Genomic DNA, 62,012 nt, shown 5'->3' with positions numbered 1-62,012 from the left:
GATTTGTTATTTCTTACAGAGGTTATTAATGATAAATGACATTGACACCAAATGAAATCATGATATAATAATATGTCAACCTAAAAATAAATCACATTGTGCAATAACTATCATCAACCATAAACTTTCCTTACACCTGTGGTTAACCTCACGTTTTAACTTCTGGTAAGATGACTAAACCAACAAAAACACTATTCTGGAAGAAAACAGAGATTTTATTTTTGTGGGTAAATATTTAATTAACTACCAATGTGCTAGATTAATATGCATCCTTGATATGTTGCAAGAAATTAGCAATTTGTATGTGTTGACCGACAGATCATGTGTTATCATATTCAAGTTGTTCTTTCTAGCACTACAAATACATCAACTAAAAAAATATCAATTATTATTAATAGTATTATTCGATATATTTGTAACTACATATAGAATTTTATACACTACATTTCTTCATTGAGAAGGAGGAAAAATGGCTTCGTTGAGAATAATGTTTGCAGACCTCTGCTCTAGGCGTACTTGAACACCTTTCAGGAGGTACACACACATTTCAGTTTATTTTTCAATAATATAGATTTTTTTACATGCGCACAGACTTTTTTTTTCATCCATAAATCGTAATTTGTGGTACAACTCTTTAAAATACACCAAAATGAACAAAAAGGCTTAAATTCAAGGTAAATGTTGGACGAGAACGGAAAGATTTTAGACGAGCCTGCAGACACAAATAAATAATGTAGAACATGAACTAAGGGGTACATGGGGCAATAACGTTTGGGAAACACTGTTCTATGTCCAAATGTGTATATTTTTGAGGATTTTGTTCATGATCCCGTGAGTGTCCCTTATTTTATTTTCTGAAAGGTAGCAACCCTAGCTGAAACCCATGTCTTGCATACGGCTGTGCGTGGTGGTTCTTGAAGCACTGACTCTAGCTGCAGTCCACTCTTTGTGAATCTCCCCCCCACATTTTTGAATGGGTTTTGTTTCACAATCCTCTCCAGTGCGTGGTTATCCCTATTGCTTATACACTTTTTTCTACCACATCTTTTCCTTCCCTTTGCCTCTCTATTAATGTGCTTGGACACAGAGCTCTGTGAACAGCCAGCCTCTTTAGTGACGACCTTTTGTGTCTTGCCCTCCTTGTGCAAAGTGTCAGTGGTCGTCTTTTGGACAACTGTCAGGTCAGCAGTCTTCCCCATGATTGTGTAGTCTACAGAACTAGACTGGAGACCATTTAAAAGCTTTTGCAGGTGCACCAGGCGTCTTCAATATTGAACCTGTCCACAATATTTTCATTTTCTGAGATACTCAATTTGGGGTTTTCATGAGTTGTCAGTTATAATCATCAACATTGAAATAAATGAACACTTGAATTATGTCAGTCTGTGTGAAATGAATGTATACATTATACAAGTTTCACCTTCTGAATGGAATTACTGAAATAAATCAACTTTTTCATGATATTCTAATTATATGACCAGCACATGTTTATATACAGTATACTGCATATTGTTTCTTTCCCCCACATATTTTTCTATTATTAACTTGTTATCAGCTCCTCCCCTCATCCACTAATAGAACAATGCCACAATTATAATAACTATATTACCATTGCTGTTGTTGGTCTATCCCCCCCCCCCCCCCCCCCCCACACACACACACACACACGCACAGTATTATAATGTGTAAGATCAGTAAATAGTGTCTGACTCTGTAGTAACCTTTTTTCCCCTTTCTTTCCTGTAATTGTCTCTGTCATTGTGATGTATGTGACCAAAAAAATAAAATAATAAGCAAAACGAATGGAGTCTGTTTCTGAAGGTTTGAGAAGAAACATGTACGTTAGCTGGAGTTCATTTTGTAGGATGGTAGTGAAGATAGCAGTTTGGATTTTTAGATGCCCCAAAGACATTATATACGTAAGAAACTGTATTCTTATGAGGTATTCTCTCTAATAGAGAAACTATAGGGTGATCAGTCAATTCAGACCCCTAAGGAACCTTGAGAGAATTAAGTGCTGACCGAAACTCTAAAGTAGAGAAATTGTGAGTTTCTTGGAATACCAAAACAAGACATTAGTCCACATAGAATATTGACCAGAGATATCTCCCAATTGGTTGCCATAGTGGGCCCATATTTGTGAAATAAATGTCCCACCCCCTGCTTTAACCCGTTGTATTGTTGACCATTTAATGTGAGGTTTCTTTCCCTTCCAAATTAATTTTTATTATGTGGTGTCAAGTTTCTTCCAGTGGCCTGGTGGGGTTGGCAATGGAAGCATAGAGCTTAAAGGTTATGCGGGGAAGGATATTCATTTTAACTCTGGCAATACGGCTGGCATTGTTGAAGGGAGTGCTGCCCACCTCCCAAGATCATCCTCAACTTTCTTGATGATAGATAAATAGTTCATTCTTGCTGATATCTATAACTAAATAAACAGCATTTTGTGCTACTGGTTTCCCTAAATCTGTGCTCAACAATATAAAGACCGACTAAGAATAGTTGACCTCATAACCGGATAATATTCCAAAATGTTTTATGATTTTTAACAAATTCGGTAGGGACCGTTGTAGATTGGAAAGGTACATAGAAATGGAGTGTGACGTAGACCTGTTTTAAATGGAGCTACTAATGTGCTTTGCTGTATAAATTGGGCTAATGGCTCTAGCAATAAATTATAGAGAGAGGGTGATGCTACGATATATTTTGAAAAGCTTGGAAAAGTGCCCAGCAGTGATGATCATGCCTCTATCATTTTAATAGAATTCTGACAAAATTAGATTTTTTCAAGAACATTCCACAATTACTTTTATTCCAAATGGTCAAACGCCTTTTCCGCATCAAGGAATTAAAGTCCACAGGGAAAGTCTTCTTCTTTTGCTTCAAAGATAATATGTAAAAGCCGGCAAACATTACCTAATGCCACTCAACCTTTAACAAAACCAGTTATGTCTACACTGCCGCCTAGTACTTTCCAGTAAAATCCTACATTTCCCACAATCCTTAGTGCTTCTCTGTAGTCCTTGTACTCCTTCTGGGATGTGTTTTAAAGGGGTCTGTCTTCATCTCTCCTGCTGTTACACCAGGCGGGTGAAATGCAGATCGGTGTTACATTTAATGAGGGTCGATAAAATGCCGAGTAGTGTTTTGTGTGACACCAGGTACGCTGACAAGTCTGCGCAGTTGTAAAATCTGAGCTTTGAACTTAATTGGCCTGGCGGATGTCTGCCTGATTATGTTTGAGCCTTAGCCTAACATTCTAACACTACTTAACCTTAGGTCGTACAATCAGTGTATATACATAATCTGACAAATTCCACTTTTCTCCCCGTAAACCATGGGGAGAAACCCACAAAAATATATCAATATATTATGCTTCAGTTAAAGAAGCTGCAAGGAACTTTTTTTTTTTTTTTACAAACAGAGGTATAGCATTCTGACCCAGTTCACATAAAAAATCCACTCACTGTATGTTGTACACAGCTGGCTGTTTGGACCATGCTCTTTTCAGACTGTGGAGAAGAGGGACCTTGGGCCAGTATCCTTGAGGAGGGATGGGGGGTGCTGGTCTCTTCTTAGCGGACTTCGGTTTCAGCTTCATTCTTTTCCAGGCAAGTATAAGTTCTTCTGTCAATACGATTAAAACCAAGGACTCAGGGGTAGGAGAGATACTGGATAAAGGGGGAAGTGGGTGCAATTAAAGGGACGGAGATGGATCTCCCTCAGAGGTCGGCGGTGGGTTGAGTTGTCCTTGTTGCTGACAATCCTCTTTGGGTCCGGACTCATTCCCCTTCGCTTGTGAAGGCTGCTCCTCAGTGCTCGTTTCTCTCCCTGTGAATTTGTCCTCTGATGTTGCATGATGTCCTTTGTCTTTATCAGGACTGATAGCAGAGTCACTGGTGAAGTAAAATAGATGGATTTGAGAAGTCTCATTCCAACCTTGTTTAGACACAGTCCATCTGCTCTAAAATGGTGTCTTTGTTCCCCAAAAAATATTAAAGCTTTCTAGAAAATGTAGTGTCACGCAGCAGACAGAAATTTTTTCAGAGAAAAAATGCTTGAGAATTTCAGGTCTGCTTTGCATACCGGAGGATTAGGGCAAGAAAAAACATTAGGCTGCAAACAGCTCACAGTTTTCAACAGATGGGTGAACTCTACCACACCAGACTGCTACTTGGCTACATCATTTGCTCCAAAATGAATAACAAGATTCTTCCCACTTGGGTACTAATTATTCACACAGTGGCCATGTTTACATGGGAGCTTTAATTCCTCTTTAAAGCAGAATAAAATTTAATTCCTCTTTAACCTGACCTTGTAAACACTTAATTCCTAATGCTAATTTAATTCCAAAATACACTTAATTCCGAGTTGGGTGGCTGGTTTATTCAGTTTTTAATTCCGAATTAAATAATTTCTCTTTCTTGTAAACACTTAATTTCACTTTAAGTTAATTCCGGTCGTTTTGCGCATGTGAACAATAAATCTAAAAATTATCAATATATATACTGTACATCAATAGACAACTGTGACAGTTGTCATCCCATACTCTCTGAAAGGATGGGATTCACTAGATATGTAAAATACCACCTAGTATATAGGTTTTTTTTGGTATTTAATTTGTTTCTATTGTATAAATTTTACTCCTGCTGTCTGGCCAGGCCACTCATGAATTTAATTTCAATGATGGATCTGCGTGGTAAAATGAAGGATGTTGAACACTTTTCTCCCATTCTTCTTTTCGGAAAATGCAACAAGAATATGCAATAAATTGTGCATAGCAGAAGTCAGGGCCAAAACCTTTATTTAAATTAGATATATATGCCAGTTCCTGTGTTCCAAAATAGCTTTATCAGATCAGGCTAAAGCAATTGGGTGCATAAAGGAGAGACTGAGGACTGGTTGACTGCCTTGAGCTTTATCCAGGTGCAGCGGCAGGCGTTAGAGGTGTGCTGGTAAGGTTGGGGTTAAGGTTGGGATTTGGGATTTGGTGCAGGATTAGGATTAGGAGTAGGTTTGGGGTTGGGGTTAGGGTTGGGATTGGGTTTGGGTGGGACAGGGGCTGGGGCAGGGGCAGGAGTAGGTGCAGGGGCAATATAGCATCCTCTCTTATGCCACTGCATGTCCCGCACTCGTCGGACGGACTGGATCTGAGGTGCTGAGGCTCCCCAGTCATTCCAGTGCTTGAAGTCTCCATGTTCAAACACATATTGGCGCCCTCTGTAGCCAGGATATATGTATCCCACCCACCTATAGAGAGATCACAAAAGAAAGACTGTGACTAATTCTCAATTGTCACTTTAAAAAACTTTAAAAGAATATTTTATAAAATCAATATCTATATTTGTAGACAAAGAATTTTAATACAATGCAGACCACACCAATACCAAATTATTATAAACTAGTACAGTGCCCGTCGGAAGTATGCATTTATGTGGGAGCATAAGGGTTATATTTGCGGGTGCAAAATGTGGGTGCAATATGAGCATGGTTAATGTTTTTTTTTTTTTACTCACTTTTATATTTTTTTGTTTGGTGTATTTTTCTGTATTGTATGTTTTTTGGAGTCATTATGTGTATTTTTGTATCTTTCTGTTGTGTTTTTGTGCATTATTTGTATAATTATTGTTTTTGGTGCCATTGTAGTGATTCTGGAATGATTTTGTGTATTTTTTGTATAAATATTGTTCAGTTTTTGTTTTATTTTACTCATTTAGTATATTTTTATTATAAATACTGTGTGTGTGTGTGCATCCATCTACTCCGTGCATGCGCATCAGCCGTGTGTGTGTGTGTCTACATCCGACTCCGTGAGCGCGCATCAAATAAATAAATACCTTGTGTGTTCCCGTGAATGTTTGAGACGCTGATAACAAAACTCCATAGACACTGTAGCGCCAATCAGAAAAGTAACAAAACTGCGCAAAACAAAACATAAAGCTCCAAACTACATGAGTGAGTATGTAAATAAAAGTATTATCTACAACTCGGCTGTCTTTTTTAAAAAAAAAAAAAAAAAATCATTTTTTACCTTTGAACCGAGTGGTCAGAGCTTAGCTTCCATGCACGGCACCACAGAGAATCTGCAGTTTTCCAGATGGAGAATTGAACGGGTTGGGAAACGTGTCTCTAAAAGACTCACCAGTGGCTGACGGTTTCAAACAATCTATTCAGAGAGCTCCGTGTCTCGGTCTAAACTATCTTCTTCTCTATCGCTCGTGTGTTTACAGCTACTTAGCTGTGTGCGCAGCGATTGGCTCTGGCCGCACACGTTACTCTTGAGCTGTGCAGTGAAGATGGTGCGCTAGCGCCCCCTCACACCCTGGGGTCAAAAGTTGAATAGGTTTCATTTCGGGGCCGTCCAGAAGTGAAATAAAATTAAAATAAACATTTGGAAATGACCAAATTACTCCAAAATAACAGATACACACACTCGGGGTATTTGGAACTCGTCGACCGAGTTTCAGGTCGAACTCTCAACGCGTCGGGGAGATATTTGCTCCACACACACGCACGCACGCACACACACACACAGACTTCCCTTGCTTTTATAGGTAGGTATAACTACACAATGACAGAGAGCCTCATCTTACGTTCCACTGACAGCCTTAACACTGGCCACTCGGTCCTGGAAACCATGAGCCCACAGACTGGGCACATCATCATCCACAACCTCCATCTTTCTGCCTTCAAATCCTGCATTCTCAAACAGGTACAGCTTGTGATCTGCACTGTCCTGAAGAGAGAGACAGCAAGCACTCATTACTTAAAACTACACACACAAGATGAAGAATAGATCGATGAAAAAATACAGACCACTTTCAGAGGTTTGAAGGAAGTCAAAGTGTAGCTATTCTGGCAGTTGGTCCAGGTGCTCCAGCGAGGGTACTCTCCTTTCTCCAGCACGAACTGCTCTCCTACAAAGCTTGATCGCTCAAACCCCACCCATCTGAAGATAAATACAAACTGCTTTACATCAATCAGTGCTTATGTTCATGCAGAGTAATCTTACCAAGTAACAGAACACGAGTCATTGAACAAGGACTCACGGGCCAGACTCCACAATGACAGAGCCAACTCTCTGTGTCTTTTCAAACACATCTTTACATTCACTCGAGAGCTCCAGTTTTTTACCGCGGAAGTTCTCCAACTCAAAAACTGCCAGCTGTAAAATATAAGGGAGTTGAATTAATTCCCAAACATCAATAATACCTGCATCATGGATCTAAAAAAACATCCTTTAGAAAAATGTGTTACCTTATAAACGGCTCCTGCCCCCTCTTGGCCCTTCTCTACTGGCAGCTGGTTTGGGGTTCCCTGCTGTTCTGTCATTTTATTCCTTCATTAAAAAGCACAAGAACACAGTTAAGAATTGCAATTGTCTGGAACTTAAAAAAAAAACAACTTTTTCTAGTTTTCCAGCAAAACCTTTAGTTGAATTGAATAGTCAGTTATGGAGACATATCGCTATATGTAAAGCCAGACTCTGAATGTGGATAAAAACCTTACAGGAATGAAATGAGTTTAATACATTTTTACCTGAGTGGCTTGTGCTTCGCTGCACCCTGTACAAGCCACGCTCTCAGTCTCTCCCTTTTCTTCCCTGTCTGTCTCAGTGTGAGGGTGTGTGTGGTTGTGGAGGCCTGGCGAGCGGTCGGTGGATGCCAGTGGGGGTATTTATGGTTTATTTCTGGCCACAGCAGCAAAAAGCCTGTTGATGCAGCAAGTCTGTAGCACCTATTGTGTCCGTCACACTGCTTCCTAAAAGAATTGCCCTCTGTTCCTGGCACGCTGGCAAACCAGTGCCCTGCTCAGCCCATGTTGCCATCGTGATCATGATCCTATGGTGGGCAAAAGCACTCTCTGCCAACCAGGAGAATGAACACAGCTCAGTCTCACTCAGCACTATTAGTCACACCCAGTTAACTTGCACTTCCATCTGGTCTTCTTGCTTTTTTAAGAATCCACACTCTGGTCCACTCATGGTTTTTATTATTTTATTTAATTTTTTTTATCTAACCTGACCAATAACAACAGAAGGAGCAGAGACGCTTGTGAAAAAGATGTAATGTGCAGAATCAACCAGAAAACACACAGAGTTCAATTCATTTCATAAAAAAAAGTTTTAATAAATTCCCCTCATTTTCCTTGTGACAAACAGTAAGTTAATCATTACATTTTACAGAATTGACATTCATTTATTTAAAAATAAGAAATAAGGCACATAACAGAATATCAAGCTGGTTAGTGCACTTTCCTCAGATTGTACAAAAACACGTCCTCATTGAGTTAAAATATTCTCGCAGCTCACTGTTGAGGTTTTTCAGTAGTTATGGCTGTACTAATAAGATCAGGCAGGAACATTCCAGGGAAATGATACTGATCATTGATTAAAATATACACTAGTCCACAGCTCGTGTGAGAAATCTGTAGTTTGGATGACCTTTATGAATGTTTTTGTGTGGTATTTTCTTTTCTTTTTTTATTTACATGCTGTGGATACATTACACAAAGGAGTCCACTGTGTTTATTCAGTGTTTCTGAAATTATTTGGCATTTCTCTCTAATCTCTTCTACTTTGCTGTATTCCACTGTTTCCGTGCAATCGGGTACATGAACTGGGTACCAGCTTTGGGTGTGTGCTCACCTAGCGGTGCAGTAAATGCCATGCATCTGGGATGAAACTGTAACCTCACTGATGCAACTGTTCTCTGATTGACAAGTGGCCAAGAACAGTGTCAGATACTGAAGAGGAAGGGGAGTTGACAATGAGAGGTACCACATTGGAAAAATGGGACTTAAAAGTGTGTGGGAAGATCTTTGATTTAAATGTAGCAAATATTATTTTTTATTTATTTTCTGTTACTTTAAACACATACAATTGTTTAAAATGTATTTTGTTTTTTATTCTTATTTTAGGAGTTTTATTTTATTTTATTGGATCTTCTCTTGGGGTTTAAAATCTTTTTTTTTTATTTTTTATTTTTTATTTTTTTAGCTAAAATGGCAACTAAGGATTGCAATAAGGCTGCTAGTTCACAAGAGCACATTGTGTAATTTAAAAGGTTTTTCATAAACTGGTTGTACACTTGGGAAGGCATTTAAAAAATGCAGTCCACTAAAAGAACTGTAATAAGACTGTATGATTATTAGCTCTGATTGACAGCACACATTGGAACTCTAAGACAATAGGATTGTTTGCAACATAAAAGCAGAATACCCGACTTCCCTTCAACCAACAGCTGCACAGGACACCACAGATAGGAAAGCAGAGGCCTTTTCCCTGTAAACTGAAGGAGTTTAGTAAAGAGTGAAAATATTGTAACTGTAAGTCTGTCATCAGTAAGTAATAACCTCTCAGCTTTTCCAGCTTTAGTTATGTCAGTGTGCATACAGTACATGTGTTTCGTAGTGAGACCTAAACGAGGGTGGTGTACTTAGAAATGTACATGTCTTGCTTTCCTGTTTTTCATGCTAAAGTCACAAACTTTAATTATTAGAATTTTTCTGAAATTGAAAAACAGGATTTGAGCCAAGGAATAACATAATATGAGTTATCTAATATAAAAAGGCATGCATGTGCAAAAAAAGGCAGACATCTATTTAATCTAAGTAACATTGTTTTCTGTCAGGATATGACATGCACACACACATTCAAACAAGTGTACACAAATACATACTTGGCTTGAACATATCCCAGTTACAGTTTCAACGTGTTCTTTGATTATGTCAGTTGGTTAAAAGTCTGAATTACTCTGCCTAATGTCTCAGTAAATCTTCAAAATAAGGCACTGATGAAGCTGGATGGAGGAATGGTGCAGCAGTGGCAGTGGCAGTGGCTGAGATGGACTCTTTATTGTTGAAGTGCAGCGACAGGATGTGTCCTACGGGAAGGACAAATAGAGTTAGGACTGAAAATTGTTTGATATCTAAATAATGACACTACATCAGTAGACAAGGATTTTGTATGTATTCATGAGCTTTGTTGCTTTTTGAAAAAAAAAAAAAAAAAAAAAAAAAAAAATCCTCATGAAGCTCAATTTCTAATGAGATGCAAACTACAACAATGAGCTACAGCCTTAACAGAAATATGTTTCTGTAGAGTGAGAACATCCACACTGACTGTTCAGTTTTGACTGACCAATTGAGAAAGAACAGCAGTAATAAAGACCCGCCCCGTGTTTGTCTCTGTTGTCAGTTTAATCACAGTCTGCATTACTTCATTGTGGGCTCTCTCCACTTCCCTGCCAGAAAGTTTTCAACCCCTCAGTTGTTTTGACAGATTATCCATTGAGCTGAGATTAATATTGACTAGCATCAAAAGATGCTGTTCAATCCAAAAGCCTGCAGTCATGCTATTGTTTCTAAGAACCGTATACAGAACACTTTAAGGGTTATTCTCATCTAATGCTGATTATCTTTCTGTCATGTGTTGCAGCCCATTAACAGTAAGATATATATTGGTCTTATTGGTTTCTAAGCTGGTCTTTGCACATTGACTTTATTTATGGTTGAAGTTAAAATTCCATCTGCCTTCCTCATCGCTTTTAACACATTACCATATTTAAAGTCTCAAAACAATTGTGGACAACGTTGAGGCATATTTATGGCTCTTATTATTATTATTATCATATGTTCAGATCTGAGCGTACGATGTGCGTTAGACCACAGTCACGCAAGCTTCGGTATTAATCAATTCTGACGTGAGCGTACGCTACGATCAGACCTCACCTCAGGTCTGACCTCGGGTACAAAAATCTGTGTGTGCCTTTGCGGTGCAGCACAGCAAAATCTGACTGAGTCTGAAAATAAAGAATGAAACTAACCTCAGCTGTCATTTAAACACAAGCAGACACACATTCAGAACAGATCTAAACGGATTAATAAAACAATGCAAACTAAATAAATTGAATTTCCAAAAACCCCACTTTATTACTGACACCACTTTTTTGGTTTCCCTTCCATGGAATACTGTATACGTTGCTGGTAAACTCTGGTACCATCCAAGCAGGAGTGTGTGGTTCAACAGTACACACACACACACAAGTGTGCACAGTTGCTTCTGCTCTGTATTGGACCAGGGACATGCTGCTGTGTATCATTCATGTATATGTCATAAAATATAAAGTACACCTTAAACTTCATCAGTAATATTTGATGAGTAATGTGATGAAATCGGCTAAAGGCACAATAAGCACAGTCAACGGACAACATTTAGTCATTTAAGGGGTTTGTTAATTTCTAGCCTAAAGCGTGCGGACAACTGATGTTAATATAATTTCCGTGTGTCTCTCCAGGATCTCTGTTGTGAAGTTGTAAGCAGTGCACACAGGGGGGCAGATTTCACCTATGAGCGCCCTTATACCGTGGCCAACGGGCAAATGAGTAGCAAACAGCAAAATGCTGTAAACACAGGAATGATGCAAAACTATACCTTTAAGTCCAGTTTTCACGCTGTCAAAAAGCACATCTTTGTTTTGCTCCACCTCAGATGTGAGGATTTCCTTTCATTTTTTTGTCTTACAACCACATGTGTATTCAAATTGGCACCCGTTTTCACGCAAGGTTGATAAATGAAGGCCAGTGTCACTCCGACCGCTCACTCCACACACCTGACCTTCTAAAGGAACCCTGAGCCCTTACAACACTGCTGATCACAGTTGATGTAATTGGGTGCCCATTGAGTTAATTGCAATCAGATGGTAGTATGTAGGAATATTATACTGTATATGGTTTTCAAAAGAAAATAGCTTTAATGGGAATCTTTGTTGTCAGAAATTGAAATTGAGAATTCTTTCTTGTCTTTTTCCCCCATTCACAAAAATAATAATTAAAAAAAACATCACTTTTTAATTCTCCATTGTATTGAAAACACACAAAAGGAGCTGAAAATCTCTCTAAAAAACATGGAGTGGACGTTATTTGATCCATCAAACTTGTTCATATTTTATCATTTACATTTCAAGAGGGAGAAACTAAGTGCAGCAAATGCTTTATGAAGTTGGTCAGTTAAATTCAGCAGTGTCAGTGTTTGGGTTATCACTGTCCGGTGGATGTCTCTTTAAGCCCGAACCCGTTTCAATCCGACACTAGTCACATCTGCGCGTGCATGTCGAATGATCCGATGTGAGTTATAAACATGACGAGCAGCTTCACGTGCCGCTACACGCTATGTCTCGGTTGAAGCACACTGTTTATATTGGAAGGTAATTATGGGTTACAAAGCGGAGGATGCACATAGGCAACATCGGGGCAGCTAGGTAGCTGCAGGGGTCCTCGGGGTCCTCAAGTGAAAGTGGGAGCAAATCGCCTGTATTATATAGACGGAGCGGCTGACGTGTGTGCAGATTAAAAAGAGTTAAGACAACCCATAGACGCCTGGAATTCCCTTTTGTGTCCAAGTGTGCAACAATTCTTAAGAAGGTACCGATTAAAAAAGGAAAAACCAACAAAAAATCCCCCCTGCGCTGGTTGAAACACAGAATAACATATTACTTAAAGAAGCTGTGGGTGTTCTAACTCAGTCAGCTGGTAGAGCTCTGGGGTCTGTATTGAACAAAGTTGAATATTGTGGTAATCTGGGATTTCAGACTTCTACACAACTTTATCATTCATGTGTGTCCAGTGTCCGATTATGCTTCCGGTGTTTGGGGATTCCGAGAACATCCAAGCTGTAATTCTGTACATCAAAGAGCTCTGAGGCCCTTCTTGGAGTCCATAAATTAATGCCAGTTCTCATTGTGAATAGAGATATGGGATTGGAGCCTCCAAACATCAGACATAAAGGTGAAATGCTTCAGCTTTGGAATAGACTTGTTAAGATGTCAGATCAGAGACTCAAAAAAAGGTCTTTATTTGGGATGCCTATCATTGTCATCCATCCATCCATCTATTTACATACCCGCTTGTTCCTGTTTTCAGGGTCGCAGGGGTCTCCCAGTGCCTACCTACCATTGTCACCCTTGGGCAAATGAGTTAAAATGTGTACTTTGTACGAATAATATGTCCTTCATTTTTCTAAATAAGGTACCCTGTGATATCCAGGAGGTTAAGAGAAATATGTTTCTTATGTACAAAGAGAAATGGTAAGTTAACATATGGTGTAAACCAAAACTAAGAACGTATTGTCTCATAAAAGATTGCTACAGTGTAGAAACTTATGTTAAGTTCGATTTAACCAAAGACAAAGATCCATCTGCACACAGTTATGTTCAGGAACCTTGCCTTTAGCTTTAGAGACATGCAGGTTTAATGTCATCCTCGAGGAAGACCAAGTTTGTTTACTTTGTGATTTAGATGAAATTGAAAATGAGATTCACTTTTTGCTTACTATCCATTGTATGATAAAATAAGCAGTGCTGGGAACATTACTTTAAAAAAGTAATTAGTTATAGTTACTCACTACTTGATCCAAAAAGTAACTGAGTTAGTAACTGAATTACTCTATAATAAAAGTAACTCATTACCAAGGAAAGTAACTATTTGCGTTACTGTTAAAAAAAAAAGTTGCTATATGTCAAAGAATTCAGATTTTTTAGATGCTTGTCATTAAATTCGAGTTGTTAACAATGGATATCAACAAAGTCTTCTCTCCTGGATATAATGTACACTTCACATGCATGTTCTTGTTTTTGACCACAATTAATTTAAAGTAGTGTTTGTATCGTCACCTTAAAAATGCCAACTTTTTATCAGACTGCTCTATGCTCACCATCTCTGCTGCTTCATCAAATCTGTAGTGTGTGTGTGTTTGTGTGTGTGCTGGCACATGTGTAAAAACACTGGCTCTGATTGGCTACCATGAAACATGACGCCGCCTTAGCCAATCATAATTGCTCACCTTGTTTTTAACCCACCTCCTCACTACAGCTGTGATCCGAAAACCAGGGGTGCTTTCAGGTCACAGTTTATTCAATCAATGAATGTAACGCACCGCATTTAACGATCAGTAACGTTAACGGCCCATTAGACTCATTACTGAAAAATAAACGCCGTTACCTAACGCCGTCATTTTAAACGCCGTAATTCCAAACACTGAACATAAGGAATCTTCTTTTAAAAAAAATGTCTTCAAATTACGTTGATTTTTTTTTGGTTAAATGGTTACAAAAAACTTGAAGTGTGTTTCAAGAAAAGAACCTTTGTTATATCAGATTTCATTTCAAAAGCCTGAACACATTATTCAAGATTGAACTGTGCCAGGAGCCTGCAACTTTGTAATGTTATGAAATGTTACTGTAAACCACTGCAACTGAACTTTCCGGTGTCTTATGAGCCCATGAGGGTTGAACACATTGTGTGCATGACATGAAAATAAATTCAATCAATCAATCAATCAATCAATCAATCAATCAATCAATCAATCAATCAATCAATCAATCAATCGTAGGGGCCGACATCACAGCGTAGGGGATCAAAATCACAGCGTTGGGGGCCCTGACGATCAACTGCGCAGGGGAGAACCCTCTCAAACCCTCTGTAACAAATTAAAGGGGTTACCTGGTTGCTCAGACAACACTATCACGCTGACTCAGGCGTTTCTTTGACTTCAGCTCTTTAAGCCAAGCAGGTGAAGCAACGAGACTGCATGAGACACAAAGTTCCCCCATTAGTATGCATGTTTTCAAATATTTGAACTATGTTTCATCCTCCATGTTTACAGAAATGTCCCATTAAAGAGGGATAAGGTGGTACTCTGTCCTTCTTACCCTCCATCTTTCTTGGCTAAAGGTGGCAGCACCAGCGCAGCACCTGCAAGGCGTGAAGCTGAACGAGGAGAACGTGAGAGCTGTGACGAAGACAGCGTCCCCTCCTCATCTTGATTCTCTTTCTCCTCTGTTGACTTGTCCTCCTCTGTTTCCTCTCCTCTTCCTGTGCCTCCAGTCGGTACTCGCTTTTTCAACTGAGCCTTAAACAACAAGGAGTTGCAATCTGAATAAATGCAACCTAAAGCTGTGTTACATAAGAAACTTACTAAGATAACTCACAATCAGGGCAGCAGGACTCACAACAGGGAACGCTGAGACTTTTTGGGAGGAAGGAGGAGAAAAAGTTGCCTTTGGTTTAGGCTGTTCCTCCTCTGAATCAGATTCCCTCTGCTTGACAGATGTACTATTTTCATCTAAAACAAAAACCGGAGAACATCAACAACCCCCTGTGGATGGATGTAGCCAAAGACCTCGATTAGGTTTTTAGAGATGATATGAACCTAAAGAGTCGTGGACCCTCCAGTCCCGTCTTTCAGTCTGATCCAACCCTATACGGAAAGAGCGCGTCGGACGTGTTCGACTACGCCGTCTACCCAGATCTACTTTGGATTTCAAGGTGCTGGTGTCAAGGAGAGTAGTAATGCTCTGTGCGTAGAGAAATAAACATGGCAAACCTTGTCAACGGTAAAACAAATGAAGTAAAAATAATCCACACCCTGAGGTAAATTATCATCAATCACATATCATGTGATCATAATCAGCACACATGAGCTTTTGTCAAGAATGGAAGTCTAGAAACAAGGACTTCACTAACCTCAGGGAAAGGAGGTAACTCAGGCTCTTTCTGTAAATCTGTGGTGTGAGGCTCCTCAGACAAACCTTCAGGGACATCATCGGGAATATGTTTTGGGCTGAAGGAGAAAAATATTTATAAGGGTCATGTGTTCACATATACTTGATTTATGAGACTGTCCTGCTGTTAATGCCTTTTGTTTAATGGGTTAGCCCCATTCTGTGCTTTTCTGTTTTAACCACAAGGAGGCACAAGTAGCTTAACTGTAACAATTCAGTTTGCAGATGATAACAGTTTGTGTTTTATAACACTATTAATACGTATTATAATTTGCTGAGCAGAGACAATCCCACAACAATTGCAAAAAACATCCCAAAATGAAAGTGAAGAAACATAATTTGATGGACTCGTGCCTTACTGATCAAATAAGAACTAGTTACAGCTCCAGGGTACACACTTTTATTCAGTGATGTGTGATAGCTACACACCTGCTAATTTTCAGTGTTGTGCTGAAGTTTTATTAGATCACCTCAGTGACCTCACCTCGTCACATCATCAGAACAACATACAAAGACAAACTACTCAGCAGAGGAGGAAAGTGTAGCCACACAAAGATACAGCTGCATGTTTTAAATAAAGAAACAGGACAAGACATGATTTATTCTCTACCTCTCGCTCTCTTGAGGCTTTTCAAAGACTTGTTCCTGCTGGTCCTGGGTGTTGTCCACCAAAGCCTCGATGTCTTTGTCATTGATGTGGTGACTATTGATCTCCACCTGAGCAAAATATACAAAATAGGATTAAGCTTAGTCAGCAAACAGCAAGAAACAGAGCCGCAAGTAGATCTAATGACATAGACCATATCAGGATGTATAATCCTTTACATTGAGGTCCAGTCTTTATTAAATAACTGAGATGCAATCAATACAGATGAGTAATCCATCTTCCTTTTTCAAAGTTGGATCGAAATGCTTTATTGTGGTTATAATATTGATTTTAGTTATGCGAGTTAGCATACTGCAGCTTCCCCCTGCGCTTTTGAGACTAAACAAAAATGGACAGTGAGAGAGGACCAAGAATCAGCCGAGCATGTGTCTTTTAATGAGCCAGTCACAGAGTCTGCACTGTCCTCAGTGAAAACTTGGAGCATGTACACACACGGATAACCACGCACACTTCATGCGCCTGAAAACACACACTCCCACCATCATGCAGGCATGCTGAAACACATGTGCACTTGCACATAAACACACCGTGAACAAAAGCAGCTCACACACATTCCATTGAGCTCACACTACATTTCATCAACAGGATCATCCCCCTGTTGTGTTGCCTGATACCGTCACCTGGATACAAAGCAACACTCTTCTTATCGTTCATTCACTGCTCACAGAGCCACTCCATTTTCTCCATTAGCCTGTTAGGTCCTAACCCAGATAGCACAGAACAACACTAAAATAAGTTGAGGTAGCAACAGAGAGTTTTTTTTGCAAGTCAGAGGTGTTCAACTCCTGGGTCCAGACACAAAAAAATTGTTATTTTCAGTAGTTCACACGCATTCGACAGGCCAAAAAAAAGCAAAATTAGTCGACAGATTTATTTATTTTGAACAGTGTCAACTAGGCACACTGGTAACTAGGGCTGGGCGATATGGACCAAGACTCATATCTCAATATTTTTTCATAAAAGGAAATAAACTTTATACATTTCAATATTTTTAACTTAGTAATGTTAGTATGAGTTAAATTAGCTGATGTAAAATGCCACACAGGCACATTTATTAACAAACAGATGTATAATATGTGCCAAAAGACAGCATGTGTGAGTGACTTGTGTAGTGTGGCTTATTTAGGGGAAGGTCTGGGTTAGAACTAGGGCTGCCAACTTTGGTTGTCCAGTCGATGCCGTCGTGGTCGACCAAGATTTTCATTGGTCGACCATCAATGGTATCAGTTTCAATACCGTTTTAAAAAAAGAGCAGATCAGATCAGAGCAGAGAGCAGAGAGGGAGTGAATGAAGATAGGCTTGAAGAACAAGCATCCCCTGTTAAATCAGTCCTTTTTCTGCACAAGAACATGGATTATCTTTATATTTGATATGTGGATTATGTAAATAGGTCCACTGTTGTCTCTGGCGACGTGGGGCACACTGCGCACTAGTGTTTGACGTGCGTTTGTTTCCCCGTGCGCTGATCTGATGTCGACATTGTTTATTAATAAAAGCAGGTTTACCACTAAATCAAACATAAATATGTCATTTGTATGAGGAAAAAAATGGTTTTAATTGTCGGTTTCACGTCGGGGACGGATATAAATACCTAATGTCTGTCGGACCTGTATAGGTTTTACTTTTGCTTTGTTGGGTTGTGGCCAATGCTTGAATAAGGTTCATATCATAAATGGTCTTTGTTTAAAAGCAAATCGGCACCACAAAAAGCCAAAACAAAATATTTGTCTCTCTTTTTTTTTCTTCTCGACCTGCTCCTTCATTCTCCGTTTTTGGTCGACTAATCGCTACGCCATAGTCTTGGTCGTCCAACCATTTCCTTTGTGGACTACAGCCCTAGTTAGAAGACACTCAGAAATCCATCTAACTGTGCGTTTCATGCTGTCCTGATAAGTAGTGAAAGCAGTGACTCCTAAAACAAGTATTTTAATACAAAAAATTAATTTAAATATATCATTACAGGCGATATTGTAATCTTCTATATCGCCACAATATAAATGTCGATATATCTTAAATCTTGAATCTTGGATCATCTTTTATTGCTGCAGAGACTGAAAAGTGTTTTTAGGATTAAAGAAAAAGTGCTGGGTTGGTTAAATCCTACCTATCAGACAGAACCCACTTTGTTCATGTTAATAATCTCTCCTCAGAGCACGCCAGAGTTAAAGCAGAACTAAGTAACTTGCGCTTAGCGCTCCCCCAAAGGTCTCTTTTGGTTATGTCACTGTCGTAAAAACTCTGCAGCCCCCGTCGCCTGCCCCACCCCCCAGCTCCATGCGCACCTTTGATCTCCCAAGACAGTAGCATCCGATCAATAAAAATCCTAATACGACAAGTAAAATGAATGAATGATGTGGGAGTAATACGGAAGGGAGTGTGGAAATGTGTGTGATATGTGTTTGTTTGTGTGCCGACAAAGCGACTCTGAAAATGGATGGATGGATGGATGGACAGATAGATAGATGGATATTTGTGTGTGTGTTGCCTGATAGAGCGCTGGATTGCGAGTGTGTGTCCGTGCTTGTTGCGCAATCAGACACACTGTCATCGCGTCGTGTGATTTCTGCTGAGCTGTCACTGCATGAAGTTGCTTCGTTCCTCAGACAAAGGTCTTCTCTGCCTTTTTTTTGCTGGCTCCGCCATGATAAAAGTTTGAGAAAAGTGAATTTGTAGACAACCGTGTGCAGCCACGAGGTTGGTCATAATCTAGCATTAGTTTGTAATGGGCTGCCGTAAATCAGTATGTCTTGCCACCAGGTCGGAGGCAGGGAAAGTTGCAAGTGCTGTTTTCTGGCTAGAAACAGCAGGAAGAGATGAAAGACCAACCCAATCACCCCATAAACACTTGTATTACCCTCACAGGGACTACGAGAAGGATTTTTTAAGGTGAAAAAGTTACTTAGTTCTGCTTTGATCATGGAGTTCATAATATAAATTGCCATTGCTATGCGGATGACACAGAGCTTTATCCCTCAATGAAATCAGACTAAACTTATCAGTTATTAAAACTCCAGGCCTCTCTTAAAGACATCACATCCTGGATAAGCCGTAACTTTCTCCTTCTTAACCAGGATGAAACCAAAGTGATTTTATTTGGCCCAAAACACCTTGGAGATAAATTATCAGAGCGAATAGTTATTCTGGATGGCATTACACTAACACCCAGTACCACAGTAAAAAACGTAGGCGTTATCTTTGATACTGACTTATCTTTTAACTCTCATATTAGACAAATCGTAAGGACAGCCTTCTTCTACCTCTGTAATATCTCTAAGGAATTTCTTGGCCCAGAGTGATGCTGAAAAACTAATCCATGCATTTGTTACATCTAGATTAGATTATTGTAACTCTCTACTGTCAGGATGTCCTAGTAACTCACTAAAAAGTCCCCAGTTAATTCAGAATGCTGCAGCTAGAATACTAACGGGTACTAACAGGAGAGAGCATATTTATCCAGTATTGGCTCCCTGTAAAATCTAGAAGAGTTTTAAATCCTCCTGTTAGGATACAAAGCTCTACATGATCAAGCTCCTGTGCATCTTAGAGACCTGTTAGTGCCCTAACACTCCGCTCTTAGTTTGCTGGTCTACTGGAAGTTTGTGTCTAGAAGTAGAACAGGAGGCAGAGCATTCAGCTACCAGGCCCCTCGCCTTTGGAACCAGCTCCCAGTCTTAGTACGGGAGGCTGCATCTCTCTCCACCTTTAAGGGTAAACTCAAAACCTGCTTATTTGCTAAAGCGTATACTGTATAATAGCGTTAACCTAACCACTAGGAACATCCAAATCCAAAGATGGCTTTCTGCTTTTTTCCTAAAATGCAGCTTTAAATTTCTAGCATTACACCAATTTGTTTATCATTAAAATTATTTATTTAATAATGGCCCACTACTTATTTTGTATCATCTCTCTAAGCATAATCTTTTGATGAAATACAGCTAAAAATCTGCGTTAAGAGCACCAGCTGACCGCTATGACTGTGATTAAGCAGGTCCAGAAGATTATTGAATGAACATCTAACACAATACATTTTTGTCCCCTGAAACTTTCAAAATGACATCAAAACCAGATAAAAATAGCCAAAATGAACAAAAAATCTACAGAGATAATTTGAATGCAACTTGCAAAGCAAGGTATTTACAGAAGTTGAGTGAAATCGACATAGATACGTTCCCGGCCGTTTTGAATGCAGACATTGTAGACTATCTGGTGAACAGTGTAAGTGCCTACACATTGGATGAAATGAAAGCATACAAGTCTTTGGAGGCATATAGCGACGGGTGTGTGGACCTTTGACAAGCTAACGGGATCGTTTTTGCTGGAATATTGTTTTTCACCTGGTCAATATGAGGCTTCAGAGGTAAGATGACGTATTACTGTACTTTTCAATTGATCTGACAGAAGCATTGATAACTTTGGCGGTATGATCATTAAATGCTTTTTATATGGCTTCAATCGCAAGAATCGTAGCTTTCCAATGACGTGCAGCCTGAATGATAACATAAACATACGAGTTGTGTATTCATATGAAAACATCATAACATCTCGGTGGGCTGACAAGAGATGCATATATAATATATGCACTTGCCTGTGATAAAATGATCGCTACAGAGTTTATAGTGTCACTTTTCTGGGTCACGTCCATTTGTTTGTCCGTTCCATGGACAGACATTCTGTTTGTTCTCCTTCACTTTTTATAATTTTAGAAATGCAATTAAACTGTTTTTTGCTCTGTTTGAGCAACCCCACACAACGCACGTATGTGGCATGACAAACGGCTAAAATCGGCTAAAATCGGTGGCTTGGGTTACATGCTAATGTTACAGTGCCACACAAGATAGCGACGCGCACAGGGAATCATGGGATTTTAAAAAATCTAACTTTGTAACTAAGTGGAAACAATCAGTATTTAGTGCGCCATCATTAATAAATTTTTATCATTTCCTGTGATCTCCAACCTGGTATGGGTCCAAGACTGACCTTTGTATTCTCAGTTCATGTTCTGATCAAGATCATTTTCATCATCATGATTATCACTTTAAATCAAATTAATTCCATTAATTTTCCTCTCTCTCTCACTCTCTTAAAGTGTAAGTAAACCCCCAGGTCTTTGCTAACCTGCTACTTGGGGGTAATTCAAAAAATGCCTTGATTACAGTCGTTGCTCCTAGAGTAGTTAAGATACACCCAGTCACAGCAGCCCCGCCCCCTCAGCACTGCACATTTTTGCATGAAGCTGTCAATCAAGGCTTCTTTTTTAAAACGGACGGGGCAAACAGAGATGGATTTTGACGTCGCTAATCCAAAGAGACGTCACAGATCGAATCTCAGCCAATAGACAATTTCAATTGCAATAGCCGGTGTTTAACCCATAGTGGGCAGTCTGATGTTTCACAACTAAAAACTCTAGATTTAAATACTTGACTAAATTAAGGAGAGTGGGACTATGATCAATAAACTGCATAACTTCATCCCTAATCATATATGTATTCAACAGAAAAAAGTGGTTTTAAGGTGTATTTACACTTAAGTACCCCCTGTAGTGCCATCGCATACCCCTAGTTACACATATTCCCATTTGAGAAACACTTGTCTAAATCATCCATCATTGCCTAGGTGGTGTATGTTGCATTGTAATGTATTAAAATCTGTGTATGGATCTAGGTGCGACTTGAATGTAATTTTCATGTGTATATGAAAATAATCCACTGTGTTACTACTTTTTTTGACCTAATCGAGAAGAAATTGTGAAATTCATTCCTGTCTATATTCCTCTGAATATACTGTCTTGACTAAATATTCCCTCCTTCAGGCATAAGCATACCTAGCATACTAGAGAAAACTACACCTGTGTGCACAAGGACAGAATGTGCCAACAAGAGCATGGGTATGCTGCGACAAGTTTCGACAAAGTACAATTTATTACAGTGTATCCGCAAGCATCGCCTGTTTTTTTTTGGCTGCCAAAGGAACGTGTCACTCAGTGTGCTTGATTAACCCTTTATCAGACAAGTAAATATTAGTTAACTTCAAATAAGTTATTACTGTAGTTATACAGTGGACTCACAGACTCTGAGCCCCGTATTGGTCAACAGGCATGAATAAAATTCCTAATAAAGACAAACTGTTACTAAAAAAACTTCCAAACAGCTGATAGATGCTCTCTAACTTTGAAGACACATTAATCCTATTAAAGGGATTATGTTTCTCCTCGATAATCATGTCCACTTTTCATGTGAACATAAAACACATCATTTTGGATTCAAAAGGTTTTTAAAACTTTAGAGATTATCACAAAACAATATATGTCCTAACTTATCAAGGAGTAAAAAAAGAAGATATCATAAAGACTAACAATAGCAGAACCACTGAAGTGCAGGAAATAGACTAACTCAAGAAGACTAAGTATTAAAATATTGTCTATCCCAAAGTATCACAAGACATTAATGTGATATTGTTTCATCAAAACAGCAAAGAACAAACTAGTTAGCTACGTCAAGGAGGTTATGTTTTTGCTGGCATTCATCTATTTGTCTGTTAAAAGTCTAACTTAGAAACTAATGGACGGATTTTGATGAAACCTTCAGGAAATGTATTGTAGCATATAGACTAAAAGCAAGTTTTTCCTCGGGAAAAAGGAAGGATATAACACTGATGATGCGCCCGTCAAACAATTGCACAGAGTTGGGAGGTGTATTGTTCCAGATCACAAAAGAGACATGGGCACTTACTAGCAGCATGCACCGAATGCCTTAAGATACCTCATGGCATTGCAGATTGTAGATGGATCACAGGATGATGAGGTCAACAGAAAGTTGCTCCCCAAGCTCACCCCACCAGCATGATGCGAGCCAAACAAAAAAACACACAGCCAGGTGAGCGCACATACAAATATAAACTGCTTCCACTGTGCCACGTCCAATTACCGTGGTGCAGAAGCGTGAATACTCTGAGTGCGTGCACGATACCCATTCACATGCATGAACCTCATTTAGAAACAGGTGAGAAACCACCAAACCCTGTATGGCTCCTACAATAAGTAATTAGACTTTGGGGATGATCTGGATCAATATCCTGAATGTAACATTTCGGTGACAATGCATTTAGTCGGACTGCTAAGGTGTGGCGGAGGTCTGAACTCTCTGAAGGCTTTCTAGTTTTACCTTTTATCAACTACATCGACCGGACTACCAGAAACAAACAGAGAACAACTAAATCCACTCACCAGCCACTATTAGCTACACCACTGCAACTGTTAATTAGACTAATTAGCTAATCACTAAGGGCCCTATTCTTATATGCCCCTTCATCATAGATACGCACACAATGTGGGCCTTCCCTGTCAAATCAGGTCTTATGCTTAATTATGCATATTCTCCCGTGGACTTAAGCTCTTTTCTTCCATTGCGCTTCTGAACAGGTAATGCACCAGCTTCCTGGGAATGTGAAATATTATATTGCACTTGAAGTTTGGATGCAGTTATAATCCATGCCACCGTTACTGATGATATTGCAAGTATGCCAAGGGTTTTTGTCCATCATCATTTTTATTAATGGCTTGGATTTTCTGACAGAAGCGTGGCTGCCAATTTGCACCTACAACCCCTCTGACCATCCCCTGTCCTGGGAAGGCGGTAGGGATGGGAATTGATAAGAATTTAGCAATTCCGATTCCATTATTGATACTGCTTATCGATTTGATTCTTTACCGATTCTCTTATCAATTCTCATTGGGTGAGGGAATTAAATAATACAAATGGATTTGTTTGCTTTAACTCTATAATATTATCTTTGTCTCTTTATTTCCTGCAGAGATATCAGCTCTCTTTTAATCCACCAGGTATAGATTGTTTTCACTGGATAATAATATATACAAAAGCGCTATATAAAATTGATTAATTATTATTATTGTCATTTTTATTACAACATATGACACATTTTGGCAACAAACATTTGAGAATATTTACAGTGCTCCTTTAGAACTTGAACAACTTGATCCAAAACTAAACATAAAACAAATAATTCTTCTGTAAAAAAGAACATATTAACCAAAAGTAAAACTGTACTTATTGTTATGTATTTAAACAGTAAAGCTTTAGTTTAGCCTTTGTTTACATTTATATAAATGGACCTTCAGAGATGCCGTCCTCTGGTTGTTACATGTGACGTCATCAGCCGTGTGTGTGTGAACGTGTGAAAGAGCAAACTAAAGAAAACGATCAGCACCAGTCTGTCTGATTACTTGTTATGAGGACATAAACTGGTGACGAGGTGTGTATTCTTGCAGAATTTTTTGGAGGAAAAGTCTGTGCAAGAAGCAACTTTTGGGGAAGTGTACAGAACCCGGAAGTGAGTAGCGTAGCAACAGAGTCCCTACAAACAGCACAGAGGACAGCACAGCTGCGGGTGGAGGAGGTGGATTCTCCGCGGTGGACAGCAAACAACTATATGGTGGAAGGAGCTTCACTTGGTGCTAGCATAAACACAATATACATGGAGGAGTTTATCATTACGTATTTGCGATGTAAGAGGAACCGATAAGCGGAATCGACAGGCAAGCAAACAAACGATTCCTAGGAATTGGATTACTGGGAACCGGTTGTCAGAAAGTTTTTGATTCCCATCCCTAGAGAGCGGTGATTGCTATGTTGGGGAGCTGAGCAGGAGTGTGCACCCTGAGGTGAGTGCATTAGCGCCATCAGATTGTTCAATGAAGGACTGATGGAGCTCAGACTTCTGTGCACGTTGGTCAGACTGTCATTCAACAATTTTCATAACATTGATCACCCTACAAGCGTAAATAACAAGTCAAACAAAGTGCCATCTATCCGGAGACGAAATGCACATTAGTGGATGGATACCAGAAGCGAGTTTGACGGGTTGGGCCGGGCTCAGGCACATAATTAGAAACGATGCTCGGCTTCAGGTCAGGCTCGCGGCAAGGCATCAAACATTTTAAATTTAAAACAGCTTATTACATATGAAGTCATGGGCCTGTTACCTGCAGCTCATTCACACAAACGACATAGCCACTGCTCTACAACGTGCAGGCTTTTGAGTTTAACACAGTATCAATCAATCAATCTTTATTTGTATAGCGCCAAATCATAACCAATAGTATCTCAAGGCACTTTACAGTAGAGCAGTCTTAAGGACGGACTCTTCATTTTATGGATACACACATATGCATATATACGTACATACACATACATATGTATCCCACACCCAACATGAATTCATCATGGCGGCAAGGAAAACCTTCTGTTAAGCAGCAGGAACCTTGTGTGGATCCCATTCCTATGATGAACAGCCATCCACGTTATACAGTAGTGACTACAGATGTCTGTTGCAGAATACAGACGAATGGAGAGTGATGAGATAGAAACGTTCATCTGTTGACATTTCCGAATGCGCATTAATCACATAAGACCACCTTCATTCTCAGCGTTACACGCGCTGGGTCTATTTACAACAATGGGAGAATACGTGTTTTAGACGCATAACTCTATGCGGGTAAAAAACCTTGAAGCACAAATGGGGGACTAGAGCCCCAAGTAATATGAAGCTGATCAATTTACTATACCTATAATATATAAAGGAGAGAATAAAACCTACCGATACATCAGCCTTTAGCATATCATTTCAAACAGATGTTGAAATATTTAAGAGGACTTACTGAATTTAAAGATGGGCATTGGATTTGGAAGCAAAGGTGATTATGATGTTTGTAGGTGTCTTGACTGTTCTGAGAAACTGTTGATCTACTGGAATTTTACCCCACAACCATCCCTCTAGTTTACAGAAAATTGGTGTGGAAAATAGCAATTAGCCAGTTAGCAGCTGCTCTCTAGGCCTAAATAAAAGTGACCACAACACTACACAGCAGAGAACAGGAAGCTGAAACCACAGTTTGCAAAGGCTCACAAAAGTTTGATAGTCAGACATTTTCTTTTTCACGCATCTTGGCGCTGGTGTTGACAGTCCTTGACCTGTGGTTCACGGGTCAACCAATCTGGGATACTGGGATGTTCTTTCTCTATCCTGTTCTGTTCTCCTCGTTCTGTCCACTAACCTCAACCAGTCGAGGCAAATGCTTCCACCTCTGAGCCTAGCTCTACTAAAGATTCCTTCCATTTAAGGTGATTTTTTTTCTCCCCACTTTTGCTGATGCTTGTTCATGTGGAATTGTTGTTTTTTCCTATATAATTATTATCCTAAATATTTTGTGATGAGTGCTGCAAGATGACTTATTGTTTGAATTAGGACTATATATAAAGTTTAACTAAATTGAATAGATGCATGATTGATATTTCTCAATTTATGCTTAGATGTTTAGACGTTAATGCTGTCATGAAAGCATACAGTAGGTCCATCCTGCCATGTACTGTATAATTGAGGCTAGTGGTAGTGTAATGATGTGGAAAGCATTTTCATTGTGCACTTTGATCTCCTCAGTTAGAATCAATTGAGCATTATTTCAATGCCTTAGCCTACCATGAGGCTTGATGATGAGTGCACTCATTTCACCATGTAATGAGCTACTTCAAACAGGACAACACATCATGCTCAAACTCAAACTGGTTTCTAGATACAAGATTATTTTCACTGCTATCAATGGTCTAACATGTACCCGTATTCCAATCTAATAGAACAAATGTGTGATATGCTGGAATCCAGATGCTACTACTTTATGGTGTCATGGACTTGAGAAATAGAATCTGAAAATAGTGAACAACTACAGACAAACTGAGTGCATCTAAAAAGATCTGAAGCTGATAAACAAAGTGTGGCACACTTATCCAAGTCATAAGTGCGTCAATGTGCTCTGCTTTCTCTTTGACACCATGGTCAAAGAGGAAAAGGGCATGCATGTTCACCAGTAGGGTTCTCCATTTGGATAACTGTATCAGATGACTTTGTCCTTCCTGCATCAAAGGTACTGTGCCTGCTGACCTCTCTGTCTGGATTTGCATGGTTGTGGTTCAATGTGGTGATGTAGAAACAAATGATTGAAAACCCCATGCATACAATTCAAACTAGAAACAAAATATAAAAAGCTATAAATATGGTTTTGTTTTAAAAACCAAAGATAGAAAACTGCTTCTTCTTTATGTTAGCAGAGCTAAGATTAGCAAATATTAATTTTCTAGAATGAATGCTGCACTTGGTTACCACATCAGATCTTGAACCAGTTTCAGGGCCTCCCCTCTGCAGTGTGTGCCGACTTCTGAGTGAAAAGTGACGAAGGGATCGCCTGCTACGTCTGGCGAAGCTTCGAAGGGGTGACATTGCCCTTTGAAATCGTCCTCCACTATCCGGCTCTTCCTCCACCACTTCCTTCTCTTCATCTTCCTCTTCTTTTTCCACCTGCTGCTCCTCTGATTGACCCCACACAAGCTCCAGAGCCCCTTGCAAGGACTGTCGCACGCCTCCCACCCAGCCTGTGACATGCAGCTGGGCAGCTGATAGTTTCCCTCCTAAGTACTGCATGGTTTAAAGAGCCTCGCACAGTTGTTTATCCTGGTGCTGGGGTCACCATGAGGCCTGGGAAAGCAAAGAGACTAAGAATTTAGAAAAAATGTTTCAGTGAGCCTGAAAGCTTAGTTTATGATCTGAACTTCACTTGTAAATTCAAATAAAGGTGATGTCTCTCTGGCACCAATAGCCTGGAGTGAAAAGGATGGATGCAACACCACATGAAAGATGACACAGTGCATCCTTGACAGGAGTCCCACCTTTTTCCCTACAGTTCAGCTCAGACAAACTTCCTGAAACAAGCTGTTATTAAAGAAATTAACTGTTAGCACCCACTTGTCTGAAATCCGACAACAATTTCCATCAGCAGCCAAGTCAAAGCATGGGTTATCTTAAACAGCAACATCCTAGTGAAATATATCCACAGTCATCTGTTCACAAGTCATTGTAAAATAAGACTTGTAGCTATAAAATCTCAAAAGTTGAAGAAGACAAGGCAGACTTTTCACTGTTGTTTCTCTCTCTGGACTTGCGTATATTCCACTGAATGAAGAGAAATGTCCGGACATCCAAGCTAAAACTTGATCTTCCTGTTGATCTGAATGACTTCAGTAAATTTCCAAACAAAGTAGAAGCCTGTGCTCGGATGGGAAAAATTCCAAAAGACAGTAAGGAGGTAGGAGCGACAGACTGGGTGGAGGTGTTTCTGTACCTCCCTCTTTTTGCTCGCTGTCAATAGGTGAAGGCAGATGACACGTGTAGCAGGAACTTAGGAGAGGGAAATGGAGAGGAGACAAACCATAAAGGACTGCTCAGGAACTTAGGAGAGTAGCAGAGATCACTGGCTGGATCAAACAAAAACTGAAAACACATCCCTATCCTGCGCTCTCTCTCTCTCTCTTTGATCTAGACAACCAATGAGGGAAACCATGTAGGGTAATTTGGACAAACCTAAATGATCACACACTAACCACATTCCACTTCTTCCTATAAGGTCCATCTATCTCTCTTACTCTACTTTTTTTCTTTCTCTGTCTTTTAACAATCAGTACTATTGAAGAGTGCATGCCTGACTGCACACTGTTTGCTCAGTAAACACTTTCTGTGCTTTGCTGTCAAAATGACAAGCTCTGTTTTTTCACTGTAATGATTTTATTTCTGTGAAAAAACAGAGCCACTAAATCATTCTGTTAAAAATGTAAAAAAAAAATGCACTTATAAGTATTTCAAAGTTACATATGGTAAATGGTCTTTGGAGTGCAAAACAAGGAAGCGTCAGATCGACAGCGCCACACAGTGGTGGAAAAAGGGAGAATTAAACAACACAGCCTGGAGCATAAAGTACAGATTAACATAGTGAGTGAGGCACATTGGCCCCTTAATGCTTGTCAGGTTTGTTTGCTAAAGCAGACAAAGCAAACAAGGTTAGTAAGCGCGCACACACTCTATCTCTCTCTCTCTCACACGCACGCACGCACGCACGCACGCACGCACGCACGCACGCACGCACGCACGCACGCACACACACACACACACACACACACACACACACACACACACACACACACACACACACACACACACACACACACACACACACACAGTTTGCTGTTTTCATCTCTGCAAAAATGTTGCATGTTCAAACAGGCAATGACTCTTCAGATGCATTTCTGATATCCAACCCTCGAGCCACAGCCCTGTTTCACCTCTACTACTTTGCATTATGTTGCTTTAAATTCCATAATCGTGTCAGTATCTACTTCTAGGTCATTTAAGATGTAACATCCTTTCAGCTCTTATCACTTATACAAGCCGCAGTAGATTCCTCTCCATTGAATAAATATTTACACTCAACCAAATTCCCTGCATCGCGTCAGTGTTGCTTCAATGTGATCATTTTTGGAAATGAAAACACTGGGAAATGGTCAAAAACCTTGAAAACATGTTTGTATCCTTACATGAATTTTCTACAGAGTTAAATAGGCTATTGCGTTTACCAGTACAAAGTATTACCCATTGATTACAAAGAGAGCTCCAAGTTTGTATAAATACAAAGGTATATACACATGAACAACCAAACCATCCTGTAACATTTTAAATCAAGAAAATACTTATAACCATTTGGAGCAGGCAGGAGTTACTTTAATAGAAGCCTTGAAGGAATCCATGCAGGAAGGTGATCAACTATTCAATTGAACTCCCTATGCTGCTTTCACACCGTCTTCTGCGGCACCGGACGCGTATGCCGCACGAAACATTCTGCAGGTTTTGCAGGATCAAAAAATTTCACTATTCGCTTCACATGCACGTTTGAAGCAAAGCACCGCCCACCACTGAAGCCTCCATGCCAAATCCTTCCGAGGCCGGTCCCGGTTATAAAGGTCCGTGTCATACAGCTCCAGGTGGTCACACACAGCTTCTACTCAATGGTTGAATGGGTGAACAGACCGGTGTCCGTGTTGACGGCCTAACGTCATGGTCAGCAAAGACTCTGATTGGCTTTCGTCATGCAAAACAGTCAAAGGAGTTCAATATTTTCAACTCTTGCGAATGTGTGAATATGACGAAAAATCGGGAGCGCACTCACACGACCAACGCTCTTGACGTGCAGATCGGACCACCACACAGGAAAGATTTCGCCTCTGGGCTGTGTCAATCCATTGACTTTGTATGTAATCTGGACGCACAAACATTTCGTGACGCATCCGGTGTGAACACAGCATTACGGTTATTTTTTAAGTTGTGGTGTTTTTGAGGGAAAACAGCTACCCATAAAGTAACAGTTGGATTTTATCATTTGTTTTCAAGTTAGAGAAAATATATCGTTCAGGTGTCAACATTAAAAAACTGATTATAATAAAATAATATATGAAAAAATTCCCTTTCTGATGAAATATCCACCTGGTTTCAGATAGATATTAGGGTTGTCCCTATACAACCTTTTCACTTCCGATAGAGATGTTGCAACCTTGCATAATGACAGATACCAATGTTGACCCAATATGATGAAAGCGCAAATCATACATTATACTTATTTTGTGTTGTGGAATGTTAGAAAGGGCTTCATCAAGTGATATTATTCAAACAGAGAACGTTGACCCAGAAAACTGACCCATTTGTCGAGAATGAACTGCTTGTATCGGAGTGTTTATAAAGGAGATTTTAGATGCAGGCAGATATAATACAATTTTGTTTTTTTGCTGATGTCGGACCGATGTCCCATATCAATATTAGATTGGGACACTCCTAGTAGGTACACTATTTGTGTGTTAAAATTCAAGTACATGTATTTTAAGAATGCTATTTAGGGAGCTGAAAAGCTAGTACCTGGACAAAACTCACAAGAAACAAAAAAGAAAGAAAAGTGCAGCCATGGCTTAAAACTTTTAACTTTCTTTACGTGAGGCTGCTATCTAATGACAGATCATACCACAACTACAAAAGTTTGAAGCTTTTCTTATGTGCACTTTCTTTATGTCCACAAAGGTAATGTGAATTCACACAAACTACTTCTTAAACACAGCTGTGTATTGACTAAACTTTGTATGTTACATTTAACTTGGACAACAATTTCACTATCCCGCATACACAGAGTTCACGCTCAAAAGCAGGACTAAATCAAGCTGAAGCAAGTATAACAAGATCTCTTTCCAACCCTGACACTACAGGAATGCTAGTTTGTCCGTGCAGGTGAGGTGTGTGAGTCTGCCAAAGCTGATTTGATTAAGTGAAACCAGTACATTTATGTGGACACTCCTGTCTCTTTTTGTAACTTCACCTCTTTGGCCTGATTGTACAATCAACACATTCATGTCATTATGGCAGTAATCCAAAATGAATCATCTGAAAGGGTTTTACCTCAAGCTTGTCTTCCTCTTCAACTTGGCTATTCTTCCTCTCTAGTGTATCTTCCTTCTCTTTTTCTTCTTGGTCCTCCAACAAGTCGAGCTGTTTTTGCTTTGGCTGCTCCTCCTTATCCACGCTCTGCTCCTCTTCCTCTGGGATCTCTTGGCTTGGTTTTAGCTCTGGATAGTCTGCTTTGACATATGGTGTGATATCTAAGCGCACCTGCTGCTTAGGTTCCTCATTCTCAGTGAGGTCAGAGACCCAGCTTTTGGCGACTGCAGCAGTTTCTACTTTAGGCTGTGTACCCCTTAGCCTTGGTTTGACAGAGAAATCATCAAACTCCACCTCGATGACAGGTTTTCTAACTGAGAAATCGTCGTAAGCTACATCAATTAGTGGGCTCACAGGGGGTCGGCTGACACTTTCTGAGCGGTCATGTGGTGATTTTGACCTCTGAGCCTCATTTTCTGATTCCAAACTGGTCAAATCTTGCGCTGCATGCTCCGCCAGACTCTCTGCATTTCTCTTTGATGTCCGAATGTCTTTTCTTCTCTTTTCTTCCTCCAACATATCTCTTATTTCCTCTTTTTTCCTCATTTCCTCTTCATATTGCCAGACCCTCTCTTGCTCCTTTGACCTTTCTTCTTCAATCTGATGTCTTTGCTCAACCCCCCTCTGTTTATCAATTTGCCTTATTCTTTCCATATCCTCCTCTCTTTTCATTCTTTCCATTTCCAGCTCCCTTTGCTTTCTATCCATCTCTTCCTCTCTCTTCCTTCTCTCCATCTCCAGCTCCCGTTGTTTTCTCTCCAACTCTTCCTCTTTTTTCTGTCTCTCCATCTCCAGCTCCCTTTGCTTTCTCTCCAGCTCCTCCTCTCTTCTCATTCTCTCTATTTCCAGTTCTCTCTGCTTTCTCTCTAGCTCTTCCTCTCTCATCTTTCTCTCTATCTCCAGCTCTCTTTGCTTTCTCTCAATCTCCTCCTCTCTTCTCTGTCTTTCCATCTTTTGCTCTTGTTCCTGCTGCAATTTTCTCTCAAGCTCCTTACTTCTTCTCACCTCTTCTTCCTCCCTTCTCAGTCTTTGCCTCATTATCTCCTCTTCCTCCTGCTGCAATTTTCTCTCAAGCTCCTTACTTCTTCTCACCTCTTCTTCCTCCCTTCTCAGTCTTTGCCTCATTCTCTCCTCTTCCTCCAACCTTCTGCGCCTCTCTCTCTCCTCTGCTTCCTCTCTTAACCTTTCCTTCTCCTTTTCCGCCTGTCGGAGGTTCTCCTCAGCCTGCCTCACGCTCTCTCTGTCCCGCTCGTTCTGTCTTCTCATTAGCTCAGACTCTATCACCCTCTTTCCCTCGTCTCTTTCTGTCTTTTTCACCCATGCACTTTCCCATTCAGCTTCCCTTTCTCTTTCAGAACTGATTTCCTCCTCTCTTAGTTTCAACTCTTTTTGGTGCTCTTCTTGGTCCTGAATTAACTTCTCCTGGTGCTCCATCTGTTTCTGCCTTTCTCTTTCCTCCCTCAGTCTTTCTTTTTGTCGTTCCTGCTCCTGCAACCTCTCTCTTTGCCTCACCTCCTGAGATTTTCGAAGTCTATCTACATCCTGCTGTGCTCTCTCTCTTTCTTCCTTCCTCTGTTTCTGCAACATCAACTCTGTCTGCTTCTCCCGTTCAATCTCTTCCTCTCTCAACCGCATATTTTCCCTTTCTTCCTCTTGTAAACGTTCTGCTTTCCATTCTTCTATTCTTTGTCGCTCTTCCTTCTCCTTCAGCATCTCCATTTCTTTCTCTTCTTCCCTCAGCCTGAGCTCCTCTCTCTCTCTTGCCTGTTGCTGTACTCTTTCTTCCTTTTGTCTCAACTCCTCCTCTAAGTTGAGTCTTGCCTGATCATGCTCTTCTGCTCTCCGTCTCTTTTCAAACTCATGATGATTCAGTGAGTTGTTTTCTTGTCTTTGAAGTTCATCCTCTTTTTTTTGAAGAATTCCCACTTTCTTGTAAGCAGGTGATGAGACGTGTACATCCTGTTTAGGTTCTTCCTCTTGAGCATCATCGTTTTCCTCTTCTGCACTAGATTCAGATGCTGAGCCCAGAATGAGCGGCGGCCCACCATCGTCTCTCTCTACAGTCCCAAAGCGAACAGAGCGCCGTTTGCCATTAGTCCTCTTTGGTGTGCGCATTGTGCTTTTCATTGGAGCTGAGTTATCATTATCTGTATTGTGGAGCACTGGACTACGATTGCGAAGCTTGACTTGTGGTGTTATGCTTTGCTCTTCCGGGACCTCTTTAGGAGCTTCTGTCTGGATCTCTGCTGGTTGTGCAGTGGGTGGGACATATGATTCCACAGACTGAGTGGATGAGGTGTTGGCTGCAGTTGTAACACTTTTCTCCTCTGTTAGTGCAGTTGCAGGTTGAAAGCTGGTCAAGAAACACAGACCAGGAGAGATGAACAGTGGTGGTAGCAAAGCTTTTTCAAAAAAGTTTCACATCAGGTGAATTTGATCTATTGACTTAAAATCAAACTCAAGCCAGCATTGAGGTCTACAGAACATCTACCGAAAAACAAAGGAGAGGTATTAATCCAGTCCCTTGTTTGAAAGAATCAAAAGATTTGAAAATAATATAGAAAAATATTATGCCTTGACAAGTCTTAAATATGCTAGGAATTTGGCTAGTTTGGTCTTGTTGTTTTAAATGCTACAAAATGCTCAGTAGCAACAGCTCAATGTTACCTTTAAAATCATAAACTAGATATTGATTCACGTAAGGCAGGGGTCACCAACGCGGTGCCCGCGGGCACCAGGTCGCCCGTAAGGACCAGATGAGTCGCCCGCTGGCCTGTTCTAAAAATAGCTCAAATAGCAGCACTTACCAGTGAGCTTTTATATATATAGATTTATTTATTTAGCTATTCTTGTTTAAATCACACTTACATGTAACTTAGAAATGACAATACATATATATAAACACTTAAAATGTAAAGTGTTTTTTGTGTTTAATACATACTTGCCAACCCTCCCGATTTTCTCCTGATTTCTGCCCGACATTGTCCGGGCGGACCATCCTTCACTATTGTTGTCCGGCCGGAAACGACGCTCAGTGAAGGATGGTCCGCCCGGACAATGTCAGTGAGGAAATCGGGAGAAAATCAAATCCAACCATGTGTAGGGAAGTGTTTCTGTTATGGTTATAGCCGTTGTTGTATAGGCTATGTTTAATTTTCCTTTTGTTGATTATTTTTATTTCAAGCATACATTGCATAGATTGATGGATAATTTATGCAATGTATGCCTTTTTTGTTTAATTTTATGTTATTTATTTTATCAATTCTACTACTACCACCATTTACCATTTGCATGGGTACTGTGGAATTTGTGCTTTACTTTATATGTGTTTTTCAAATAAAAGAACACTGTGAAATTGAATTATTTCATTTTCTCTTTAAAAAGCAAACTACCCCCCCCCCGCTCTTTTGAAAATCTCACTAATTATTATTTAAGTGTGTATCAAACTGGTAGCCCTTCGCATTAATCAGTACCCAAGAAGTAGCTCTTGGTTTCAAAAAGGTTGGTGACCCCTGACGTAAGGTATCTACACCAGTGTATCTTTTTAAAAAGACATTTTTAGTTACCAGCAAAGCAAATAATGATAAATGTTTTTGCTGATTATCAACAAGCTGCAGCTAATTGGCTTAGCAAGAAAATTACTGATATCGCTAATGTGGATTAAGGAGTTTTTTTTCCCTCTGATTAACATTTCCACCTCACAAACACTGAGCTAATAGTTGTGTAATGGTAGCAGGTAAAGCAGCTTTGTGTAATAGTTAGCAAATCAAATTTTACAATACAATAATAATATCAAATACGTTTTAAACATTAAACAAAGGATAAATTATGAATTGAAATCAAAATTAGATTTTTTTTTTCTTAAGAAATAAAATTTTGGAAAACTAAATCCTAAAATGTAGGCTTCTATGTGTCTGTTAAAGTATGTACTCTCTAAGCTTAGTTTTCAGAAAACGAAAACCTAACCTCCACATTAACATTCATGTAATTTTTTCTTACACTATTCAGTCTTTTGACAGCAATTCCCAAAAGAGTAACACACAGCTAGGGTCTTAACTAGAACAAAGAGGTCAGAGGTCATTACTCCAGTTTTAAAGTCTTTACACTGGCTCCCAGTCAGCATCCGAACAGACTTTAAAGTTCTGCTGCTGGTGTATAAATCTCTGAATGGGTTTGTTCCAGAATACATCAGTGTGATGTTAGTCAGGTATGAACCAAGCAGGTCTCTCAGATCTATGGACACAGGTCAGATAGTGGAGCCCAGAGTTTACAGCAAACATGGTGATGCTGTTTTTAGTTGTTATGCTGCAAAAAAGTGGAACAAACTGCCAGCAGAGTTGAAGTGAGCATCCAATGTGAACATTTTAAATCCAAGTTAAAGGCACTAATTTTCTCTAATGCTTATGACTGAGAGGGAGATCTTTCCTTAAATTATTTCATGTTTCATATTTTTATTGTTGATTTTTAAACTCTGTTTATAATGCTTTCTAAATGTTAAGAAACTGAAAGCTCCCCTTTAGCAGAGGGTCACTTTAAATGAAATGGTTGGTAAGTTCTGAGGTTTGCCTGTTTATATGTCCTTTGGCAAGACACTGAACCCTAATTAGCACCTTGCATAGCTGCTGTGAATGTGGCTGATGATGTGATGAAGTGTTTTAAGATAATGATTACTTACCTCTTTTCTGCTGTCCAGTTTTTGATACGAGCTCTCACACCACCTGTGCTATGTACGAGCTCTGGTTCCTCCTTCCTTCCTGCAATTTCTGGCCTGGAAGATGAATCGAATAAGAGACTGATTCTGCGCTTTATACTGTTTCCTCCAGTGTAATCCTCCTTAGCATTCTCTTCATCATTCTCTTTATTTGATGGAGTTGGTGTAACCGGCTCTGGGCTGGTGGACGCTGGCTTATTTGCTTCATCTTTGGTGTGTATTATAGAGCTGCTCAGAATTGGTTGCGGAAGAGGAGGTGGACCACCAGACTCAAACTTTGACTTAAGCACAGCAGACAGACGCTTTCGAGCACCACCCCATTCATGTTTTGGAGGAGAAGAAGGGGATCCATCGTTGCCTGTTTCATCATCGTTTGGTGTAGCAGGAGGATTATTTTCTTTTTTGTCTATTTTATGCTCTGAGTTTTTAGTTTTTACTTTATGGTTTGCGTGGGCAACGTCTTCGTTTTGGATTGACTCAGGCTTGGGTACCTCTTTGGGTGGAGTTGTTTGAGGAATTAAATCTGGTTTCCCTTCATTAGAATGAAGAGTGTCTTTTATGAGCTGTGTGCTTTGACTCGGTCGATTTTTGGTGGTATTTGAAGTAGAATTAGGTGGATTTAGGGTAGGGGTGCTCAAAGGGTTGGGGACATTGTTGGTCTCGACTTTTGTGGTCCACTTAGGTGATGTAGGAGATTTTCTTGGAGCTGGAATGGAGCGAAAAGAGGCATTTTGTTGCAGTGAAAATGGCTTGGGGGTAACTCTGGGTTTTGGAGCTAGAGTTGGCTTTGCTCTTGAATTATCTTCAGTCTGGATAGCTTCATCACTGCTCTCCATACCTGAGCTGTAAAAAAAACAGAGAAATGTGTGTTTACATAAAGAAAACTACACATTTACAATGGAAAAACATTATCAGTGTCAGCTTAGAGGAAGCTAGTGGGAAGTGGTGTACCAAAGAAAAGCCTGGTTGAGTTTTAGAGCACTTTACGAGGACTATTCTGATATGTTGGAAGAACAAGAAACAATGAGACGTGTTTTTCTTTTTCAGACCCCACCAATCCAATATACTAAAAAAAAAATCAATTGATAAACATTATCCACAAAGTTACAATTAGTGGGTTTTTTTTAATTACATCTACAATAAATACACACTAATATTGCCAAGTATTCACTCGCATGTTTTCACACATATATGAGCTTGAGTGACATCCAATTCTTAATCTTAGGATTTAATAACACCTTTTGCAGCTCAACCAGCTTCAACTCTCCTGGAAAGGCTTTCAACAAGGTTTAGTAATTCAATTCAATTCAACTTTATTTATATAGCGCAAATTACAACAAAGTCATCTCAAAGCGCTGAACAAAATATAGTCCATAGTAAGAAAAACAGAACCCAACAAGATCCACATGAACAAGTAAAAAAAACTCCCTCTTTTTTATAGGACGAAATCTCCAGTGGAACCAGGTTCAGAGGTGGCAATCATCAGCTTCGACTGGTTTAGGTTAGTGAACATAAGGACAAACAAAATAGGATAGAAGGATAGTCCATCTGAGTGTTCCAGACTAGTTGAGCCGCGAATGAGTATATGGGAATTTTTGACTATCCAGTGTGAGGTCAGACACTTATGTAGGATGAGAAGCCCGCTTCGCTCTCACTCATCGTAGGCCAGTCAACTTCATCAACTCCAAACTCACTCATCCGTGTCTTTCTGGACCTTGCTTTGGGCACTGGCTCACAGTCATATTGTAACAGGCCATCTCCAGACTGTTCCTACAAAGTTGGCAGCAAGAAATTGTCCAAAAAGCTTTCAGAGTTTCTTTCAGTAAGGGGCCAAAACCAACCCCAAAAAAGTGACCCAACACCACAAAATCCACTCCAACAAAGTTTACACTTGGTACAATGCAGTCAAACAACTACTGTTCTCCTAACAAAGCAAAAGCCTGATTCTTCCATTAGATTTCCTGGCGGCAAAGTGTGATTTCTGAATTCAATGATTTGAATAGATGAGCATATACTTTTGGCCATAGTGCATATACTAGTTATATATGGTTTGCCAAATCAATAAAGCAATGATCCTGCATCCCAAGTGTAATGTATGAAATAGCAGACAGAGATCGGCTATGTAGTAATAGTTTTCAATTGCAATTTTGGTTTCAAAAGGATTTCTTTATTATTTAGAGGAAAACATGTTTTATTGTTTCATGCAGCCTTTGGACAGGCGTAGCCTGCGGTCATGTGAAGGGAAATTAAAACAAAGCAACCGGTATTTGTTAATTAGTTATTGCACAATATTTAGTATTTTTCCAAATGATTTTGTTTTGATCATTTATGTATAAAAAATTCTAAACATCCTGTCAATGTGTTTATATTTAAACCCTGTCTGTTATTATGTTCAATAGTCATGACGTTTGACACTGACATTCAGGACCTCGAACTAAATTTTCAAAATAAGGATTTGAGCAGTGGTTGATGTTCTAGTGAATGCTGTTATTCCAACCTCTTTAGGGACATTTACTGTAGGTGTATATATAACTTTAGCTGGACAAAGAGAAAAATTATTGGTTTCTAATATAGAGATAAGGCTTTATATGGAGAGAGATTAAAGTAAAGACATAAAGTAACTGAACTTGAAAAACTAAATCGACTTTTTACTTTAGTTGATAATCCAGTGATTAATGTGCAACATTTATTAAGAACAAAAACAGGCGTGAAGGATACACTTTTAGAGACTGGAACCGGCTTGATGAGTCACTCTATTGTATCTGCATCTACGTCACAGCAGGTTGCTCATTGAACAGAAACCATTCAGGGATAAATAAACACACGATGATGACAGTGTTAAAAAAAAATGTCCACATGAGAATATGGTACAGTAAAATGTCTTTTGACAATGAATGGATGGAATACGGTCACACAATAGTAGAGCTTCCACATCTGCCAAACTAACAACCCCAGGCACTAAATGCAGCATGTCATCTGGTTTGGCCTGAAAGACTTTAGCACAAACCGGTCACACCACGCCTCTTATTCTTTAAACTGTAAAACTCTTTGTAGCAGCAGACTGTTACTGCTGTGTAACACATTCATCTGTTTAAGCTTTAGCTAAAAAAATGATCATTTCATTCCAAAAACATCAAGCAATGTGTATATTGCCTATTACATGCATTGCCATCAACTTGGTAACCCAATACTTGTAGGTGTGTAGGAGAGGAACATGTATTGTGTAAGAGGACTAAGTCATTTCTATGTCACTCTGGTTTTGTCCCAGTAGAATCCACTGACACAGACAGACATCATGTGGAAGCAGTGGCTGCTGTAAACTGATGGTGATCCCTGCAGCTTACTGGGAAAAGATAGAAATCATGTGAGATTGTCTATGTTTGCTCATAACTTTACAGTCTGGATTATTAATTCAGACAAGTCTGTGGTAAACAAACACATTAATTCTGAACTAAATGTCTTTTTTCTCCAACTGTAAGATGCAAAAAAGATAAAATATATGGGATAGTAATACTTTATACTTGTTAAAAGAGTATAAAGCAGGCAACGTCAGCCTTTGAAAGCCTTTTTATGTGTATTTATTTTTTTAGAGTTGGTTTGCTTCTCAGCAGTCCCAGTAGTGAGAATGTTATGGCTTGTAAATAGGGGTGTCCCGATATTGATATTAGATATTGGTCCGATATCAGCCAGTAAACGAATATCGGACTGCATCTAAAATATACGATATATATTGATATATTTCTTCAATTGTAGAATACTGTAGATATTATGTTGAATGTTAAAATGTATGTAACCAATTGGTTATTAATAAATGGGTCAGTTTTTCTCATCCCTACTGTTGCTGACTTGAAGTACTTTCTAACATTCCACACCACAAAATAAGTAATAAAAGTATGTATGATTCGTGCTGATATTGTATAGGATCGATATCGGTATCGGGATATACGAAAGGCTGCAATATCGGTATCGTATTGAAAGTGAAAAAGTTGTATCGGAACATCCCTACTTGTAAGTGCATTATAATATGTATCAAATATATACATCATATTAAATGCAATCAGAGTCCACAAATAGTTAATAACACTTAATCAAATGAAACAATCCAACCTGAATCTGACAGGAAATACAATCTTACAGACGTACATACATTTACAAATATATCCTGTTGTTGATCCAGTCATCTTTAACATAAAACACACATGCTAGTGTTTAATTCTTGCATGTGGGCCCTAATAACATGTTTTCAATAACATTTGAATAAAGAAATTAAATAACCATAAAATATTAGCAACCCAAAAAGTACAACACAAAGAAGAGAAAAACACAGAGATGAACTATTTGTATTGTTTTGAACATGGAATTTTAGTGCTTTTAACAGCCACCTCTAAAAAGTCAGTGTAAAATAGGATGTTTTGCTTTATTACACAAATACCAATTGTGGCAATTATTGATCAACGTTATTATATATGATCATGGAAGTATCAGACAATTCTTTAAACAATGAACTTTACAGATTGCAGAGACACAACATTACAGATTACTACAGTTGATCTCCATATAAGTGCAAACCATCACAACAGCTAAGAGTAACCATAAACAAAGAATAGGAAAATAGACTTATACTATTATAGTTATACTTGTTAGTCATCCCTGAGGCCACACTGTAAATTGTGTGATGCCAGATGTGGCCCCAGGACCATATATTGGGCATCATGTTAGAGGCTCTGAATAGGTCACAAGTCAACGCGTCAACAATGAACTCACAGTCGTTGAACTCGCAGCGAAAACCGGAAAAGACTTGTTTTCAAAAAGTTATCTCCTTCTTAAAGTGATTTACATCACAACATTCCATCAAAATATTTCCGGTAAAGTCACTCTAATGCGATGAACCCAGTCTGAGCTCCATGAAAGCATTAGTAACACTGGTATAGACTGAACACCTGCGTCCAGATGGACGTTTCCCACAGTCAGGACCAGAGGAAAGTTTTACCTTAAGTCTTCACGTCGTCATGCAGGAAAAGAGCGGAAGGAGACACAGACAAAATCAGCCAAATGTCGATGTATTTTGAGTAATTCAGACCCTGACTGTGTGTGTGTGTGTGTGTATGTGTGTGTTTGACAATAAGTAAGAAGATGTCACGCACAGAAGAAATCCCCTCCTTTCCTCCACCTACCTCAGGTGGAGCTGCTGTCAAGTCCCACAAACAACCATCAGCAGGCCGGAAAAGGTCATCACGCCTTCAAAATAAAAGCACTGCAAACAGGACGTGCTCTCCTTCCATCCATACATTTTTTCCAGGGTCCAGGTTTTTAACTCGGGATGGAAAATAAACCGCAATTAGTTCAGTGCAACACTATTAATCGACTTAAGATTGATTGAGGCCCAAAACATATTCGGCAAGACCTGACACGTACAAATACAATGACCCAATCTGTGCTGAGTCATTGTTTTTATTATTAGGTTTGTATTTGAATGTTCTTCACCTGCTTATCATGATCCCACACTATCAATGTGTTCTCACTTCATTCCCTTCCCCTACTTCCCACACCTTAGTCTAGTGTTTTTCAACCTTGGGTTTGTGTCCCCATGCGGGGTCGCCTGAAATTTGAATTTAAATGGGGTTGCTTGAAATGTCTAGTAATTGAACAAAAATAATTAGTGATTAAAAATATATTTTAAAATGTGTAATTATTCTTCTTCACATTAAAACAAAACACACAATCTTAAACAACTGCATTCTATAATTTCATCCATCCATCCATTTTCTGACTCGCTTGCTCCTTTTTTCATGGTCGCGGGGGTCTGCTGGTGCCTATCTCCAGCTCTCATTGGGCGTTCAGTGGGAGTACACCCTAAACAGAGCACCAGTCCATCACACAACCACACACACCAACATTCACTCCTACGGGCAATTTAGAGACTAGGGATGTCCCGATAGAACTTTTTCACTTTTTGGTCCGATACTGATATTGCAGTATCGGACCGATATCAATATCGGATCGGGACACCCCTATTAGAGACTCCAGTCAACCTAACAGTCATGTTTTTGGATTGTGGGAGGAAGCCGGAGTACCTGGAGGAAACCCATGTAAGTACGAGGAGAACATGCAAACTCCACACAGAAAGGACCCAAGTGTCCACCCAGCCATGGCTTGAACCCAGGACCTTCTTGCTGTGAGGCGAACATCTACCATTTCAATTTCTCAAGAATGAATCTAATTCAAATAAAATGCAGTTTAATGAAAAGAAAGAGAAAAAAAGAAGAAAAATAATTACAGGAAATAAATAAAATACAGTATACATATATCTGAATATTTCACTTTGTGCACTTCTCCTGTCTGCTCTGTATTTGTTACACAGTATAACAAACATGCTCAAAAACTAATTATAGAGGGGGAAAAAAGTATTTGGGGTTGCCAGGAATTTGTGATATCAAAATGGGGTCCAGATCCAAAATAGGTTATGAGCCACTGCTATATAGTACATGCAGGTCCTGATCTACATTCCAGGTCTATGACAGATACAGAAAATTTGCACAAATGTCCCCATTCAGCCCAACTTGATCACAGGTGTAAATAGTACGGATATATCCTACTTAAGTAGAAGTACTATTACTTTACAAGTACTGTAATTCATACATCAATTACTCAAGTACAAGTAAAAAGTAGATCATAGATAAATAGTACTCAAAGTAAAAGTTACTAGTTACTTTCCCCCCAATGTTTATTTTTTGGTAATAAATCTTGTCACAGTTTCCTTGCATACAGTAAACATCTCGTGTATAAACTTAAAAAGAAAGAGACAAAATCTACCACAATTGGAACTTCATTTATTTTCCACAAAAGCATCTGTATAAAAGAAAAGGTTTGTCAAAATGTACAATTATCTTTTAAACAAAATAACACCAATGAAATCAATTCAAAATAAAGAAATTATCCGAACAATAATAATATATGCAATAAAATAAAAAATAAAAAATAAAATAATGATTACTAATAAATGCTCTGAGAAAATAACCAGCATTCAATGCTGTTTTGGTGCAGTGCATTAAGTTTAATCTGATTGGTCGGCTATGATGTCATGCATTTGATTGTTGTCTGGTCATTTCATTTTTTCGTAGTTTCACAATGTCCATTGATCATTTTAAAACAAAAAAATAATAATTTACTCAGTAACAGTTGGGTGTAGAAATGTAATGAATTACTTTACCTATTTTAAAACATACTTAAGTACATGTAAAATGACTTATTTAGGAATATAATCAAAAAAGTAGACGTACCCATAAAAGCAACTCAGTTACAGTAACGTGAGTACTTGTAATCCATTACTTTCACCTCTGCTTGATCAGAGACTGTTTGTAACCCACCAAACATATTTTTCAACTGTGGGAAAAAAAACCAGGCACAAATATTGCAAAGAAGAGCGCAAAACAAACAATGGTTGCATTTCCACCATGTACCGGTAAATAGAAAATATTCAAAGCAACTCAGAGAAAAAGCCAGGGTTAAAACTTGCTCTATTGTGCCACAAGCTTTTGTTTTATTAACCACATCCTTTCATGGACAAAGTACAGTACATTTGTTGGCACTGTATAAATGTAAAAGAAATCCAAGTGTGAGTTCCTACTGCGAATAGCTGGATTTAGCATCGACTGTGATGAGCAATGCAAGGTTGAACAAACAAAAATGAAGGGAGAAAAATAAGCGAATGAGTCACAGAAGTCTGGGGGTCTGAGGTGGAAGGTGTGGATGACTCAGATTCAGTCCAAATTCCCTTTCACACATGTGCACAAACTTTTAATAATCAAATGAATAAAGTCTAATATGAAAATCTGATTCATGTACGCTCTGAAGTTTTGAACAGGAAATAAGTGTGATTGTATCGTTCTTGACTGTGTTTGCTGTCTAACAGACTGGATGGACAGGTTCTAACAGGGAGGAAAGGACACTTTTACCTGGAGTAAAGAAAAGGATCCTCACAGCTGCTTTTTATGAGCAACACTCAGATAACCTGCAGTCAGTGAACAACAGCAAGCAACATATTCCTTATCAATGATTTAACTTGATGTTTTTATAAACTATTACAATCGTGGCAACATTACATGTCTGAAACTTAACACACACAAAAAGCAAGTGGTGGACAAACGACTGTGGTCAGCATCAGTGATGATATTGAATATTTAGTACATGGTAGCACAGAAACCCATTGATTCTAAAGGCACCTCAGTATCTGTAGCTAAACAATGTTGATTGTGTTTTAGTTCAAATGAGCAATTGTACTCAACTCTTTTTTTTTTTTTTTTTTTTTTACACAGCAGCGTATTAACTACCTGAAATGTCACAAGAAATATATAAACAAAGTCCAGACCATCTACTGTGACACAATACAAAAGGATATGGTGTCCTATGAAGACAGTTTAGACATGATGAGAGGCCTGTTTTTTTTGGCCCAAAGCATCTACAGAATATTTTTACATTACGTTGGCAGTAACCTCCCGATAGTCCATTGTATAGTGTGGAAATGACTGTTACAGTTAAACTTGTGTCAATATTAGCTAGTTAATGACTTCCAATTGTGTCCTTGAAAAAAACATTCCTTCTTTTGTTTTCCAGACTAATGAAATTGTGTATTTCTGGGAACAGTTCAATTGGAGTGACACAATCTAACTCAATTATAGCTTTAAAACTCACTTAAAGGAAACATAAGCATTTTATTTTATTTTAATTTTTTTCCAATATAGGCCATGATGGCCAATCAAATGTCACCTAGTAAAATGCATACCAGTTTAACCGGTACAGGTTTGAAGTTTGTCACACGTTTCACATGCAGCTTTTTGTTTGCTGACTCATGTTTTATGTTCTTTTTTTTTTTTGTTATTATTTGTCTACACCACTCCTTATAAGAAGCACTTGTTCGTTTAACTCTGTGCAGTTATGTTTATGGGTGCACTACAAAATACATACAAGTCATTTGAAATAAATAAATGAATGAATTAATTACAAAATAAATAAATAAATAAATAAATAAATAAATAAATCACTGGAATTAATGGAGCCAGCAGAAAAAAACTGAAGGAAAGACATCACTGGGTTAAGGAAAGGAGTTAGGATAGGAATTAACACCTCTCCTTAGGTGGAATCCGACGGCCACGTCTCCTTTCCTAAGCTTAAAGAAAATTCAAAGGCTCTTTTATCATGGCCGCCACTCACTTTAAACACTTCCGGGGGTTAAAGAACAGTGAATAGGAAAGGAGATAGGGACTATTCGGAGTACGCAGCCCTTAGGTTTTGGTGTTTGTAGATCCCTGACTGACTATAATAAGGTGTTCACTGTTGCCCCCTGGTGGAGGTTTACAGTATACGCCCCTCACGCTCGCCTCGCTGACTGGACCAGTCGTCATGGCAACCGTACAGCATGTGCTTACAAAAACAAGAGCTTGACCGCTCACCGACACTTCTCTTGACACTCGACATCTACGACGCCATCTTCCTCTAAACCTCTCCTCCAGCCTCCGTCTTTAGTGGACGGCTCCCCTCCCGCTGTGACAATGAGCGGAGCCAAAGCCAGCGGCGACGCGCCTGTTGCTGAAAATGTCTCCGCCGCCGCTGCGCAGCGGGACCGCAAGCCCGGAGGCGGCGTGCTGAAGAGGCTTAAGTCCCGGCGGAGTCAGGTGGACAGCAGGCCGTTGACGGAGGAGGACCTTCGGACTCGGACCGGACACATCACCGCGGAGGACGTGCTGGGGCTCCGGGTGGCTACGAGAGGTACGAGCCGAGCTAGCATGTGAATTATTAGCCTGTCATTGGTTTAATATTACATTACTTTCACTAGGATGCTGCATATTTAACCACTCACACACACACACACACACACACACACACACACACACACACACACACAAATAACATGTAACATTATAAACTCAGCCAGAACTCACACCATAACTAATCCTTAACCACACATAAGGTGTCAAACATTCGGCCCGTGGACCAACGGCGGTCCGTTATAACGATGGCATTATGAAAACGAAGTGTCTATTCATACGGAAACGTATCCATAGAGAGTGGGGCTATTGACACGGAAACGTACGTTTTCGGACCTTTTCCGCGTAAGTTTAATGTGCCAGGATGGCGGAGTGGTCTAAACATCTGACTCAAGATTTCTTCCTTCTGCTGCCGTGGGTTTGAATCTCGCTTTTATCATAAATATTTTTTTCATTTTAACATAATTTAAATTCCACCTTTAAAAATACATATACGAAAAATATTAACATTTTAGGGTATTACCTGGATTAGGGTTAGGGTTAAAAATACATATACGAAACAATAAAATGTTTTAGGGTTTTTCCTGGTTTAGGGTTAGGTTTAGGGTTTGGGCTAAAATAAAAGATTTAGCGGGGTAGCAAAAAATAAATATGAGCTAAAATAAAACTGACGGTACTTTAAGTCACGTGGTGCACCTATCGCATCACCTAAAATGGCCAATAAGGGGGTGCTCCGTACGTATACAGGGGGAGTCAAGTGATACGTTCTCCGTACTAATAGCCAAGGCCTTATAAAAACTCTGTACGATATTGTACAGCATTAAACTCTAGGATTTAGTAATAGATACCCCTGTATAAACGTTTCCTATCATTGATATCACCATTTACATTACCTAACCAGGTAAAATAAATTATCTTATTTAATATTGTTTTTAATACACCAACAGCGAGGACTGTTGAAATCTGTCTTTTTTTTTAATACTTTCCTATTGTTTATCATGTTTATTACCCATGACAATTCAGAACATACTTGTACTTTGAAACATTTTGTAGTGTTCTAGCATTTCTCTACCTTAATTCTAGCTTTATTACTCCTGTATGGTTTCTCACTCCGCACAGCATTGTGTTACCATGGTAACTATAGCTACCGCTGTCATATCTACTGAAGCAGGAAGTAAAAATAGGTCAAAAGGTTTCCGTGCTCTGTGCTATGAGTAGGACACCTTTGTTCTGCATTATACACAATGATTATAATGTAAACACATATTTAACAAGATAATCAGCTGCCCCACACGCTCAGAGATAATTAGTATAATTACGTCCCCCCTAAGTTTGTAATAATAGTGTTGTTTACAGACAAGAATAAGACTTCTAAGAGACAAACATGACAGACCACTGCTGTGTTCAAGACTGATCAAAGTGGGGTACAGTTTAGTCTATACAGTATTAATTTAGGAGGGAACAGAATGGAACAGATCTGTTGTCCTTTTTGAGCTAAAACTAAATAATATATACTTGAAAAAAAGAATGAAATCATGCTTATAATCCTATCTGAGCTGCTAAAATAATTTCTATCTATCTTGGTAAACGAGACCAAAAAAAAAAAAAAGCCAGCGTTTCTTCAACAAAGCAACTTTTAAACCCAGCTGACCAAATTTGAGCTCCAGAAACAAAACAAAAGGTTTGACTGAAGACAACTGTCCCAGGAGGATCTCATTTCACATAATAATGCCATAATGCTCTTTAGCTCTCAATTACATTTTCAACAGCTGTTTAAAACAATTTCCTGTTGAAAAGTCTACAAAGACTTCAAATATATGAAGTCCATGTTAATTAGGGTTTCTCAACATCTATCTATAAAGCAAGGACCCTCTGTCTGTCTGTCTGTCTGTCTGTCTCTGTCTGTCTGTCTGTCTGTCTGTCTGTCTGTCTGTCTGTCTGTCTGTCTGTCTGTGTGTGTGTGTGTGTGTGTGTGTATCAAATATCTCAGTGCATCAGGATCCGATTGACCTGAGAGTTTCAACATGGCTGCTGCTTGGTTCAAGGGTGTGCAATGTCAGATTTGTTTGGACGCCCCACCCCCACAGCCCGCAGAACAGCTCAATGTGGACAGGTAGTCATGGTAACTCAGGATAAGTTGAAATCTGCGTAGAATCTACAGGAGTGACTGCACAAACGGCTTTTAAAAATGACTAAAGTGGGTCTAATATCCTAAAAAAAAAACCTGTAAATATTGACCCGCAGGTGTCCTCAGTGAGCAACATTTGTAACTGAGGAGAGTAATATCAATATTAATAATAATAAATTGTGTGTGTGTGTGATTCAGAATTAAATTTGCATTACAAGATCAGTTTAAAGAGGATTTAACTTTTATTCTGAATTAAAGAGGAATTAAAGCTTCTATGTGCTTTAAAGGGAGACAAAGGTTCCTCGCTTTATAGATTACATTTTGTCATGTAAAAAGTATTTTACTTATCAGTAATTTACCTTGAATATGTTCAAAAAATTAATCACTATTTTTGCTTTTTCCAAATGGCTAAAAAAGCAAAAGGCACCGATATTTGAAGCCGATATACTTTTTTTTAAAGCACGTTCATTATGAAAGACAATTGACACACTCATATGATATAAATATATATGTTAGAAATTAAATTAAATACACCAATAGAACTCTTAACATTTATTGAACTTTATATATACCCGTACACAACCAAGTAAAACAAAAAGTGCAGGACGGGTAAGTAGCAGTAAAGCATGACAACAATATACAATGTGCAAGTAGTGGGTTTAAACTAAATACCTGTTGTAGGTATAACCACTCACTCCTTCCCTCTGTTCTGTCCTCCTCCCCACCCTTTCCATTTCTTACCTTGAGTCTCTCCTCCCTGTTCCCTTCCCCCTCACTTAGGTGTAACATTGCCCTCTCTGTTTATATCCTCCCTCTAATAAAGTGCTTCTTACCCTTCCTTAGGGAGGGCTGGTGATGGTAAAAAAAAATGTAAAAAAATATTTGGCCGATAGCCGATCTTGAAAAAAGTCCGTATATTGGCCCGATATATCGGTCGACCTCTAGTTAAAACAATTCTCAACATATTGATAGTTTGGAGCATTTATGGCAACTTACTACAGATGGTGGTGAATTGTTCAAAAAAACAAATAAACCTATTACATTTATATTGGTATTTTATACAAAATTTGATCTGCTTTGTATTTATGAGTCTTTCTCTTCGTTTGTTCATCCATCTATAGGTGACAGTGAGCACATAATGTGATCTATTTTCTTCATGTGTTTATTCTCAGGCTCGGTTGTTCTTACCTTAATTTGTTTTTATCACTGCGCAATCATACAAACATTGTGTTTCTGTGTTATTAAGCTGTATGTAAACCTAAATAATTTCATGTACAGTCATTTCATTGTTAGAGAACTTAGGATCAAGTCATTCCTGCAAGCTGCCATAGTGTGAATAACGTTTCTCTTTAAATAGTGTGTCCTTGTGTTATTTTTAGGGTACCTGTGCAAACCCGAGGACAATATCTACAACATCGACTTTGTGCGCTTTAAAATCAGAGACCTGGAGACTAACACCGTCCTGTTTGAGATCGCCAAACCGCCACACACAGGTAGTACACATCCCTCGCCTCTTTTAGCTTTGCTGAGTGGTAAATTGTGACATATTATTCACGTGGAAGCTCATAATGCTAATTGTAGCGCTCCCAAGAGCTTGTCACTGGTTGTAATGAATGACTCAGCGCAGGTTCTTGTATCTTGAAGCATCCATCACTGTTTTTTTTATTTTGTGATTAAAAATAGCCTTGAGTGTGAGTCATAAAACACGTCTGGGTCTAATCTTGTGATTGTCAGATGAGGATGAGGAGAACAGGGAGGCGGACGCCAGCGCAGGACGGTTTGTGCGTTACCAGTTCACTCCGGCATTCCTGCGTCTGAGGACCGTGGGAGCAACGTAAGTGACTCACGCAGCGTCAACACACACCTTTCCTCTTTCACGCACAATGAAAACAATCACAGCTTACACCCACTCTCATCATTGTCTTTGACAGGAATTCATACAGTCTTCTTTAATACCTTCTCACCTGTCATCTCATGTCTTTTTCTTACTCAATCAGAGTGGAATTCACGGTTGGGAACCGGCCTCTGAACAACTTCAGAATGATAGAGAGACACTACTTCCAGGATCACCTGCTGAAGAGCTTTGACTTTGACTTTGGCTTCTGCATTCCAAATAGTCGCAATACCTGTGAGCACATCTATGACTTCCCTCAGTTGTCTGAAAGCCTGGGTGAGTTTAATCCTTTTAAACCTGTAATGTGACGTTTTTTTAAAAGGCTGATTTAAAAAAAATCCAAAAAGATCACTTTATTTAGTCAGGAGAACCACATCCAGATTAATAATCTCTTTTACTAGTGTGTCCTGGCAGTAGGGCTGAGTATTGGCGAGGATGTTGTAATACGATATTACAATACGATATTATCATGATATTCTACCCAGTTAATATGACAATTAAACGTAGAGATGAAAAATGAAGTTGCTGTATATGTTCATCAGAAGATATTGATCATTCAAAGGACAAATTGAGTCAAAACTATTTGCTCCAAAACATCCTATTTATTCATTATTATTAGTGTTTTTGTACATTTTCACTGAAACAAAGAAAACACAGTGTTACACACTGCCATCATAAAATAAAGTGTATAAAGTTTCTTTTCACTGAAACTACTGTGTACAAGTCTCAAAGTAACCATGACAACATAATGACGGCATTGTAAGAACTGTAAGTGAGAACATTAAGGATAAATCACTCTGAGTTACTGACAATAAAAAAAAATAAGAAACATTTATAATTTATCTTATTGTGTCAGTTTAAACACTGATCTGAACAGAAAATATGAAATAAAATGCTTGTGCATACATAAATATTGTGGGCATTACACACTGCCATCATAAAATCAGGTGCATCAAATAACCATTGCAACACATTGAAAGCATTGTAACCACTGAAATATTGCACAAATACACAAAAATATTGATTAAATATAAAAAACCAAAAAAAACAATTATTATTATTTTTTATTTTAATTAAATTTTTTAAATAAAAACCAAAAAATCGCAATACTGTATATCGTGAAATCGATTTTTTTTCACACCCCTATCTGGCAGCAGTACATATAACAAGTTTACAGTGTCAAAATAATAGAAGATGAAGATGAAACAAGCAGAGAGCATGTTTGAGTCACAGTAGACTTTACATTTCTTACAAATCATTTTATTATTTAATCTTTTTTTTTCTTTTCCTGGTTAGTGTAACATTTAGTTTAGTTTAGTTTATTTTTGAACTTTTTTAGTTTTAGTTTTTTGTTTTACAACATTCACATTATTCAGTTACAGAATCTCAAAAAAGGAGTAGATCTGAAGCTAGGAAGCTTATATATACGTCTACCCCGTAATCAATAGGGGAGTTGAAAAAAATAAATTTGGCGATATATCGCGATATTACGTTGCGCGATTCTCGGATCGATTCAAAATGCATCCATATTGATTTTTTTAATATAATTTTTTATTTTATTTTATTTTTTATTTTTTCCCAGCTGGTCAACATGCTGGGCAGCTGTGTTAAAAACAAAAAAATCTAGAAAGACAGTACTAACTTTCTGCATTTGTTTGTTGTTCTAGGCATATACCTCAGTTAAATTGCACTAAAGACTAAAGTCATGTTGCACTAAAGTCAAAGTTGGTTTAAAAGCCACAGGCAGATTGTATGTTATTTTTTTATTTTAAGTTGTTGGTACATGGCATGTTAAAGCCAATGTTTTGTAAAATATGCCAATAATGTTTCTTAAGTCATATTTATAAAAAAAAAATAAAAAAGCAATAATCGCCTTATACGTTAATATCGGGATATATCGTAACGCCAGAAGACAGGCAATACACACCCCTAGTAATCAATGTAATAAACATTTACATTTCCCGGTGATACAGCATTATACGGTCTGTATCCCTGATAAGAAATCAGAACAGCTTATTCTATTCCAGAGGTGGGTAATACACAGCCACATTCACATTCATTCATCTTTGGATTGTATTTTGCAGTCATTGGTGAGGTAAATCTAGATGACACAAAAACATAAAGATTAAAAATAATTAGGAAAGAAAATAAACTTCAATCTTATTGCAGTTGCACAGTTATTAACTCACTTGACAGCCGAGGAGATGCAAACAGCAACAGAATATTAATGCACACATCATTGTTCTGCTCATTTCAACTGCATGTACCACACCAACAGATATTAATATTAGTCTCCTTTATTTGTTTTTTCTACTTATTGTATCCATACTTTCTTGTTATTACACCTGTAGATATATATTTATTTCCTGAAATCAGTCCATTCACTTAATAATCTTTGTCCAAAAGCCACACACATAAAACAATGATTTTAATCTCCTCAGACTGACGTAGACGAGCGAGCACACGTTCTTATGCACATTAATGTCAATTCATTAAATATCTACAAATCCAAAACTTCCTTTCCATTGAAACACCTAAAAAGAATGGTACCTTCTTTGTATGATCCAGTCCTCCGTTAGATATTTGTATCTGTTTTTGTTTTAATGAAACACAATAGCATTATTAAGTTATGAACATACTCTTTTTCAAACTGTTGGGACTCTTTAAAACAAATGTGTTTGTTTGATCAGAGGGTCACATGATCAACATTCATGTTGGCATTTAGAATAATGAGCGATCTGAGCATTAATACAGGAAAGAACTAAGTTTCTATAGTAATTTTGTGTGTTTTTCTGTCATTCTGTGTATGTTTGTTGTTGTCTTGCTTGTTGTTGTTGTTGTTGTTGTGTATTTCTGTAGTCCTTTTGTGTATTTTTCCTATAAAATATATTTTTTGGAGACATAAAATATATTTATGCGTATATATATATATATATAAATATGCGTATTTGTGCTGCTATTTAGCATTTTTTGGAATCATTTTTGTGTGTTTCAGTTGTTGTATTGCTTGTTTGTTAGTCCTGTGGGTTTGTGGAGTCATTTTATGTGTTTTTCTTGTCTTTTGGTGTACTTTTATTGACATTTTTTGTATTTTTGTATATTTTTCTGAGTCATTTTGTGTATTACTGTTGTGGTTTTTGTCCATTTTTGTAGTAGTTTTGTGTGTTTTTGTAGTATTTTCTGTGTTTTCTCTTGTCTTTTACTGTATTTTCTTGCAATGTTGTAATTCTTTGTGTTTTTTAATGTATTCCTGCTTTTGTCTTGTGTATTTTTCTGTCATTTTTTTTTACATTTACTTCGGGGGCCGCATACAATCAGACCAAGGGCTGCATGTGGCCCCTGAGCCGCCAGTTTATTCAGTTCAGCATTCATTCTGCCATATATTCACCACTTACTATTAGGGGTGTTGAAAAAAATTGATTCGACGATATATCGCGATATTACGTTGCGCAATTCTCAGATCTATTCAATGCATCCAGATCGATTTTTAAAAATGTTTTAAATTTCTTTAAATTAATTAATACCTAATGTTCTCATGAAGATGTACAAATTCACAGATGAGTTGTTTCTTAAGTCATATATTTGAAAAGAGTTGCAATAATCGCCTTGTACTTTAATATCGGGATATATTGTATTGTCGTGACCTATGTATCGGGATACGAATCGTATCACTAGATGCCAGGCAATACACACCCCTAATGAATATATTGTCATGTCATATTCTCATATCTGTTTATTCACCGCAGAAAATGTGAGAATGTCCCAGTGAGCAACAGAAATGTCAATTTCCAACAATATTTGCTGCTGTTATGAACTGTGTGGATATTAAATATTTGTTTAGGGTCACTGACACAGACTCATATGTATTGTTTGTCCTGCAGTGCGTCAGATGGTGGAGTGTCCTTATGAAACCCGCTCAGACAGCTTCTACTTCGTGGAGAACAGACTGGTCATGCACAACAAGGCAGACTATGCTTATAACGGAGGAAAATGATGTCACGCAAACAGACAGCCACGCATACTCACATCTTCTCATATTCTTTGACATACAGTACAGACCCCTTCATGTTCACTCTGTTAGCTGGAAGATAAAAGAAGGACAGATTAAAGCAAACTCAGCTCAAATTGTGAAAATGTGTCTGCTTTCCTAATTTGCGCAATGGAAAACTAACACCTGAAGTGTGACAGCATACATGCTGCCACTGCCAGTCAGGAGATCCATCAAAAATCTTGTTAAAACACATTTTAAGACAAAATGATTTAAACTCCACGGATCAGCATATGGTTTTCTTCTTGGATACAATTATTAATTAGCCTTCTTTTGCTCATATACAATAATAATATTGTTTCCACACATGAGTCACAAATGACGCTATTTAAGTACTGTTATGTCGTAATGTTAATTTAACCTTATAGAAAGTTTGCTCCTCAAATGGAAGAAGTGTCAATGGTTTCACTAAAGTCCCTCTTTGTCTTAATCAGATTAAAGTGTTCATTTTTCTCATTGACACTGGCAGAAGGTCCGTTTCGTTTCTCCTTTTGCAATTTGAATGCTGAATGACACATTAAATCAAGATTCTAGATGAGGTTGGATACAGCTACCCCCCCTTTTTTTTTCTTCTTTTTCTTATCTCCAGGTAAGCTCCGCCCACATAAAAGTTACTGACAAATAAGAAAGTGTCTATTTGTACGGTTGCTGTACGAACAACCCCGGGTGCTATTCGTACGGTTACCGAAGTACACGTACGTAGCATGTTAGGGTTAGAATTAGGTTTTGGGTTTGGTTATAATCCAATATCGCAACACTTTTTAGAATTAGAGTAAGGTTTACTCTTAGTCACGCGACCTAAACTGGCCAATGATTGACCTTATCACGTGACCTAAACTGGCCAAATAGGGGTGCTGCGTACCGATAGAATGTCGGTATATTGATAGGGCAACCGTACGGATAGCCAATGCCGATAAATAAACACTAATGGTGCTTCTACTGTATATTCATGCTTGCACACAGGGCTTAAAAACACCAACAGGTCAAACTGTGATGAATCACACCGCAATATTCAAAAGATCACTACGGTAATCACAATTTGTTTCAAGGAATGTTTGCTCACACACACACACACACACACACACACACACACACACACACACACATACACATACACTAGGGTTCAAGAATAATTAAAAATGGGAATGTTACTTTCATTCATAATTACACTGTCAGCCAATGACTCAACTCAATTTGGCTTTCAAAAAACCACCTTACTGTAGATTAGATGGTCACATTCCTTTTTTTTATGAATTCAAAAGCATCCTACGATCCATTCAACACACATTTGTTCCTGCACACACACACTTTCTCAATCCCCAAGTGGCACACGGTGTTCACGCAGTTTTTGTCAGAAGCAGCTGTTCCTTGTGCTGCCGCCTCCACTAACCACTCCAAACAATATGGAGGGAGAAAGCATCCACAAAAACACTCCTGTCAAACACACATGGTCACTCCTGTAGCACCCCGCCCACCTCCCATCAACCCCATCGTTACCCCCTCCCTCTCAAACTAAATGTGCCACGTTAGCAGGGGTACAGAAACGCTTTCATCAGGCAGATCATGTATTTATTTCAACTTCAATTTCATTTATTTATTTTCTTTCTCTAGTAGAAGTATTGAAGAAAACAGGATAAAGGTCTTTAATTTCTGCTGTGATCTGATAATTATAAACATTCAATTCAAAAATATTTGTAACTGTAAAGAGGGGCTCTCCAGAGGATGCATGTGTTCACTGAAGTGAAACAAAAAGAGATGGGTTTTTTTTTTCTTTTCTTTTGTTGTCATCAGCTGTCTGAAAACATCCGGTTTAAGGTGTCACGTTGTCACATTTTTGAGTGATTGTTTCCTCTTTCTTAATAGTGTACTTACTGTACTTTGTAAACGTTTGACGTTCAGCAGGATAAAGATGGTGTTTGTAATATATATATATATATATAATGATATGATAATATTTATAGTTTGTAAAATAAAATAAAAAAAACAAGAAAATAAATGTACATTCAATTCAAATGCGTGTTTTTGTTTGTTTGATTTTGAAATAGTGTATTTTGAATGAAGGGATTTGGTGTGAGATCCCTAAAAGACCACTAGGAGGAGCTGTATCACAGCAATGCACTATGTGAGGATCAGTTCCTGGAGGAAAAGGTCACATCAATGTTTTTATATATTCATATATCCACTCACTTTTTTGTGATGTTTGCTAAAACACTTGTGATGTTCTCATGATGTGCTAATACTGGCTCCAGTGTAGCACAGAGGGGAGTTAATGCTGATAAAAAAAATTAAAAAAATCACTTTATACCACATCATTGCTTTATCTAAAAACCACATGCACACATTTAATCCAGCATACTGTGCATTTGGACATTTCTTCAGGATTGTTGCACTTTGATCCTCCTTTTCTACGCCTTGTGGGATTTTTATCAAATCTTTGTGCGATTGCACGTCAGTGATATATCTGTGTTCATCTCACTTTCCTGCTCCCATGCCTGAAATCTGCTGGGCCTTTTCCTTCCTCTCTCTCTCTCCTCACCTATGCAGCTCTCACTCAGCTGCTGTTTTTTTCTTTTTTCTTTTTCTTTCCTCTTTTCTTTCCCTCTCTCTCACCTGGTAACCAGACCTCTGGAGATGAGTGTTGAGTTTCTACTTTCCCAGGGAAGAGGACAATCTGAGCCACACAATGGACCCCCTCTGCTTTCTCCTCCCTTTGCTCTGTCACTGCACAGCTGCACACACACACACACACACACAGATATATCAGAATACACACAGCTCTTTTTATTTGCTATTTTTTTCCTCTTTCAGTTTGTTCATGTATACCTTCAAATTTTCAATAGCTAAAATCCAGTTTATTTACCTCTGATATGTGTGTGTGGTGAGAAAGCACCAGATTGGTGCTGCAAGTAGAGATTTTTGGGTGAAGTGAGACATTTTAAAAGCTGTGCGGCCTGCTGGGGATTCCTGTCATCTTTAAATATTATTGTTAATTTTTGTTTTCGCAGCTGTGAAAGTGAGGCTATGCGCATGGAAAGCAGTTCAATGTGTTCAGTGGTACATCAGTAATAATGAGTAGTTGAACACTTTACAGCAAGTCTTAGTTCGAATAAACAACAAGTCATTATTGTAGAAATTAGGGTATAAAATAGGGGTGTGTATTGCCTGGCATCTGGCGATACGATTTGCATCCCGATACATAGTTCACGCTACGATACGATATATCCCGATATTAAAGTTGTTTTTTTTTTTTAAATATATGACTTAAGAAACAACTGATCTGTAAATGTGTACACCTTCATGAGAACATTATGTATGAATATATTTTATTTGTATATTTTATACTCAAAACATTGGCTTTAACATGCCATGTGGCAACAACTTAAAATAAAAAAACAACATACAATCTGCCTGTGGCTTTTAAACCAACTTTGACTTTAGTGCAACTTAACTGAGGTCTATGCCTAGAACGACAAATAAATGCAGAAAGTTAGTGCTTTCTATTTAGATTTTATTGAAAAAACACAAGCTGGTCAACATGCTCAGGTTTCAGCATTTCTTTGTGCATTTACAATGTCTCCTGCAGTGGAAATGACTTTCCTGGTAAAATAAAGGTAAAAAAAAAATATATATATATATATACACAGTATATAATTTTTTTTTTTAATTAAAAAATCGATATCGATGCATTTAGATCCAATCCAAGACTCACGCGACGTAATATCGCGATATATGGCCAAATCGATTTTTTTTCAACACCCCTAGTATAAAAGCATACTTTTGAGAGTCACTTTGGCCAGAAGTGAAATGGTCAAACTCCTTGGGCTTTTCTAGTCTGAGTTAGCCCACTTTCTGAAAGTGTTTTGTATTAGTTGCTGACTTTTGGTGACGCAGCCTCAAATGACAGAGGAAAAACAGCCAAACAGCGTCATGTGTTGTTGCTGACAGATGACGATTTCTAAAAGATAGTCCTTGTGATTGCTCCCGCTTGCATAGAGTATGCCTCTGGTGTATGACTCACCATCTCCTCACACTTTGGTGAAGATATTGATCCACAATAATCAGCAAGTAAACGCTACTGCCTCTCAACCCCTCAATGACATTCTTGTATTGGTTTCATCTGTTGATGAATGAATTACACGTCTAGTTCTATTTGATACCGACCACATGACAAACAGGATCTAAAATCTGAACTCAAACTCAGCATGGCATATGGTATTATGTCTTAGGTATTTTCCTCAGTCAATATAAACATATTTTATAACATGCAAGGGATTTGAAACCTAATTCATATTGGATGAAGTTGAAGTCTCACTGTGATGTCCATCCATCAGTTATATCATCTGTTATATCATCTTTTACGATCACACACCTCTTCAGTTTTAAGGCCTGGGGCAATTTTGTTCATTTGTTTCAGTTCCTGCCTTAGAACCCCATTTAATGAAAACAAAACATATTCTAAAGCCAGTATGTCAGCTTAGCAATAACCATAAACTGTAGATTTAGGGGAAGTTTCTGTTAGGTTTCAGCTGTTTATAGGGTCAAACACATGGGAACAGGCGTAATGCACTGTAGACACCAATGCATATAGCACACACGCACACACTGTTAGGTTTTTTTTTTTCTTTAAAGATATCTTTATTATTTCTAAATTTAAAGACAACAAGCAAGAAACACTTACATCAATTACCATCTTTTAAACAATACAGGCAAGAAAAAACAAAAACTACAACCAACCCACATAATGTAAAATTAAGCAAGCACGTATCACAAAAGGGTGATGTGGGAGGAGAAAGGAAACAAGAAAAAACTAAAAAACAAACAAGACGAAAACACACGATTAGAGAGTAAATGTTAATACAATAAAATATTATAAAAGGAATTACAAATAAAATGGCTCCATATCCCAAGACTTCAGGCAGTAAAGAGTAACAGCTTTTCCGCTTGATCAAGGGTCGAAAAAAGGTTGAGTACGAGCCTCTTTAGGAATATCTGTCCAAGTAAGTCTGCGCTTTCTGTAGTCCAACATAGATTAAAAAGATCTCATATTTTACAGAATGAAGAGGGTTTGTCCTTGAGCCAGTAGGTCATTACCTCCAGGGGTAAGAGTTCTATTATACTTTGTTCCCACATTGAGAGCTGAGGAGGTTTGTCAGAGATCCATTCAAGTAAAATACATCTTCTAGCACCAAACAAAAGGACATCAAGGAGCTTCAACATGTTGGGATTAAGGTTAGAGCAGAATGCAAACCAAGAATACAAGATACAAGGCCTAAGATCTAAATTTTTACCAAATATTACAGAATTTTCTTTACATACATTTTTACGCACACACTGTTAACTGTGTGTGTTGATCTATAAATATCCTAATAAATGTTTAAAAACATGGTGCTCTACCTTTCTATGCACAAGGTTTAACAGGTCGTGATGGCAAATCGCAGTGACAACAATCTCAAGGGTTTGGAGTGACCCATGTGATTTTCTGTCTTTACGTGTTAGTCCTATGATGGACTGAGGAACCTGTGCACTGTGCACTTAAAGGCTCTATGACCACATCACCTAATGTTTTCTGACTTGTCAGATGTATATATCAGATTGATGGCTCAGATTATTATTTCAATAGAAATAAAATATTTGGCACAGATTTCTTAACGCCCTGAAGCAGACGACGCTACATTCCAAAGTAGCCAGAATAATGGTGTATAGGTCAGTATACACCAGTGAATTCAAATAGATAGAGAATGGGTGCTTTTCCCACTACCCTGAGTGCTTTACATTGTTTGTCACATTCGCCAATTCACACACTCACACCAATGGCGAGAGCAATGCAAGGCGCTATAGTGAGAGCAACTTCATGTTCAGTGCCTTACTGCATAACCTCCTAAAGGGAAACCAGCTCTATCACCTGAACAATGGCTGCCCTGTGCTGCAGAGACAGGTCTTATAACACCTGTCACTTCCAGACGTTGGTTTGTTCAGATACCTTCATAAAATGTACCAGCTTATATTCAGATATGTGAGTTTGAAGAGTTTCAAAGCAGTTCAAAGCAGTTGAAGATGTTCGTTGAACACAGTGACTAATATTTTATTGTGTACCCAGTTTGTATTTTTAGCAGTTCCCAGTAGAGGGTTTTCACCGACGTCACTTTCTGGGCAGAAACCCGGATGCGTGGCCATGTTGGAGGTAAGCGGCTGTTGACACTACATGTTGGAGGCTCACAGAGGTAAACTCTGCGATGGATAAATCACGTAAAAGCTCCTCAAAATGCATTATAGATGCAAAGACATACAGGAAGGACATGATATTTGGAAAAAATACGGTTTATTGGTGGTGCAGATCCATACGAGTCGGCTTCCTCATCTTGGATCAGTGACGACCCGGAGAGTCTTCTGTCTATTATATATCCTGATATCATCAAATACCTGGATTTCACCAAGCCCTACACAGCAGAAAACCTTATAGAAGTTTGGATGTCGGCTGCGGCTGCAGAGGCTTGCATTAGCAACGGATATACAGTATATTGGCAGATAACTCAGTCAGTTCTAATAATTTCACAGTGAACCTGCAGCGTAGTTACTCTAAAATAGTATACGACCACCAGGCAATCCTATATTCAGGAAAATCAAACAGTTATAGTCCGTTAGATGCGACTTCTCTAGACCTCGAGCCTCGGATTGCTACGCTGACTACATCCAGCGGCCTAGGAAGCAGCAGAGCTTTGTACCAGTTGAGACGTAAGCAGTGTGATCAGAAGCAGGAGCGGGGCTAGCAACCAAGCTAAAAGCTAATCCTCAGAGAACGCTGCTTCCTTCCATCCTGCGTTCTAATGTCCGCTCCCTGGAGAACAAACTGGACTACCTGAAGCTGGATTTAAATGTAAGACGGGAGATGAGGGCGGTGGTGTTATACACCAATAACAACTGGTGCAACATCGGTCTCATGTCACTGCTCTCCTGATGTAGAACTACTGATTATAAAATGCAGACATTGTTCTTCCCTGATCTGTTGTAACTTTTGGCAGTCTATAAAACTCCACGTTTTTCATGGTCTGACCGATTAGTACAGCCAAAAACACGGCAATAGTTCACCATTTCCTTTCAAAATTCGTTTGTAAACCGGCTGCTTATCTCCAAAATGGCGATTTCCGGGGTCATGACGTGGTAGATGATGCCCAGCGAAAACCCTCTATATATAAACACTATAAGTGGCATATCTTTACCTAAACTTTTTTGGTAAATTGTCTTACAGCTGGCACCTATTATGCTGTTTTTAACATATGGCTTAGCGTGATATGATTTAAGTTAATAGTTAGCTCATCATTTTACATTTAGATTAGGAAACAAAAAGAACCTAGTGGAAATGTTGTTTCTTTTTTTTGGAACCAATTATTACTAATTATTGTTCTTCCCTCCACAGGAAGCAGAATTATTATAATCTCATTTCAGATTAAGAAGATGTAATTTCCAAGTGTTTTATTGTTAGGCTTTTAAACTCCATTTCTAATCCCCCTTAGAAAAAGCTTCATTAAGCACACAGTAGTGTTTCTTTTTATTTAGTTGGTCAGAGCAAGGCTCTTTAAAATACTGTGGGTAAATACCATCTTCCTCGCACCCGTGGTTCCTTATGCAAATTGTGGTGAGTTCTTCTTTGGCACCGTATGACAGAACTCTAGCTTTAGCAGTGTTAAAAAAATTTTAGGTGGACTGTTTAATTATTTTCACGTCATGGTATCACACAATTACCTACTAAAAAATGATAACGATTGAGATTTACATTAAGCTTCTATATACAAAGCGGAATAAGATAAATAAAAAAAAAAACGTTGGAGGTAAGCTATGTCTGTAGCCACAGTTGTCCCCACTCCAACTAGTA

The 62,012-nt window shown here is 38.6% G+C and overlaps 3 protein-coding genes across 3 annotated transcripts; 1 reads left to right on the top strand and 2 right to left on the bottom strand.

Annotated features, from left to right (window-relative positions):
- Positions 1-4,828: 4,828 nt before the first annotated feature.
- crybb3 (crystallin, beta B3) lies at positions 4,829-7,880 on the bottom strand. The gene is made up of 6 exons (XM_028445784.1): positions 7,540-7,880; positions 7,258-7,339; positions 7,050-7,165; positions 6,817-6,949; positions 6,594-6,736; positions 4,829-5,250 (listed from the first exon to the last, which is right to left on the bottom strand). Exons 2-6 carry the CDS (start codon positions 7,330-7,332, stop codon positions 4,968-4,970), a joined length of 750 nt encoding a protein of 249 aa, XP_028301585.1. The 5' UTR covers positions 7,333-7,339; positions 7,540-7,880; the 3' UTR covers positions 4,829-4,967.
- A 228-nt stretch (positions 7,881-8,108) lies between these two features.
- Positions 8,109-41,482, bottom strand: tnks1bp1 (tankyrase 1 binding protein 1). Its single transcript, XM_028445783.1, has 10 exons — positions 41,299-41,482; positions 36,273-37,151; positions 31,559-33,950; positions 16,171-16,277; positions 15,523-15,619; positions 15,209-15,353; positions 14,988-15,121; positions 14,709-14,908; positions 14,500-14,583; positions 8,109-9,884 (listed from the first exon to the last, which is right to left on the bottom strand). Exons 2-9 carry the CDS (start codon positions 37,142-37,144, stop codon positions 14,508-14,510), a joined length of 4,023 nt encoding a protein of 1,340 aa, XP_028301584.1. The 5' UTR covers positions 37,145-37,151; positions 41,299-41,482; the 3' UTR covers positions 8,109-9,884; positions 14,500-14,507.
- A 4,157-nt stretch (positions 41,483-45,639) lies between these two features.
- Positions 45,640-56,132, top strand: LOC114463377 (protein unc-119 homolog B-like). The gene is made up of 5 exons (XM_028446912.1): positions 45,640-46,073; positions 49,580-49,693; positions 49,935-50,034; positions 50,198-50,370; positions 53,976-56,132. The coding sequence occupies exons 1-5, from the start codon at positions 45,857-45,859 to the stop codon at positions 54,086-54,088; spliced, it is 717 nt and encodes a 238-aa protein (XP_028302713.1). The 5' UTR covers positions 45,640-45,856; the 3' UTR covers positions 54,089-56,132.
- Positions 56,133-62,012: the final 5,880 nt, after the last annotated feature.

This window comes from Gouania willdenowi, chromosome 5 (assembly GCF_900634775.1).
Source record: "Gouania willdenowi chromosome 5, fGouWil2.1, whole genome shotgun sequence".
Lineage (NCBI taxonomy): Eukaryota > Metazoa > Chordata > Actinopteri > Blenniiformes > Gobiesocidae > Gouania > Gouania willdenowi.
This window is presented reverse-complemented; position numbering and strand designations above follow the sequence as displayed.

Bases quoted from the DNA above. Each gene is read 5' to 3' on its own strand.
- crybb3 (XM_028445784.1), bottom strand. From the start codon at position 7,332: ATGACAGAACAGCAGGGAACCCCAAACCAGCTGCCAGTAGAGAAGGGC. The intron at 7,166-7,257 runs GTAACACATTTT...TATATTTTACAG, and splicing joins GGGCAGGAGCCGTTTATAAG to CTGGCAGTTTTTGAGTTGGA. The intron at 6,737-6,816 runs GTCTGTATTTTT...CTCTCTCTTCAG, and splicing joins CCTTCAAACCTCTGAAAGTG to GACAGTGCAGATCACAAGCT.
- tnks1bp1 (XM_028445783.1), bottom strand. From the start codon at position 37,144: ATGGAGAGCAGTGATGAAGCTATCCAGACTGAAGATAATTCAAGAGCA. The intron at 16,278-31,558 runs GTAAAACCCTTT...TATTTTGCTCAG, and splicing joins AAGAGGAAGACAAGCTTGAG to GTGGAGATCAATAGTCACCA. The intron at 15,620-16,170 runs GTAGAGAATAAA...TTTCTCCTTCAG, and splicing joins AAGCCTCAAGAGAGCGAGAG to CCCAAAACATATTCCCGATG.
- LOC114463377 (XM_028446912.1), top strand. From the start codon at position 45,857: ATGAGCGGAGCCAAAGCCAGCGGCGACGCGCCTGTTGCTGAAAATGTC. The intron at 46,074-49,579 runs GTACGAGCCGAG...TGTTATTTTTAG, and splicing joins GCTCCGGGTGGCTACGAGAG to GGTACCTGTGCAAACCCGAG. The intron at 50,035-50,197 runs GTAAGTGACTCA...TTACTCAATCAG, and splicing joins CTGAGGACCGTGGGAGCAAC to AGTGGAATTCACGGTTGGGA.